The following is a 60,948-nucleotide window of genomic DNA, read 5'->3' as shown; positions in this document are numbered from 1 at the left end:
ATCATCTAATGGTTTTTCCACTGATTTTTTATTTAAGAAGTTGGTAAAGTCTCTCTCCCTGCATATGAAATGTAGCCACCATTGAATTCTGCGTTTTTATGCAAAACTACTGCTTTGCAAGTTATGCAACTGGGGAGCGTAAAAATCTTGCCTCCGAGCAGGAAGATCAGGTGTTCGTTAGCATACGCACCAACCATGCAAATCTTTGCAGCAAACTAGTGGCACAAGGTCAGAACTGTCTCAAGAACAGAATGAGGACACCAAAAGAAAACTAGAACAAAAATGCTTTTAATAGCTTAACCCCTTCCTTCCAGGGATCAGAGAAACAGAAACACCCCATTACCTCTCCACCTTCCAAAAAAACTAAGGCAGTTGTTCTGCAAGGACATATACTTTGGGGAAAATCTCATTTCAGATTCCTGAAGAGTTATATGGCAACTGTTTTCCCAGCAGCCAAAATGAAGCTTTTTCTATGCATTCATCATATTTATACACAAGAAGAGATCCCTGTGCTTGATTACAAAAATAGTATTTCTTGGGGCATCTCTCTATTAGAAAGAGTTAACCAAGAGGAAAACAATATGAGTATATCCTCTCCTTGCACACAAGCTAAGGCAGGGGGACAAGATAAATTTAAAAGCGCCTCTTCCTCCATCACGGTTTTCTTCTCTCCATCCACACAGATGCCCCTCATTCACAAGTATAGTCTACAAGCCCAGAATCAAGTATGGGGCAACCATTAGCCCACTATTAAAACATGAATATTATTTTCAGTTAAGCAGCAATTAACTAAAAATCTATCCATGGCAGAGGAAAGGGATACTTCAGTTGTCATGCCATGGAAAGCAGGGAAGGAAAACACAGTGCTCAACAGCAAAATAATATTAAATAAAATTAGCTGCCACAGTGGAAGCTCTGCAGAGAGGAATTCCGAATCTATTTCCTACAGTGTTTCTAATCTCAGCATTACTTTTTTTGTACAAGTTTTGGATAAGAAGGTTTGAAAAGGAAGTTGAACTGGCATGCCTTTTGACTGTTGCAAGGACGAAGAAACTGAACATGAGTGAGAAGTTACAGACTGTATTGGGGTTATTCCACCAAAGGCTTGTGCACCTCTCCCATCTGTGACCTGCCCTCCACACACTGAAGTGGCTTCGTCTCCAGAACAGAGAAAGGCAAATTACTTTTGGGGTCTCCTCGCTGGACTCCTTATCCAATGGAACACCTAATACATCATCACCATTGATTTGTATGCTGCTTTTCCATAGTCAACCATGTGCAAGGCGGTTTTATTCCTTTTGCTCCATTTATAATAAACAAGAGGCTGCTGATGGTTCTAACGCTGTGGCCAATTGAATCCAATGAAGAGGATGCTTGAAGTTCCAAGGAGAATCCAAAGGACTACAACGGGGTAAAACAATATGGTTCTCTTCAGATGTTCTGGACCACAATTTCAGCTGGCATGGTCAATGGTCAGGAACAATGGGAGTTGTAGTCTACAGCATCTGGAGGACAGACACTATGTTGCCTATCCCTAGACTGCAATGTTTTTGAAGCAGTGGTCACCCTGCTCTGTCTCTCTTGTCTGCCTGTCTCTCTCTATACACATATACATATACATATACATGTAGATATGTATGTATGTATGTATATGTATATATGTTCTTCTAGAGCAGAGTGGAGGCAGACCCAAGCTTGCACCTTATTTCCTACAGACTGGAGAAAGTGCATTGCCAATGAAATGAAAAAGGCAGCAGGGTGAGCCAGCAAAAACAAGTGGGTGGGATAGGAGAAAAAATATATTTCCTTCCCTCAGAGACCTAAATACTAGGCAATCAACTCAGGTTTTTTTTTTGAGGGGGGTACTTTTAAGCAACTGGAAAGTTCCTGAAATAAGAAAACTGCAAGGGAAAACTCTTACCTACAACTCAGAGAAGATATTCTGTTTTTAAGATCCTTGAAAACACAGCAATGCTCTTGATTTTTAAAGAGAATATGGTGTGCAGTGAATATAAAAAAGTGATAGATTGGAAGTGGCTGTCCAGCCAAGACAACAGAATACAATTTGATTAAATGGGGAGGGGAGCAATCTACAGTTGGCATAGTCTGGCCCAAGTTTCCTAAGAGGTATGCTGACTGCAAGGGTGTACAATCACCATTTGCTTAGTGGCAAGAAATTATGTGAAACCAAGGTCTTTGCTTCTGTATAATATGCATACATCTTGGCTTTGGCAGGGGTTGAGCCAAAAGACAACATAGTGTTTTTTTCTGGTTAACATATTGGGGACCATGAAAGGAACAGGATTTCTCAAACCTGGTGCCCCACCAGACATTGCTGGACTAAAACAACCACCATCTCTGGCCTCTGGCCATTCTTGCTGGGACAGCTATGTATTTGAGTTCAACATCACCTTGAGCAGCTTTTCTCAACCTTGGATCCCCAGATGTTGTTGGACTACAACTCCCATCATTCCAAGCTAGCATGACCAGTTGTCGGGGGGTTGGGAGTTGTAGTCCAACAACACCTGGTGCCCCAACTGATCTAGAGAGAACCAAGTTGGAGAATGCTGCACTACATGATGCAAGACTACAGTATGTCATTCTACTCAGAAAGACCATGGGATGCTATTGAAGGTCTTATTTCAGGGCACACATTTTCAAGGGGAGGCAAAGCAAAGATGTTTAATGGAGACAGCAATGTTACAGTCATATTTCTCCTCAACACCCACCCACAAATGGCTGCCTGCCTTGCTTCCAATTCCAAGCGTAAATCCCAGAGAAGAGTTACCTGGAAGAGAAGGTCTGAGTTGGTTCAAGACAATGGCGCATTATCAACACCATCACACCCAGAAGTTGTATTGACAGCAGATTTTATGCCATCATTATTTCTGCCACCACTTGCTCCAGAAATGTGACACAAAAGACGTGAAGGTGTGTGCCATGTCCAGAGATCACTTTCCCAAACATGTGATCCTTCACAAAACACAGGAATTCTGTGTTCCTAAAAGCCAACCTTAAAGTAGCATTTGTCCTGGTCATGCATACCTTTCTCTCTCCGCCCTCCATTCTTACCTCAAGGAACAATGCTAGCAATTTAACATAAATGAGGAGAGAACAAATGTTACGTGTATTGCCCAGGGACTCTTGGGCTTAGGTCACAATCAAAAAGCCACGTTACATCAACTGTGGTGGTATCCATTTGATGGCTGGAAGCAAACAGGTAAAATGGAGTCATTTAACAAAAAAGAGGAGTCAACATCCTGTGCCACTTTAAAGACTCCTGCCCACCAGAAACAAGGTTTGAGAAAGGATAGGCGGCTCCACTAAGACGTTCACAAACCCCATGGAGATTCCTCTATGCACGACAGAGGTGGGAGGTCACACAAATGTCAAGGAAATGGGGAAGGACAACCTCGTGGAGAGCCAACGAATCAGTTCACTTTCAGCATTCAGTCCCAAGCAGTGATGAGGCATGTCCCACATACGCCACATGCCTAACCATAGACACACAAGAAAGAAAACATTCTGGGAGAAGTTGCCGGGGGTGGGGTGGGGGAATCAGGAGTTTTCCAAAGAGCAGCAACATCAGGTCTTTTTACTAGCTCAAGTCACATAAATCACAGAGCCCCGTGTCAGGGCCTCTCTCTATTACAGCCATTTCTCTCTCTGCACATGGAAGAAATAAAGTATTGAATAACAGGAAGTCAGTTTCTCTGCCTGGTGTCATGTATTTTGCACCTCCAGAGTCACATGAATTAAGCTCTCTCTAGCCACTTGGTTGTGACCATGGCTTTAGATGCAGAGACTGGGCTCATCAGCTGTCCTGTGGGCTGAAAGAGACACCAGAGAGGTCACAACTATGGGCCAATAGCTAGCAGCAGAGCAGGCAAGCCAAGCTTCAGAGACACAGATCACCGCATTAAACTTAATTCCATAATCCCTGACCTAGTTTTACATTTTATTGAGTTTTTAAACATTCTCTCTGTAAAATGCATTCATGTAGGCAATGCCTCCCGCCATCCAGGCCATGCAGCAGCGCTGGAGGAGGGGATGGCTACCAGTTTTACACTGCTCACAGACAACGTGGAAAAGGAACCCCTGTACAGACTAGATTCTGCTGGGAGGCAAAACTCAACAGGCCGCGTTACCATGCTGCTCAATAGTGGAACGGGGCAAAAGGGGGGAAGAAATAGTAGCAGCAGTTTAACAAAGCCACTCTTGCCCCTGCTGACGTGTCCTACTCTGTGCATAGTGTGAAACAGTGCAGTCGTTCATCAGAGTTCAAACTGAGCAAACTAGATTTCCCTTCAAACAAAGAAACAAAAACAAAAAAAAAACCCCCAAAATCAAGGGAAGGAGAGGCAGTTCAGCTTTAGCTGGTCCGGCAGTGGACTTGCCCCTCGGAGCTGTCTTCATCATCTGAGCCTCCAGTCCCACCACTAGTCAGTCCTGTGATCCGGTAGCCCATGTTAAACAGCATCACCTCCAGTGGGTCAGCGTTCATCCGCCTCTGGTTGGCTTGGGAAGCGCCTTCCATGTCTTCCACCACTCGCCCGTTCAGTGCCTCGCTCTGCAAAACAAGAGGAAGGGCAACAGGCAACGTTAGCTGCTTGTGCTGGGCAAACCAAAGTGGGTGGGGAGGTGCTTTTGGTTTTCCAAGCTTAGCCCATGGGAGACACATTGCTCTGAACATCATCATCATCATCATCATCATTTATTACTTATACCCCACCTATCTGGCCAGGTCTCCCCAGCCACTCTGGGCGGCTCCCAACAGAATATTAAAAAAAAACGATAAAACATCAAACATTAAAAACCTCCCTAAACAAGGCTGCCATCAGATGTCTTCTAAAAGTCATATAGTTGTTGATTTCTTTGACATCTGATGGGAGGGCGTTCCACAAGGCGGGCGCCACTACCGAGAAGGCCCTCTGCCTGGTTCCCTGTAACCTCACTTCTCACAGTGAGGGAACCACCAGAAGGCCCTTGGTGCTGGACCTCAGTGTCCGGGCTGAACAATGGGAGTGGAGACGCTCCTTCATGTATACTGGGCTGAGGCCTTTTAGGGCTTTAAAGGTCAGCACATGCAAGTAGCATTCAGCAACCAGGGCTAGAGGTTGCCTGTAGAAGGCAGATCCATGCATTTGTCTAATCCTTTGTCTGATCATACCTCTGGTCTGGGATTCCACAGCCGTACGACTGGATCGATGCCACTGGTGGCCAGGAAGCAGTAACTCGGGTGGGGCTGGAGACAGTTGACAATGGACTCGTCGCCTTGCAACACCCGCACCAGGTTTGTTGTTTCTTTTTCCCAGATGAAGAAGGAGCCGTCGTCAGAGCCGCTGACAATGTACTGTGCATTGCTGGGAGGGGGGCAGGGATTGTTGGAGAGAGTGAGTAGAAGAACTGAAGCAAGAGTTAGGTTTGATCATTGTAAAATGTGGACCAAACAAAATTTCCCTCGATCCCTAATTCAGCAGGCAGTACAGATGGAAGGGCAACACATAAACAGCAGAAACTCCACTCCTGACCTTGAGAGAAGTTGACATACCTGCCAAAAAAGTTGGCCTCTTTGATGTCTGTGGTGGTGTTGCAGTGGCCGCAGTATCTGAACTTGTAGTCATAGCTGCGCTCCCTCAGCACCATCTCATCGTCCGAAATGGAATCTTTTCGGCCCGTTGCTCGCAGCCAGATAGGGCCGCTCCCTTTCTTGTCTTCCGCTAAAGAAAGTCAAACACCATGTTACTTGTTTCTAGCACTTGGGAGAGCACAAGAAAGCCTTGCTGCTTCTCAGTCTACCCTACTTCACAGCGATAAATAACATCCTCTACCTAGGAAGAGTTGGACATGACTAAATGACTAAACAACAACAACCTAGGAATTTTAAAACTGGAAGGGACCTCAGAAATTATTGGGTCCTGGGGGTGGGGAACCTCAGGCTCGAGGTTTGATAATTTAAGAAAAGGAATCTAAGCCTTCACCAATGCTCAGGGCAGGATGGCAATACGTTGGCACAACAGTTCTCACCATTATCACTTTTTGAGAAAAGGGCTGCATTGATGTCCCGGTCCAGTGCATCACAAGCACTGCTATGTGCTTGCTCAGGGAATTTTCCTTTGAAATCGTCCAGACACTCCAGTGCTTCTGCCACATACTTCAGCTCAAAGAGACAGCGAGCCAGGCGGAAGTGAGCCTTCAAGTGGCATGGATTTAGGGAGATGGCCTTTAAGCAGTCTCTCAATGCATCGTAGTGATCCCCATCCCTGTAAAGGTGACAAAAATACTATTTATTCAGTGGGAAAGTATTTCCCCTCTTGCTTCCAAAACTCATTTACCCCCATCTAGTTCAGCATTCGGGATGCGGGTGGCGCTGTGGGTTAAACCACAGAGCCTAGGACTTGCTGATCGAAAGGTCGGCGGTTCAAATCCCCGCAGTGGGGTGAGCTCCCGTCGTTCGGTCCCAGCTCCTGCCCACCTAGCAGTTCGAAAGCACCCCTAAGTGCAAGTAGATAAACAGGGACCGCTTTCTAGCGGGAAGGTAAACGGCGTTTCCGTGTGCGGCGCTGGTGCTGGCTCACCAGATGCAGCTTCGTCACGCTGGCCACGTGACCCGGAAGTGTCTTCGGACAGCGCCGGCTCCCGGCCTCTTGAGCACGATGAGCGCACAACCCCAGAGTCGGTCACGACTGGCCCGTACGGGCAGGGGTACATTTACCTTTACCTAGTTCAGTATTCTCTGAAATGTCTGATACCATCTCTCCAGGGTTTCAGACCTGGTCTTTCCTAGTCCTACCTGGAATGTCTGGGATTGGACCTGGAACTTTTTACATCCAAACCATGCACTCTACCACGGAGCTATGAATGAGCCCACATTTGCCTCAAAACAGAAGCACCTCTGCTTTCCTTCCACAACAGCAAAAGCCAGACTATACTTGGTCCTGATTTACGGGCATTATTGCTTGCAGAATTTTCCCAGGAGGGAAAGACAAGATAGATTCTTTCTGTTAGGAGAGAAGAAGCAGAGGAAGGCATAAACTATCTGAGAGGGGGCTCATGTGTCTCCTCTGGCAAGAGCATTCTCCCCTCACCTTGTGCCCTCAAAATGATGTTGGACTACAGTTCCCTGGGTCATGCTGGCTGGTGCTGATGGGAGCTTGAGTCCAACAATGTCTGGGCATCACCAGGTTGAGGAAGGCTAGTCTAAAAAAGAGACAGCCCATGAGAGAGTCTGCAGGCCAGTGGCTTTAGCAGTCGGACTGTCAGCCACCTATGGAGGAAGTAATATCCACATACTCTTAAGATCAATGAAAGGGCAGAGGAACTCCCACAATGCTATCCTAAGATGACAAGAGAGGCTCATTTCATTAAGGAAAGTGGCCTTGTTTGCTTACCATTTGCGCTTCATGTAGGCAGCAGCTCTGTTTCCGTACAGCATGGCATTGCTAGAGGCTTTCTGGACAGCTTTGCTATAAAGCTGGATGGCTTGAGTCCATTGCTGACAAGCAAAAGCCTCGTTGGCTTGCAGTTTGATTTTCTCCAGATAGGGAGGCAGCTCCACCTGTGGACTTCAGAAGGGAGGGGAGGAGAGGAGAGCTGGAATATGTCAAAATAGATCCTGGCCATGGAACCCCTCCTCTCCCTCAACCTCCCTTTGATTTATTAAATTTATATTCTGCTTTTATAAAACTAAATACACTTTTATTTCAATCAGTTCTCCCAGCTGGATAAACAAGTTTCTGCCACGGAAGTCTATTCTGTATTTTTTTAAAAAAAATTACATTCTGCTGATTCTCGTGCAGTTGTTAAGTGGTTTTCGTTGGCTTTATTATGCTTTGTGCATCACCTTGAGATATATGTGGAAGATAATAGCATTAATGGCAACAACAGCAACAACTCCCAGCAGCCCCAACCAGTACAGCTGTGTTGGATAAGGCTGTAGTCTAAAACATCTGGAGGGCACCAGGTTGGTGAAGACTTGGCACAGTTTCCAGTCAAGTTGACTCTCGCTCTCAGTCTCTTCAAGTAAATTCCCAGAACTTTTTGGACACAGTTTAGATCAAAAATACAAAACCATTTAAGACAAGCATGTCACCTTACCTTATGTGTGCTCGCCCCTCAGATAGCCTGAAGCCGTTGCTGTGGAGATGGATGCCATTTGACACGCCATTGGTTGATGTTTTCCCGTTCTGCACCTCTTGAGTGTTGGAAAGACAAGCAAGGTGTAAGTTGCAGATAATGTACAGGCATCTTGGCCATTCAGTTTCATGGACTCATCGATCCTCAAAGAGGCCAAGGGTAAAACAAAGCACATATGTTGAAAGCACCACCACCCCCTGCATCCCAGAAATAAACAATCGTAACTCGCATAGAACTTGTAGCCATTCATCAAGGAGCAAGATTTCAATCTGCTCTTCCCTGGCTCACTGCTCATTGTCTAAGCCTGGCGCCCCCACCTCCAAAGACTGCCCATACCAATTACACAAGGCACGTAGCTTGGGTCAAATAAGGCCACAACTTTTATCGATTACAGATGAAGGGTTTGGCAAGGCATTAGGAAGCCATTTTGACCTGCTTGCTGAGGTATACCGTTTGGGGTCAACTCAAGGCAAAGGGGGCCTAATGACACACATCAAGTAGGCACCCCCTCCTGACGTGGGGTTGCCAGCTTGAGAAGTGCTATGGTGCTTGCCCCCGCCTGGACTTCTGGACAGAAGCAGCTCCTCCTGGATCTCTGAAAACTCTTTGTCACTAGCCTGTGCCAGGCGTCTCAAAAGTCAACATCAACCAGGAATGCAGATATGGGCAGACAGCTCCCTCCAGAGGCACATTTACTTAAACTTAACAAAAAAACAACAACTAAATGGCAAAGTTTTGCTCATATTTAACTATCACGGCTTTTCCCAAGCAACCCTGGGAATCCTAAGTCAGAGAGAGCACAACAATTTTGTTAAGATCCCTATCCCCCACCCCTTGGTGTGCACACACACAAAACTACAGTTCCTGGGAAAGGGAGATTGGCCATTGAACCAGCTTATGTTTGTAGTGTCCCGACATGCTAGCATTACGCTACCAACTCCATGCTGTACTATTCCAAATGGGAGAGAAACCCTGAACTGCACTATGAGTGGTAAGTGAAGTCAGCAATGGCGCTTCCATTTGCAGTGGTACAGGGAAAGAGGAAGCCTTGTGGTGCTGTTTCATTAGCTTTGTTGATTGTTCAAAGCCACTAAGTCCTGCCTCATACACTTCCCTCAGCCCTATTTCCTTTAAGCAAATAAGTGTCTATCCATTATAAACATCTGGTTTTATTGCTCTGCAAAGAGGTGCTGCACTGGGGAGTTACAACTCAATATTAAAAAGTCCCATTTTCTGCTTTGCAGCATGCTCTGACATTCCATTATGTTTATTTCTTAAACAAAGCCACAGCATGTCATAAGTTACCTACCTTGGCAACTTGTTTGGTAAAGATCACCACTTCCAATGTGACAGCTATAAAGCAGCAGCAAGTTTTGCATATTTTACTTGCATGTTCTTAGCAAAACCCACATACCAATGGCATGAATGTGACCAAAGTCAAAATGGGAATCTAATACTTATTCACCAAAAAACAATGGGGCGGAATAGCAAGGAGAGGGTCACCGCATTATCTATGGGATACTGCAAAGCCCATTAAGTAATTAAAGACTGGAATATCCCCGGTTTGTTCAAAGACACTTAAATTACACTGATTGGGAATAAAAAGCTGTAAAATTTGCTGGAACTGGGTTGCAGGTCCTCCACACAACCACCATTCCAAGAACAACACCAGTTTTGAAATCTATGTCAACCTCCAAGAGGGCTAGAAACAGGCAAAAAGCTGGAGTGGCCACAAAGAAATGCCTTAGGAGTTGAATACAAATACAGGCGCTTTCTTCAATTCAAGATAAGTGTAGTTCGCTCACCTCCTGAAGAGTGGCATTTCTTTGGCAGGAGAAAAGTGTATGGCCGCTGCTTGTAAGTCAGATCAAATAAGTAAACCTAGAAATCAAGTGGAGGACAGTAAGTTTGCAGGCTATACAAGCCAAGTTATGATGAAGAAATGAAAGTATTTGTTTTCTGCCAGTTCACATGAACATGCACGTGTCTAGTAGAGAGCAACTATGTCCTCTACTGGGTAATGTAAAACATGACTTCAGAACCCAAAAGGCCACCCTCAAAAGATGGTCACTGGGAACTGAATGCCTAGTGATGTCTTAAGAAAGAATTATGGATTTCAGAGTTATATACAGAACAGCTTCTTCGTCATAAAACAACAAAACTATATCAGTTTATGGAAATTTTAAATCAAGCCACCTCTTTGACTTAGGAAACTGATTTGTCAGGTGAGAACAAAAGCAACCACGGAAAAACTTCCTGCATTTGGAAAAGGATTTTTTCATATGTTCGTAGGACTACATGCAGAAGCCTAGGAATGGTCCCAGAATTATCAGAATTACCAAAATGTGTCCCATGTCTTGGAGTGTGTGCACACACACAGCATGAAGGAGTTTATTAATTTAGAGTAGGGAAGGATATCATGGAGAATTTTATGTGGTTTCATACACAACAGCAAAATTCCTATTTTGAAAACCATGAGTATGATTTTTTTTAAATATAATAATACACACTGAAAAGTCAGCTTAAGTCTACAGGGTGCAGTGAAACTACCAAAAGGAAACACCTATGGACAGAGACCATGTCACTTTCATGTTCTGTACACCAAGTCACACTTTCCTGGTACCAAAGAAAGTGTTCCTTTGCTTCCCAAACCAGATAGTGCTGGGAAGGATAAGGTGTTTGTTCATTGCCAGCGTTTCCAGGGCACCTATGATTTTCAGAGACCATTAAGGCAGGGATAGGGGACTCTGTGCCCTTCAGATGTTGCTGGACTCCAACCCCAGCTAACATGGCCAATGGTCAGGAATGGTGAGACTTCTAGCCCAGCAACATCTAGAGGGCAACCCAAGGGATTCATGACCTTCATGGAAAGTCCCCACAGCCGTTATCTTCAGGAAACTCAGCCCAAAGAGATTGGAGGGATGAGAAACTACTATAAAACATATGCAGTACTAGCTGCCCAGAACGAGCACTGTGCAAATCATTTAATGACTGCCAAGCGATCGTCCACATGTATGAAACCACTACCATTAAAGAGCTACCTGGCCCCGCAGTGAATGCAATGCTTTTCAGTGAAAGCAATTCATATATTTAGCTTCAAGTCTATAATTAAATAGGCCCTTCCAGAGATTTATGTGGCAGCAAACCTAGATTTGGAGAAAGGAGAAGGGATGACACTTCCAGGTGCAGGGAAGTATGGTTTGATCCCAACATGTTTCACGTCTTCTTCATGGGAGCTCTTAGCCATAACCAGCACCAGTAATTCCACATAAGAGAACTATGTTTCACATTTGGTTTGATTAGAATCTTTGCTTTCTCTATTTTGCAATATTTTCTGTACTATGGACGGGCCAAAGGCCACTCACTCCTTGTGGTGCTGACCTTGAGCCCTTTGAGTTTTATCTAGGAAATCTTTTGAATGACTTCCCAGCCCTGTGAGGGTTGCTCAAAGAAATAAAATTGGGAAATGGTAACAACCCCCCCCCCCCAAACAACCCAGTACCAAAACACCTGCCCATCAATTTCTAATGGGTAAGTCATCTGTGATCCTTCTTACCTGCTCCCCTCCCATGTTGACCAAGAGTTCTGTACCATCAGGACTGAAGGTGACATATGTAGCTACCAAAACTCTCAGCCGGTTATTGTAGTCTGGCAATTTCACTGGAAGATGCCCTGAAGAACGAGAAGAAACTCAAGCATAGATCACCTCTACAACTTCACAGAATGGAAGTGACAGCCCACTATTACAAACTTTCAAAAGGTGCTTTACCGTAAAAGCATCTCATATTTGTGCTGGCCTTTGTAGCACCCGTCAGTTGTGATATGAAGGAGTTCTCAACTCATACTAAGCTATCTAACAGTCAAGGAAATCCATGTTTGAGCCATCCACTCCCAGTCCAAGTAACTTAAAAGCACCTGCACCTCCTTAATGAGACAGCAAAACCACCATCTTTTGGAACACAAGCAGACCCCAGATTAGTCACAATACACAAAACTGTCTTACCTGCTACATAGTACTGTGCTGCACCATCTGGAAGGGGTTTCTGCCGGTCACAAAATGTATGGACTCCAGCTGTGGGATTCTGTTTCATTGTTTTTCTAGCCAGAAGGGAGGAAGAGTTTAATTTTGATGGTGCTGGTTTTGAGGGCAAGAAAAGTACCAAAGCTGTTAAATTAAAAAGGCGAAACACAAAGAAACTACCAGGGAGTAGAGTGGGGGAGGATACTGGGACAGTCTTTGAGTTCTATATGCTTAAAGGGATGGGAGAAGAGGACTGATGGAACAGGAGGCTGCTGAATTTGGGAGGCATTATCACTTGGTGTAAATTAGGAACACAGATTGCATCTTACCACAAGGAATAATCCTTCATGTGCAGTGCAACGGACAATGTTAAAGTTTGACTATTTTAAAAAAGTTTTATTTACAGACTCCTGCTGTTATAAACATGGCAATTTACCAAGTTAACATCAGCAAAACAAAGAAAAATCATTGTCCCAAAGAGTTCACAATTTAGATTTCAACTATGGGAACAATTCAAAAGAGAGTGGAGGGAAGAAGAAGAAGGGAAAAAAGGCAAGCAAATGTAGCAAAATAAAATGCCATAGATTTACTTTCAATCAGGAACGGGACTTAATAGCTTCCAGTACATACAAGCCAGTGCTCTCCTGCAAATTTTTGGTATGATGTCATACTACTGATAGCTTTGGCATTCAAGCGTAGAATTTTCAATTACAGCAAAAGTAAAGATCAAGATGTACCCCTTTATCTCACTCTATAAAGCTGGTCTCCGCCCCCTCCCCCCAGTTTTTCTATTCATGTACATACGTGAATATATTCATCACTTTTACTGTCCACATCATACTGTACAAGAATCAAGCTCTCTGAAACGAAACTGTGTGCTACATCATTCCACCTTTTAAAAGCTGCTACGGGTCCCTCTTTTGTTGCAATAAACTAACCTGAATACTTTTCGAGAGTCTACTTCTCTACAACAGCCACATATATCCACTCGCAGCTGAACAATTTCCAAGGTCTGGCCAACAGAAATGGCTCATGTGACCCCGGATGCACCATCATGTTCAAAGTGCATCATGTCCACCTTTATGGTGAGGCAGTCAAGCACTCCATCTCATGGCAGAGTACACTCTATGGCTAAGCTTAAAATAAATGTTGGCCTGTAGTCCACAGCAATATGACTGATGGTCTGGTGCTACAAAACCAGCACAGCTAACGCTAAGGAACCTGCAGTGTATTCTGAGTTTGCAGCCCCCTCTACAGTTCATGTGAATTGGTGCAAGTCTTTCTTCTTGTTTTTACATTACTTTCCCTTCTGCCTGAAGACTTAAACCCCACCAAGCTCCAAGAATTAGTTACCGTTACCTGTGATTGTGGATCATGCGTATATCATAGATCCGTACAAAAGGCCCACTGGCTCCCACTGCCAGGTAGTTATTGTCCTGGGGGTTGACAGTGAGACACTTTGCCTCCACAAGCTGTCCACAGTATTCCGTCAGGTCAATCAGGACCTCTGAGTGTTTGCTGTTCTCTCGCAGGTCATACTGTCTAAAAAATGAACGAATGAAATTCAAGAATTTGGTCATGTGGCAGGATTTAAATTAAATAAGCAAAAAACTAAGGTTTTAGAGAAAAAATTGACAACAATGGAAAAAGAAAGGTTTCAGACGGAGACAGATTTAATTGTGGTTAAGAAAGTGAAATACCTAGGGATCAATATAACGGCCAAAAATTTGAATCTATTTAAAGATAATTATGAGAAATGTTGGTCAGAAGTTAAAAAAGATTTAGAAATTTGGTCAAAATTGAAGCTTTCCTTGTTGGGTAGAATTGCTGCTATAAAGATGAATGTATTGCCAAAAATGTTGTTTCTGTTTCAAACTTTGCAGATTGTGGACAAGATGGATTGTTTCAAGAGGTGGCAGAGAGATATATCTAAATTTGTCTGGCAGGGCAAAAAGCCCAGAATAAAATTTAAAATTTTGACCGATGCTAAAGAAAGAGGGGGGTTTGCCCTGCCGGACATGAAGTTGTACTACGAATCAGCAGCATTCTGCTGGTTGAAGGACTGGCTACTTCTTGAGAACACTGACATTTTGGACTTGGAAGGGTTTAACAATGCTTTTGGGTGGCATGCATATCTGTGGTATGACAAGGTTAAAGCTCATAGAGCATTTAAAAACCATATTGTCAGAAAAGCCGTGTTTAATGTCTGGACAAGATACAAAGACTTACTGGAAAGCAAGACTCCAAGGTGGTTATCACCTATGGAAGCTAAGGCTCTGAAAAAACTCAATATGGAGGCCAACTGGCCGAAATATTGGGAGATATTAGAACAAGAAGGAAACACATTGAAATTGCAGAGTTTTGAAAAATTAAAAGATAAAGTGCGAGATTGGTTACATTATTATCAAATTAGAGAGGCCTTTAATTTGGATAAAAAACTAGGCTTCCAGGTGGAAAAATCGAAATTAGAAACAGAATTGTTAGAACCCAAAAACTAAGATACTTTCAAGAATGTATAACTTGCTGTTAAAATGGTTATAACATCATGTTTGCTGACTGGGAACAGTTATGGACCACCGGTGTGAAATTTACGGCATGCAATGCCTTAAAAGAAAATATTATGAAAATGATGTATAGGTGGTACATGACCCCAGTTAAGCTTGCAAAAGTATATCATTTGCCTGTTAACAAATGTTGGAAATGTAAAGAAACTGAGGGAACATTCTTTCACCTTTGGTGGACGTGCCCAAAGGTTAAGGCCTTCTGGGAAATGATTTATAATGAACTGAAAAAGGTATTTAAATATACCTTCCTTAAGAAACCAGAGGCCTTCCTTTTGGGCATTGTCAGCCATTTGGTGTCAAAGAAAGACAGAACGTTTTTTATGTATGCAACAACAGCAGCAAGAATACTCATCGCAAAGCATTGGAAGACACAAGATTTGCCCACTCTGGAAGAATGGCAGATGCAAGTAATAGACTATATGGAGATGGCAGAAATGACTGGCAGAATCCGAGACCTGGGAGAAGAGTCGGTGGAAGAGGACTGGAAGAAATTTAAAGACTACCTGCAGAAACATTGTAAAATATCTGAATGTTAAAATGATGCTGGATTTAAAGAGAATAAGGCATTAGTGACCTAGTTAAAAGGAGTATGCAAAAATCTTTAAAAAAGAAAAGGGGGGAAAAGATTGGAGTAATATTATGTCAAATTTGAACAAAATGGTATAAGGGTTTAAGTTATCAAGAATAGTTAAAATTTGAGAATGAGAAGAGAAAGGAAATTGGAGACATAATAGGTTGAAATATATAATTATAAACAAGGTTTGAAAGAGGGTTAGAATTTGCTGAACTTGAATGTGTAAAGGGGAACACAGAGAAGGGAGATGTGAGGAAGTCAAGAAAGAGGATTATATAAATAAGTTAAAAAATGGATTTTCTTTTTATATGTTTACTGTTTCTTGTTTCTTGTTTCTGTTCTTTTATGATGTGTTTTTTCTTTCCGTTGTTTTACTATATAAAATCTTAATAAATATCTTTAAAATAAAAATAAAAAATGAACGAATGAAAGAGTGTTAACAGGTACATGCAGAACAGAAGAAGCTACTGATAGGCATCACACACTGAGCCACCAAGGAAAGTGGGGAATTAAGGCGCCAATGCTTTGTTGGTCTACTTCTTCCTACTTAGGTTTTGCTTAGGTGGGTTCTCTTTGATGAAGACTAATTGGCAGAACACACATTTTGCATGCAAAAAGGTCACAGGTGCAATTTCTGGCATTTCCAGTAAAGGTTTAGAGTAGCAGGGCAATGTGAAGTCTCTGCCAAAAACTATGTAGAGCTGCTGCCAGACGTAGCAGACAGTACAGGGCTGAATGGGCCAATGATCAATACAGTATAAGGCAGCATTGCACCTAATACTGAATTTGGCTTCAAACAGTTCTGGCTTTCACACCACACGACACCAACCTGGGAACTGCAGTACAGTACTGTAATATCCAACAGAGTTCTTAGCATCCTCACAAATTCACTGCCCTTAGTAGAAAGAGCTGTTGCTCTTCGGATAAGAAAGCACTTGTACCTAATCAGCCCATCCTCAGCTGCACTCCAGAAGGTGTTGGGCCACATGGGAGCTGTGGCAATACGCTTGACTCTGTTTTTGTGATCCCCAAACATATGGATGGTTTCTTTAACCGTCAAGTCGTGGACATGCACCTTGGAATCGGCAGCCCCAGTGATAAGTATCCGATCCTCTGCATGTGGTAAGAACTGTGGAGAAACAAAGCAAGATTTTCAAAGCATGGATCTTTCAACACAACCACAACACTTTCCCCTCACAACAAACAGGCATCCTATTGCCTGCTTAGGATAGTGCTGCTCAGCAGCCCCATTTGATTGGCTTTGGGTTGTATCCAATGTAGCACTAAACGAAAATCACTTAGTGGTCTGCTTGTTCCGCTGGCAAAGTGTTTTGCACCAGGGGAATGTTGTTGCACAAGATAATGCACAAGCAGGTTGCTGGTAACCTTGTGCAGTTTATTGTACAACAATCTGTTGTGCAATGAATTTCTACTGCCAGCGCAAAAGAACTTACACTTATAGACAAAGAACACTGGATACATCCCATAACTGGTAAGTGCCCATCTCCAGTGAAATTTCTAGTATTTCCTAAGAGTGTTTTTAGGACAAATACAAGAGGAAGAAACCCAAGCCCTGCATGCAAATGTTTCCAGGGCACATAAAGTACATACCGTACATGTACACTCATGTGTGTAGCTGGGGGGGGGGTGTGCAGGGAGAAATAAGCACATTAGGCTGTGTGTGTGTGTGTGTGTGTGTGTGTGTGTGTGTTGGTGCATTTGCCCACGTCAAGTTCAATGTGCAAATGGCCAGGAAGGCAGGTACACCATGGTGATAGGACTGGTATAATCTCAAATCTCAACCCCTCACAATTCAGGGCCAATTGGGGAGGCAGGGAAAGCAGGAGGGCCATTTGGCCCCAGGCCTCAAGCTAAAGGTGGATAAGTCTGTCAATGGTTGCTAGAAGAGATGGAGGCTACACTCTGCCTCCACAGTCTGAGGCAGCAATGCTTCTGAACAGCAGCTGCTGGAATTTGGGGGGGGGGGTGCTCTTGTGCTCAGATCCCACAGGCATCTGGGTGAAAGCTCTGAGAATCAGATGCTGGATAAGATGAGCCATTGGCCTGATCCAGCAAGCTTTTCTTATGTTCTTAACATCCAGAGGACCACAGCTTCCCCAGTCCAGCCTTAGAGATACACCCTGATCCAGCAAGGAAGAACCACATATCTGTATGTGTTGAGCTGCTACAATGCTAATTTGGCACCCACTATATATTCGAGAAATGCGTATGAGTAAGTACATCACTATGCAGGACCCACTAGTTGCATACAATAAGGAGTGTCTTGATGTCGACTGGAACCACCACATATATTTTCCTCTTTTTGCAAATTGTTTTCAGGGGTCTTGTGGTGGTGTTTGTTTTTTTCCAAAAAACAATCAAGCAGTATATAAATTTTATGAAATAAATAAATGATTGTTACTTTTGGTCAAACTGTGGGTTATTTTTCTGCCCTACTGAGTGATAATTTTATAATAATTTTATAAGTGGCCTTATGCTCAAATATAAAAGAACAGAAATGGAAGACTGAGAGATAAAAATGGTGACAAAGGAAATCCACCTATTCAGACAGCACAGTGCATGACATCCTGCTTTATGCTGAACTGGAGCATCCCAGAGAAGTGTAATAAGTATGCACAATACATTACCCAATTCACTCATTCACCCAGAGATTTGTAGCTACCACACATCATTCCGCATATACAGGAACACATCACAACTTGGGGCTTGTGCTTGCCTCTACCATTATCTGTGTGGAGCTGGTGTCTGTACATTCATTCTGATGTCAGCAAGGGAGTCACACAACTGCAAGCTTCACTTTTCAATCTGTGCAGCCGCCTTTTCCCTCTTTAGCCTCAGCTGAATGTGGACTGGATGAACCAGTCACATGAGTCTGTCACCATAAACACAGCAGCTAGTGCGCATGCAATGAGCTACGAGAGAAAACCCATGCAGGCCATAATAGGCATGCCAGAGGTTTGTGCTGATGACAGCTATTTCACACCACTGGTATATTGACTGGGGAATGAGGAAATAACAACACTGACCATTCAAAAACAGTCCCAAGTCCGGGCCATGTAAAAATAGTTGAAGCAGAGACAGCCCTACCATGAGGATTTGGGGTGCCATTAATGGCAGGAGAGTGGAATACAGATTATTTGACCCACAGGGCACAACCAACTGGGAGGTTCTGTTGGACAAGTGCTATTGAAATGGGCAACAGTTGTGGAACAGCACCATCAGTCAAGCATCATTTGAATTATTCGCCTCAAAATGCCTGGGGCTGTCCCTGGGTCTGAGACACTGCACAATAGATTTGTCACAGCAGTGTCCAGTCTGCTTCCTAATGCTGAAGGTTTAAAAGTTCTCCTCTGTTTCAAATGTTCAGACTGGGAGTGCTGTTGCTCAAAACATGAGGTTTTGAGCCTTGCTTGCTGGGGCTGATGGGAGCTGCAGTTTAGCAACATCTGGATGGCTGAAGACTCCCCACTGAAGGCTTAGAGGAGTCACAAGGTTTGCAGAAGAGCAAAAACTAAAAACAACAACAACAAAACCCTTAAAGGGAGGCAGGGCGACCCTAAAATTGGCCTACTGAGGAAAAAATGTAGGCAAGAAACGTCGCATAAATGTTGAGTGCAGGGGACAATAGAATGGAATGGCTGGAATCCTGAATAGCAACACTCCTCACTGTGACATGTTGTTGCATGGCCCATTCATAAATGCATACTGCTTAAAGAGACCATTTCCCCTCTGCTCACCCTTTCACCACTTTGCTCAAAACCCACTCACCTTGACTGAGAATATGTTTGCTGTATGTCCTGTATGCATGGAGAGGAGCTTCTTATGGTGCAGCGGGTCCCACACTATCGTGTGCTGGTCATCAGAGCCAGAGGCCAGCAAACTGAGAAGTCAAAGGAGACAAAGCGTTATGAGCTTTGCTGCCCATGAAAACAACTCTGATCTTCCATATTGTTCCACATTCATTTGCAGGAAGACCTCAGGTGCAAGTGCAACCTGGGACACTCTAGAATCTATGTAGGTTTGTGGAGCACAGCAAGGAATTAGAAGGAGAAGCAAATGACTCCACTATCAGCATGATAATTGACAGAAACAGGAGAAGATAATGGCAAATCATCAGCTGACAATTTGTGGAAAGTGCCCCATACCTCCAACTAATGCCTTTTGATTTAAACTGTTCCCTTGGCCTGATAAGCTTTCCATAGACATTTAATGGAGTTGTCTATTCTTCCCTACTGTACTTTCCCCACAATACAAGGACTTGACTTACAGGTAAGAAAGTACTTCCAGCATCTCATGTCAAACATGGTCCACAGGTTCTATTCCAGCAAGTCTCCAGGTTGTACTGTGCAGCCTGCCTTTATATGGCTTACAGTATGTTATGGTTAACATAACTCCCATCTCCCAGAATTTAATCCAAGCATGAAGAAGTTGTTGGACTGCCATTCCTACCCTCCTCAACCTTTGGCCATCCTGACTGGGGCTGATAGGAGTTGGGAATGTATGTTGCTTATTTCATCTTATTTTTTTTATATCATAAATTTTATACACAGCTTGATTGTAAAAAAAAATTCTGAAAATAGTTCTGGAGATCTACAGATTCCCCACTCCCAGTTTCTGAAAGTCACGGCATTGTATTGCATGAAATAAAATAGTAAAATTTGTCTTGCTGGATTAAGCCAAGGTCTCATCCAGTTCAGCATTTAATTTCAAATAGCAGCCAACCAGATGTCTTCAGAAGCTCACAAGCAGGGCACAAAGGAAATGGCTTCTCAGTTTGACAGCTGCTAGCCACAGCATGAATGTGCTTGATCTGCACTTTAAAAACGAATGAAAAATTGCTGCTGGAAGTGGGAAGACAATAGCAAAGGCACCATTTGGCTAAGCAAGAGAGCAAAATGGAAAGCAGCCCCATTGTAAACTCAGTTGCTCATCACATTTTACAGAGTTCCCTTCACTGGATACATGCTACAGTCATCCTTTAAATGTTAAGACATACTTACTTTCCCTTTTCATTCCATTCAAGGCAGTTGACACAGCCAGTATGACCCTGGAAGAGTTATACAAGGTGATCCAAAGAGTTATAAAAATTTGAGATTTTACAGGATTCCAAGACGGGGATAAAATAAAATATCACATTATTCAGACATGTCCAATTCCACTTGTAGTTTTAAGTTCTCAGACCCTCTTTTGGATGTATAGTGTGAGTTGTCCCTTGTCACTCCCTTTACTACTCATAATGTGCTTGCTTGAACATACTTCATGAAAACAATCTTCCCACACCACGACTAACAAGAGTAAGTTTCAGGAAATGCAAAGCAGCCCCCACTAACTCCAGAAGATCTTTCTCAGAACCTCTGGCACCCTCCAGATCTTGTTGGACTATAACTCCCAAGAGAGGAGAGAGAAAGGAATCCTCAAGCTGGGGCTGGTGGTGAGTTAGAGTCCAGCAATAACTGGAGGTTGGAGAAGACTGCTCTAGTCTAGAGCAACTGAGACTCAATGCTAGAGGTGACAACAGACAGCCCATGTGTCAGCACAGCCACTGCTGAATCCTTATAAAATGAAGGAGCAATGCAAAGAACATTTGGCCAACTGTCATGGATGCTTTAGCTGAGATTCCTGCATTGCAGGGGGTTGGACTAAATGACCCTTGGAGTCCCTTCCAACTCTACAGTTCTATGATTCTATGATTTCCGATAGAAAGGAAATGGTGCCGAACTCCCCTTGTCCTATGAAAGGCCTTCTTCCCAACGGAGCCCCACCAGAAGAAAGGCAGCTAGGAAGGAGGTTTCAGACAGGGAAGTGTACTGGGCAGGGGGTAGGCTCAACAACACCCTCTGACTTGTCTCAATGCCCTTTAAAAATCATATCCACCTCTGATATTTTAGGGATTCAACATGACTGAAATTGGGTTGTGATGCAGATACATCAAGTTCTGACAAGTTATCTGGCACCAACCAGTGTGGGGCAGCTACTGAATTGCCACCTCCTGCCAAGGAACTTGCTGTCTGCAAAGGCCCGTGCTCCTGTTTAAAAAGCCTTAGTTCAGTAAAATAACGAGGATAAGAGACAAGGTGGCCATGTGGTCTTTTTACCTTAAAAAAATAGCCATGAATCATGGACATTTGAGGGAAGTAGGTTCATAATGTCACTTTCTAATGAACTGAGCCTTACAGCTAGGTAACCTCACATAGGATTAGACTGCTTGGCTGATACTCACAGGATACTGACGCTTTAGATCAAGCTGAGATTTGCATATCACAAACACATAAGTAGGTGCTCAATTCTTTTAGGCAAAGACCTAGCTCTTGGAAGGGGGAAGTCTAAGTAGACCAAGAATGGACAACCTCTCCAAGCACTCTTGGGCTCCAGCTCCCATCATCCCAACCAGCAAGAGCAACGGTCAGGGATGGCAGCAGCTGGAGTCCAACAAAACCTGGAGGACAACAGATTCCCCATCCCTGAAAGAGATTAAAAACGGTGGCACTTGAAGGTGGTTCTTTGCCAACACAAAATGTTAAATAAATGCAAAACGTGTCAGAAGAGGCACACCAATCCTTGAGGGTGAAACTGGATTTTCGTTAGCATTCAGCAGCTGTCATTGTAAGGGGAAGAGCTGTACTTCAGTTCCTCCAGCACGTGCAACTTACCTGCAGCTCTGCCTCCAAGCCCAGGCGCTGGATGAAGGGGTCAGTGACATGATAGTGTCGTTCAAAGCTGAGGGCACCCTTCTCCTATAAAGAGCAAATGGATATCATGCCTTACTATGTCAGGAATCAATATGTGAGCTCTTAAATCTAACTCTATACCGTTCCAAGACAAGGCACAGCATTACAATAATCCACGGAGGCCCTTTTCCAAGTGCCCCCACAATCCAGGGTATGGAGGGTAGCTGTGAAGGAGAGGAGTTTTTCAAATGCAGCAGCCAAGCTGTGGAATGATGGAAAGCCCCTTGCTTCTTCTCCTTGCTGTTGCTTTGAGATCTTCTGAGGAGGTTCTTCTCCTTGTTTCACAACTTGGGGAAGCTCCATATTTAACAATGTGAGACGCATGGGTGGCCATGACACTGATGGGATTCTGGCACATAGTGAAGACTTCTTTGTTCTCCGCAAGCTTTCAGAGTACATGTTTAGTTTAATTTCAAGTGTCTCCCCCACCCAGCAGCTTCTAGTCTGTTTGCATTTAATATTGCTTGTTAACATTTTTCATTGCACTTTGACTGCTTTCGTAAGTCCTACAGATATAAGAGGTTTGAGAGTTTGTCTGTCTTGCAACCAATCAGTATATAAATTTTAATAAATAAATATTTGTTTTGATGTAAGCCACCTTGAGCATTTTTGACAAAAAGCAACATACAATAATGCAAAATAAATTAGATAAATGAGCCTTCTGTGGTGGTGCCCTAATTGCAGAATGCCCTCTTCTCACAAGTACAGCTGTCATCATTCTGATGTCAAGTTATTTTCCCGAGACATTAAGTGAATGGTTGTTTTTGGTTGCCTTTGTCTGTTTCAAATTGTATTTTATTGTTGTGCATCTGGTTGTTTTATTTATGTTTTGTATTCCACCTGCTTATCTGTACAGATGACAGTTGGACTATGAAGTAAAATACATATATACCTGTTCATTGCCTTCTCCAAGTGGGCTAGCAGCAATGAGAGTGATAAGACAGAGCACAAAGACACACTCTCTCTGGGCAGTTGTGCCAACTGTGTCCAGAGGGTGAGGGCAAGTGACTGGACAGTGGGAGCGCAGAGGTGCTACAGCCACTCAGCAAGGAAAGCCTTCAGAGGGAATTTTGCCCATCTTCTACCCTCCTCAAAAGAACCTAGAGCCAGCACCACTGACAGCCATGTCATGGTTTGGCCATGACATCTGATCTGAGCTTAAAACATTAAAAGTATGTTTTCTGAGACCACACCAAACAACCCCAACTGCCTTTCAAGTTCATTATCTTCCTCCCTCCCTTTAGCACAAGAGGTACCTTGAGCTGCCTGTGGATGAGGTCTCTAGTAATGTTTGCTTTTGCCATCTTCTCACAATAGGGCTGACGAAAGCAAGCTAGTGGAGGTGTTGCTGTGCATCCGAGCATTCCAGTAGAGTTCGTGTCCATACAGAAGGCATTGAAATTACCTGTGGTCAAATAAGGGGGGTGGGGAAGAGAAGATTTTTTATTATTTATACAGGAAATCATGATATGATGGCTACGGTCCTCTCCTGCTTTGACTCACCACCCTCAGCAAATGGCATTTGGAAGACGACCCTGAACCTGAAAATTCCATTTAGCTATTAGGGCTAGTAGTCAATGATAACATGACCTCCATACTGCTGCCTTTCCTAACCCCATTTTAAAGCCATCTAAACACACGGCTATCACAACACCTTGTGGCTCAGGTCCTACACCACCTTCTCCCATTCAAGCAAGGTCATTAGTTCCCACCACCTCTCCCCTTAGCCTTACCACTATGATCTCCCCTCTCCCCCATCAGCCGCCTGAATCCATCACTCACATTTGGAGATAAGAAGAGCCCTGCTGGATCCAACCAAAGGCCATCTAGTTCAAGCAACCTGCTCCCCCACAGTGACCAACCAGGTGCCTCAGAAAGCTAGTGAAGCAGGGCAGGAAGGCAACATCCCCTTTCTGCTCTTGCTCCCCAGCAACCTGCATCCACTGGCATGCCATCTATGAACCTTGAGGTTTATGATAGTTGTGACAGCTGAGGTAGTCCAGGCAATTGAAACTTCAAGACTGGATTACTGCAATGAACTCTATGTGAGGCTTCCCTTGTGGTTGGTCCACCAAGTGGGATCCTGTTAGCATTTTACACCTCTGCTCAAAGATCTGCACTGGCTACCAATTTGCTACTGCACCCAGTTCAAGGTTTTACTATTAGTATATAAGGCCCATAACAGCTTGAGGCCAGTTGACTTGAGGGATTGCCTTGCCCCATATGTGTCACTTCTATCTGTATAAATTTCACAAGTGCTATATAACATTTGCTCCACATCCATGAGTCGATCTTTCAGCATGACAGCACCTACGCTTTGGAACACCCTGACTATTAATAATATACAGGCACCTTAATCATGCTGTTCTAGATACCGATCAATTTTTGTTTGTTTGTTTTTAAGTACAGAAAACCTATCTGGACATAAGTCAGGTGCATAAAATGGTTTTTAAATCCTGCTGGTTTTATCTGTATATTACTGATAATTACTTTAGTATTTTGTGTGGAAGGCTTGGAGATTTTTGGATTAAGCATCTCAGGCCCTATGATTGGCAGGGGAGGCCCTGTTGGTGGTGTCACTACTGCATGCTACCTGCGTGCCATAAAACCATTTATGGGAGGTCTGGTGAGGTCTGCCTCCCTCACTGCTTAGTTTCAGGAGGAAATTTAAAAGCATTCCTGTTTATTCAGGCATTTGATAGTTCAAAGAAACCCTTCCTGGCAACCTTGAAATTATTAGCCTAGAGGATAAGGATTGTTTTAAACTGTTTCTAGATGTTTACATTGGTACCTCGGGTTAAGAACTTAATTAGTTCTGGAGGTCTGTTCTTAACCTGAAACTGTTCTTAACCTGAAGCACCACTTTAGCTAATGGGGCCTCCCGCTGCCGCCACGATTTCTGTTCTCATCCCGAAGCAAAGATCTTAACCCGAGGTACTATTTCTGGGTTAGCAGAGTCTGTAACCTGAAGCATCTGTAACCTGAAGTGTCTGTAACCCGAGGTACCACTATAATTGTTTATAAATGTTTGATTGATTTTAGATCTTTCTACATGTTTAAATGTTCATTTTTAATTGTATTGCTTTATCACTGATGTGTTTGCTGTCCTGGGTTCCTTTGGGAAGAGCTGGATATAAATTTAATAAAGATAAAATTTCTAATTCAATAAATTTTGTTCCCCCTCCCCACTAACTTTATATATATCCCTGCGTATTAGTCATCACTTATCTTGACCAGCTAGCTACATACTTGCTGTGAATTGTGATCCTCACTCAATTCCACTACCTATAATCTGTTAGCGTGAGGCAAAACTGTAGGAAGGAATGCGAGCAATGCAACCGACCACTGAAGCAAGGAAAAACAGCCGATATCAAGATAGACTTTTCCTCATTTTTAAAAAAGTGCGCTTGAGCTTTGGCTGTGCCATGCATCATGCATGCAAACAAACAAACAAGCTGCAGTGCTCACTCAAGATAACTGATCATGCACAGAAACCCCAAGGGGCTTGTTTAATGGTAGAAAGGGATGAAGAAGCTAGGACACCATCTCTCCACAGAGGAACAGTTGAAGACTTGGATGCCTCTTCAGGATGGGATTCAGCCAGCATTGCAATCCGTGCTCAATGGAGTCCAGCCTCAGAGAAACACATGGCAGGCTTGGTGACAGGGGACGGAACTTGACAGCCATTCTGTCCCATACTGATATAATTATGTCTGGCTGTCAGCCTCTGCAGCAAGAAACTATGCTAACCACTCAAAAGAAGCCTAATAGCCCAAAGGAGCTCTCACTTTTGAAAGGGAGAAGAAAGATAGTTGGCCAAGACACAGTGCTCCAATTACATGAGAAGGGGAAGTAAAGGGTCAACTCACCCACCCACTTTTGGAGGCTTTCTTCTCAATCCATGCAGATGTGTTTCCTGAAACAGACTGAGCATGTGGCATGGGAAACTGGATGCCTGACTAGGACTGCTACACTGCCACATTAAAATGCTGCCTGTCCCTTTAAAAGGCTACAATCCTACACACACTGACTTGGGAGCACATCTCACTGAACAGAGCAGAATTTACCAGTACGCCTGAATAGGCTGCATGGAATCAGGCTGCAAGTAGGACAGAATGCAATTGCTGTGTCTACAGTCCTGTTCCTCCACTTATACTGTCACTAATCCTCCTCAATTGTCTGCAGTGTGGTGATAACTGCTTATAGGCCCACTCTTCACATCAATTTGGTTGGTTGTCACAAGATACAGAGACTTTTCAGTAGTGGCCCTGTAACTGGGGAATTCCTTCCAATGGATATATGATTGGCGTCTTCTCTGGCTGTTTTTAAATTATTCTTAAGGCCTTGTGAATTGGCAGCCTTGTTTAGTTAAAAATGGATAGAAATTATCAATTTAACTGGCACTATTTTCTTTATGTAACATGTTAGATGGCTACCCTTTATGTTTTAAATCACTGTTATGCTTCTAAACATGAACTACCTTTGAAGAGTTTTTGACCCCAAAAGATGGAATAAACATACTCCAAATAGTAAAATAAATCTGTCAATCATACCACCAAGCCAACTACGATTGGCAACTATACTTGTGCTGTAGTGAGCTCTAATGGATCTTCTAATGTAACTTATCACAGGCATGCTGAAGATCTGCATTCACAGCAAGATGATGCCTATAAGCACTTTTCCATCTTCATATTCAGTCATGCGATTCATCCACCAGTAGTTGAACACATTCCCATATAGGCTGTCAGCCAGTATTAAGCCAAATGATGTTTCCCAACTTCCTTTAGCACAGGTTAGCCATTAAGCCTCACACTTGCTAGATATACTCATTTAACACATAAAACATTTAATCTAGATTGGCTTTACAGGTTAATGTTTGCGCTTGTTCTACCTCTTTTCTGATGCTGTCAGAGGCACATGTGTGACATGATTTCATACCTTTTGCCATTACAATAAAAAGCAAGCACAGGTTTAATTCCCCCCATGAGGTCTACATGGAAGCATGTCAATAAAAAGAAATACTGCACTCTGCTTTGTACAAATGCCCACACTCACAGCAGAAAGCAGGGCACAGAGATTTTCAAAAGCCCAGACTTACATGAGCGAAATAAACCTACTTTGGATACCAATTGACAACAAAAACCAACCTAGTTTAAAATTGTGCACTAAAATGGTAGTTAAGGAGCATGCTTTAGGAAGGGGATCTAGGGTGCAAGATATCATTGGCCAGGCAGCAGGGAAATGGGCATCAAGGAAAGGTATTTGGGAAGTCAGAAATTAGCAGTTAGCACACATTTCCTCCACGGCTAAGAAAATGCAAGGAGGCCCTCAGTACAACAGTCACTTCTACCTCACTTCCCCATGCATAAAAAACTGGGATGGGAACAACCAAGGGTTCACAACTGTTGGGGTTACAACTATGAATAATATTAAAACTATTGTAGAATTTAAGAAATTACTTATCAAATTTAGGAAGGACAATTTTCTGACAGAAGAGGCAAGACAGGAAAGAAACAGTAGCAAGGCAGTAAACATAAGATACAAAGACAGGCAATACTAGCAATGAGAGGACGGCTGGTGTTTGTGTGTCTGTGTCCACATAGAGCACACAGATTGCTCTTTTTCCAAACCTCCTTCCTGCTCACAATCACAATGCTGAACACATACAAATATTGCCAGACCTTTATCACTTTTACAGCTGGCACAGTATTAAAATAATGTGTTCCAAGGACAGCAAGAGAAATAACTATTCTATGGTCAAGGTAGAGACAGTTGTTCTATGCTAACCGATCTGAGATGTTTGCCTCAACACATTACCTATTAAAGTCTTGCAATACCTCATAGTGTGGCAGAAGCTTTAATGAACTTATTAATTCTGCTAACAAACTGGGCCTTACTCTATTAAAATTTGGGTGATAGCTCCCTGGCAGAGCACACCCTTTCCTGCAGAACCCCCAGCATCTCCAGGTAGGCTTGGAAGAAAGCCCTAACTGAAATCCTGGCGAGCTGCTGCTGATAAGGGGTAGACACTGAGATAGATAGATCATTAGACTGATTCAGTATAATGCAGTTTCCTATGTTCCTTGAAGGTCCTCAGCTCACAATATGCAGCATCTCCACAGAGGGCCAGGAAAGACCCATTCGAAACCCCGGAGAGCCACTGCCAGTCAGCATAGATAATACTGAGCTAGATGGACTCTGCATGAAGGCAACTTCCTACCTTCCTTAAAAGCTTCCGCCACAGTGAATCTGCTGGGGCCACAAAGCACACCATCTCTTTACGAAGGGGAAGAGGGAGTTCGTTGCTGTGTGAAAGAGTAACCCTGGAATTTGCTAGGAAGAGAGAGACAGAGAGAAACCTCAAGGAGGTGGGGGGAAAGAAACCTGGAGTGAGCTGTGCACCAACTTCTCTTGAACACAGTGGGAGGTTGCAAAAGCAGCCAGAGGAGCTACATGCTTATTCGAAACCCAAAATGCTGCGGTCCATTTTGTGCCCCTGTAAATTCACGTGGGGAGGGGGGAGGAAACGTGGGGGGGGGTTGTTGAAACAGACTATGGGGCAATAGGTTATTACGGAATCAAGGAAGTGCAGGGGGCGGATCGTGTGTCACTTGGAGGGGGGAATCTACCTTTGGAGGAAAAAAGTGGGGAGGGGGGAGCCAATATCTCTCAGGGGGAGGGAAGGAGGGGGGGTCACGGGAGTTACCTGTCAGGCCTCCTCAGGGCAGGCTCAGCAGCCGCAGCAGCCAGTGGACGAAGCCCCTGAACTTCCATGCAGGGGGGCGGCCCGAAGCCCGAGCCAGGGCAGGGGCCCCTCCGGGAGGTGAGTGGCTGGGTGGCAGCCTGAGCCGCTCGCCAGACTTCGCAGCCCCGGCCTGGCTGGGACCCGAGCCCTCCGCGGCCCCCTCCTCTGTTTATCCCCTCCAGCTGTCTGGGGCTCCAGCTAACGCCACCTCCTTCTCCCACCGCCCCCCTCCCCTTTCTCCGACTCGGACCGCACAGCGCCTGCGCGACGCTAACTGCGCCACCAACCCCTATCCCCACGCCGGCCCCTCCGCGGCGCGAGCGGCGTAAGGGCGCTTCGGGAATAGCGCGTCCTCCCTTGACGTTAAACGTCCAATTGGCCGTGCTGGGAGTGACGGCCGGAATGGCCAAAGGGGAGGCCGCTGACTGGTTGGAGGCTCGGGCCAATCTGCGCACTTAGAGTAACGTAAAGGGGAGGGGGAGGGGCCGGCGTACCAGGGGCAGAGGGGATGCTGGGAGTTGAAGTTTGCGAAAGAGGGAAATGAGCTCTCCTTCCTAGGCCAGCGGAAAGCGGGAGGAGGAGGAATTCTTCAGGGCAGAAACCCGCCTTCTCTATGAAAGCCGCCTGGGGGAGCTTCGCGACTAATCTTTCTTTTCTCTTTTGCTTGTAGTGCTATGCATGGTTACCTAGGAGTAAGTTCTGTTGAACTCTGTTGTGTTTACTTTTTAATTTTTTTAAATTTCCTTTTATAAGAGAGAGAACAATAGTAGCAAGAGGTGAAAATTTAAAAGGTTAAAAGCAAAATGATAAAATAGGCACATAGAATAAGTACAGTTACATAAAGTTCATGTCATGCAAGAAAAAAGTGACAATAAAAGTTGAAAGAATATTAGTGTTATTTTATTGCCAAGTTTAGTTCCAGATTTGCCCGGCTCGTGGCAAGGCTTGTCTTGAAAATGATGCTTCTGCTGTATATGTAATGAAGGAATGCCAAATCATAAAAAAGTATCTGGAGATTCTAATCCCTGTCAAAATAGCAAATAATGCATAAATTTCTCCACTGTAGCTATATTGTAGAATGAGTGTTACTAATTATCCAATATAACATTTGAAGCTTGAATTACTATTCAAGCTGCCAAAATAATATCCAGAACTAGTTATTTTGACAATATATCTATCTACATTTGCCTCATAAAAAATCAGTAACATTAATCTTGGACAGCAAACAATAGTTTCTTCAGTAATATGTATCATTTCTATCAAAATTTAATCCCAAAAATCTTGTATCATTATACATTCCAAACATAAATTATAATGTGTACCTTTTAAAGATGGATAATTTTTAAAAGAGCTGATGCAATTGCATTACAGCTCTTTCGGAGGGGGTTCTGTGTTAAGCTGCAGTCCTTTTGCAACAAACTCTGAGGAATTCCCACATATTCAACTTATTTCTAAGTATACATAGGCTTCATATGATACCATCAGACTTGAAGAGAGTCCAAAGGATGACTATAGAAAACAGTAAAAGAGTTGGGTTACCAATGTGGCACCTGCAGGCACAATGGCACCCTTGAAGACTTCGCCTGATCATATATTTGTAGAGTTGAAAAGTATCCCAAGGGTCATCTAGTCCAACCCTGCGATGCAGGAATGCAGAGCTCACTCAGATAACTCTCTTTAAAAAAAAAAAAAAAAGTGGATCTTGAATTGAAGTTGTGCCCTGCAAAGTAACACTTACATCTTGCATTGCTAGGCTTTCCAGCCTGAGTTTGTAATAGCATCCCTTACTTTGCTTTTTCTCGTATCTGCCTCTCATCTCATAACAGCTTGCCATGCAACTGATGAAATGGTTCATGAAAGCCATAGTCACGACTCTATTTGGCCCCCAATATCTAAGATGGGGTGGGAACCTTTGGACCTCCAGATGTTGCTGAACAATTCCCATCAGCCTCAGCAAGCATGGACGATGGTCAGGGATGATGGAAGGGCCAAAGGTTTCCCATTCCAGATCTAAGACCATGCTTTCACACCTATCAACTTGCATGTACCCTAAGGTCAGTGAATGAGGCCTGACTGGTGGTCACTGTGCAGGATGAGATGCAAACCACTGGGACCCATGAAAGGGTCTTCTCAGTGGTGGCTCCACATCTGCGGAAAGCTTTCTCTCCCAGAGATGTGTCTAGCCACACCATTGCTTTCCTCCTGAGAAACAGGTGGAAAAGCGCCTCTTCCAGCCAGCTTTCCAATGATGGTATCAGTGACTTAAAACAATTATGAACAATTTGATGGTACTTGTACTAATTCAGCTCTTTTTATCTTTTCCATTTTATGCATATTATGTTCCGTATGTATGTCATGTTGTTGTTTGCTATGCTGCATGCAGAGAAAAAAACCTTGTGGCCTTTCCGCAAAGTGTGGTATAGAAATGTATCAAAAAATAAATCAAATACTAACTTTTATGGTGCTAATAGGACACTTTGTTGTTTTTGCATAGAATTGGACTGCACAGCTGTAATCCTGTGTATTTTGAAGTAAGGCCCATTGAACCTGATGGTATTTACTTCTGAATGCACTTCCATAGGACTGCTCTGCATGCATCTTATAACAAACACTAAACAGTTATGTAGTACTTCAATGGCAACCAGTGCATGTATAGATTTGCTTCTCTAAATTTGTTTCTGTCTTTTATGTTTTGCTGCTATCATGATTTTTGTTTTAATTTCTTTTTGTATAAGTAGTTCTTAACTTTTTTGTTTCTCACATTGAGGAGCTTGTTTTGAAGCTGAAAAGCAGGTTATAAAACAGTTCAAAAGAAGAAAAACATCAGGTGTGAAACTACCCAAGGTTGACACTGACAGTATCTGGCTTTTAAATTGATCTAGCAGAGAAGATGAAAGATTTGCCTCTCCCTCCAGCTCCAGAACTAGAAGAAAGCAAACAAAAGAGCTCAAGATGTTTACTTTGAGCCTCACAAGACATTTTTAGCCTTTGAACCCTTACTGCTTTCTGCTGTAGATTTAGGCCTCATTCTCATGACATGGTAAACCAAACTATAGCTTACCTGGACCTTATAAAACTATGGTCTCCCAGAAAGAAGTGTGCAGCCACTTGGCTCCTCCCCAGTGCTTTTCGAAGTATCATGCTTGCACTAGGCAAAGGTTTGACTTATCTTACTGTCCTCGCAGCAAAGCCCCTTGACTTCAATAGAGCTTACTTCTGAGTAAACATGCTTAGGATTGATGTGTAAGACTGCAGCACACCAAATGAGTCAGAAATAGAATCAAAGCATCTGAAAGATTAAGAAATGTATTGCAACATAAGTTTATGCGGGCAATCCACTGCATCACATGCATCTAAATACAGTAAGTGGACTCTCTAGTCCATGATTGCTTATGCCATATATTTGTTAGCATTTAAGTTTTCTCGAGAATCCCTATTTAAGCTGCAACAGGCCATCACAATTACCCCTCTGATGTTTTGTACGATGTTTTGTACGTCAGAAAGGGCAGGTCCACACCATACATTCAAAGCAGAGCCGTAGCTGGGTGATATTGCGCCTCTAGCAGAACTGTCCAGATTGTGCTCCCAGCCAGGGTACAACATAGAGTTTGACAAATGGAAGGCATTGTGGTGTAAAGATAGGAATTTCTCAGCATGCACGACACTAAAGGAAAACATGTATAAGATGATGTACAGATGGTACATAACGCCGGTAAAACTACATAAAATGTATAGAACGGGCAATAAACTGTGTTGGAAATGTAGGAGCAAGGAGGGCGAATTCATCCATATGTGGTGGACGTGCGAGATTCTCAAAATATTTTGGGAATCCATCTATAATGAATTAAAAAAATTTCTTAAATATACGTTTGTTAAAAAACCCGAAGCCTTCCTGCTGGGGATAATTGGTAAGGATATCAAAGAAAAAGATAGAACCTTTTTTCAATATGCAACGGTGGCCGCCAGAACCCTCATAGCACGGTACTGGAAAACACCAAAAATCCCAACACTAAAGGAGTGGCAACTTAAATTATCCGATTATTTGGAGTTGGCTAAATTGACACAGAAAATAAGAAATCAAAGAAGTGCAAAATTTAACAATGAATGGGATAAATTTAGGATATATATGGAAACAGAGACAAGGGGAAAATCAAAATGTTGATCAGAAACACATACAGTGGTGCCCCGCAAGACGAACGCCTCGCAAGACGGAAAACCCGCTAGACGAAAGGGTTTTCCGTTTTGGAGGCGCTTCGCAAAACGAATTTCCCTATGGGCTTGCTTCGCAAGATGAAATGTCTTGCGAGTTCCTGCGGGTTTTTCCCCCTTTTTCCCCCTTTTCCTAAGCCGCTAAACCGCTTATCAGCTGATCCGCTGATAAGCCGCTTATCAGCTGATCCGCTAAAAGCCGCTAAACCGCTAATAGCGCTAATCCGCTAAGCTGTCAATGGGCTTGCTTCGCAAGACGAAAAAACCGCTATACGAAGAGCCTCACGGAACGGATTAATTTCGTCTTGCGAGGCACCACTGTATGTACTTACAGAAATCACAGTAGGCATGAGATAACGCTTACTACGTAAAAAGTTTTATTAAGGAATAGACACAGCAGATAGATAAACAAGGTAATATTTTCCGAAATCGAGATAAAGGGAAGTCGATCAATGTCATTAAAGTTGTATGTATTTCATGTTTTTCTCTTTTTCTTTTTCTTTTTCTTTTTTCTTCTCTTTTTCTGTTTTTTCTTTTTCATTTTGTCTTTTGTACGTTTGTGAAATATATTTATGTCAAAATTTAATAAAAATAATAATTAAAAAAAAAAGATTGTGCTCCCAGCCACTGACAAATTAGCTCTTCTTTCTGCCTCTCCTCCAACCTGCCCCCCATTCAATTCACTCTCTAATAAGAACCTTTTCTTATGAGGCAATAATCAATATTTTTATTTATAGACATATTTATGGACATATTATTAGCCGATTTTGTTCCCCCCTCACCTGCGCCCCTGGTGGGGCCCCACCTCACCACCCCCTAGCTATAGCCCTGATTCAAAGCACATTCAACAAACATTTAAAATAAGTGACTTCGACAAAGAAGCCTGGGAACTGTAATTTCTTTTTTTTTTAAATAATATTTATTACTTTTAAACCTTACAAACAAGAAGAAAAAGAAAAGGAGAAAAAAGAAGGAAAAAAACAAAAGAAAGAAAAAACAATACAATACAATACATAAACAATACACCACACAACATTAACGCATTAACCTAAGCAAAACAAAACAAAAACAATTTAAAAACATACATCATACCATTTCAATGCCTTATCTTTCATTCCCTTGTTTCATCGACTTCCTCTCACCTCCCTTTTTGTATTCCACTTCTATTAATTGTTTCAGCAAATCCTTTCCATCTTTCACTATTTTCTGTCATATAAATATCTTAACTTATTTTAACCTTATTTCCATTAATACTATAATACTTATTTATGCTTAACTCCTTATAACACTTCTACTAAGGCCATATAATTTCATTCCAACATTTTTCTAACACTCATTAATTTTACCCTATTTCTATAAATAAACTGTAAACTTTTTCCAATCTTCTTCCACCGTCTCTTCTCCCTGGTCTCGGATTCTGCCAGTCATTTCCGTCAATTCCATATAGTCCATCAACCTGGTGATCTTCTGTCCGAGGCTCTTAACTCTCTTCCAGGTCCCTTCTGCAAATCTTCTTCATATTTATACATACACTTTACTTTATCTTCTGCTGATCTTGTTCTTAATTTCCTTTCTTTGATGCTGAAGAGTAGGTCTTGGGGGAGCTCCAACCTAACAATGTTTTTATTCCTTCTCGACATGTCATCCACATCTCCGTGATTAAAACTAAAATCCAAAAGATATTTCAGGACGTGTTTCAAAGTCCCTCCAAATCTGCAGGTCCCCACAACTCCAATTTCCTCCTGACCCAGGTCCAGATCCCAAAGGTCAGTAAATCCCTGCATGAGGTGATCTATCCAACTTTCCTTCTCCAGTCCAAGCAGGGTTCCAATCTGACTTTCTCTGAATTCAATCATAGAGGGCAACAACTTGTAATCATCAAATTGCCTCTGTAAGGCTGGGGCTCTCTCCCTCTCCACTTGTATTACTTTAGGTTCAACAACCACAACTTTCTCCCTCACTTTCTCCACCATTTGGCATGTCAAAGTAGATTCCTGTATCGGTTCCTGAATAGTTTCTGTGTAGATGTTCACATTTTGTCCCAAATTAGTCACTTTTTGTCCCAAAATATCAATTTTAATATTCATCACATCCGTCTTCTTGTGGAGCTGTTGCAATGACTCACTTATCTTGCATAGTGCAATCACTAAGGCTTCTTCTGTCGACATTCTCAAGCAATCCAAGGTCAATCTCACGGTTTTCTCTTGCAGCTGGAGATTCCACCAGCCCAACTCTTGTAACAGTTTCAAAGGCTCCCTCTAGAGGGAAACAATTTCTGTTTGTATCAATCCTTTTAAACACAGTTCAAGCAGTAAAATTAGTTTCAATTTTCAGCTACTTTTACTCCTTTTTAAACGCAGAAGGGGACAATGAAAGCAATGTATTTCTCTTATTTAACTAACTGTCACAGTCAATGAACTTTCCCAAAAACGTCAGTCTTACTAGCAGTCCATTTCCAGGTTCAGAGCGGTGGTGATCCAACTTTCTTCACTCTCTCCTGCAGGCTTACACAATCCAAAATTTCCCCCCTCTTCTCCTGCCTCCAAGGGGGGTTTAATGATTTTAGCCGATGGAAGTTTAATCCTTTACATAGGACTTTCCAAGACTTTAGCTTGCAAATTCTTTGCTTCAATCTATTTGCAAAAGGGGAAGGCGGATTTCCTGTTTGAAACCTCCCCGTTTCGATGCCAAATTAAGACGTTTAAAAATCAAATTTTCCGTTCTACTCACGGGTAGTTGTTTAGAATCAAATTGTCCACAGGAAAAAGTCAGCGCTCTCCGGCAACAGCAATGCGGCTTCACTTCGTGAAAGAAGCAGTCAATTCGAAGCACCGCGCCGCTCACCCCACATCGCTCCAGATCCCCGAAACCAGGTCTCCCCACGAGTAGGAGAGGCGCAAAAGGTGCCAGCCAAATCCCACGTTCACAGGCTTCTCCCGCCTGCGATTTTTAGTGGGTCTCCGCCTTCGCCGTGGCGGCCAGACCCTGAATTCCACGGAGCAAATTCCTCCCGATCAGAGGAATTCCTCCATTGCCGGAGGCGCTAACCCGGAAGTCTGGGAACTGTAATTTCATCCTTACAGAGCTCCAGTTGCCAGCACCCTTAAATTACATCTCCTAGAATTCTTTGGGGGGAAAGCCATGTGCTTTAAATGTATGATGTGGATCTACCCGTAGTCTGACCATATGGACACTAGTCAGGTCTAGAATGAGGTGGACTCAAGTCCATAAAACTAGGATATGTTTGGTTTAATAATAGTGTTTTATCCTCCATTAACATACATATTCGAGTGAGACCCCACTCCCACAAAACACTCTTCTAGCCTGGGTCTGAATGAATTTATTTAAATTCCAGCCCCACTAGATTTAGTGGAATATACTTCTGTGCAAAGAGGGATGCGGGTGGCACTGTAGTCTAAACCACTGAGCCTAGGGCTTGCTGATCGGAAGGTTGGCGGTTCGAATCTTAGTCTGGCGGGAAGGTAAACGGCGTTTCTGTGTCCTGCTGTGGTTTTGCCAGAAGCAGCTTAGTCGTGCTGGCCACATGACCCAGAAAAATTCTGCAGAGTCGTTTGCGACTGGAGTTAACTGTCAGGGGTCCTTTGCCTTTACCTTTTTTACTTCTGTGCAAGTGGGTTCAAGAGGCTTGTAACCTTACTTTATGGTTGCTTTTTCAGAAGGTAGCCCAATCAAATTCAGTGCCATTTATGTACATGGAAATGCTTCTAGGATTGCAATCTTAACATTGCTGGTGAAAACCCCTTTTCTTCCTGTACATCCAATTCTGTGACACTTCTAGATTGAATGACACAGTTTCTGTGTTGGGAAATTATTTTTTTTCTCCAGAGGGTGGCAGCATTTGCAAATGGTTCCTTCGCACCCTCCTAGCTCTGTTAGTTCTTACCTTGCAAACCAGGAATGAACATTTTCACAATATTGTCAAAAACAAAAACCCATTCTGCGAGTACCATGGGCATCACTTGGCTAGCCGCTGTGACATCACAGCGTGCTTTCTGTTTGCCTTCCATTGCACTTGATTTGCAGGCCTCAGTGCAGAATGTTGCAGCACAATTACTGACAGGAGTGAGACGCCTTAAGGCTGTAACACGTTTGCTCAGAGATTTGCACACGTTGCTCAATTGCTACTGGGTCATGTTCAAGTTGTTACTGTTCGTATATGCACCCTCAACTGTTTTGATCTGCGGAACTGGCACCGTTACAAATGCCACATACCGTAATACTTGCAATTGTAACAAATCAATCTTTTAGTGTGGCAGCAGCTAGGCATTGGAACTCCCTGCCTATTGACATTCAGATAGGCACCTTCACCACATTATTTACAGTGCCTGCATAAGACATATTTGTTTAGGCAAGCCTATCCAGACATACAGAAGTGTGTGTGTGTGTGTGTGTGTGTTAGCAATGATTTTATTCATCTTTTGAATGTTTTAAAACACCTGCTTTTAATTGGGTTTTTTTTTAAAATCAATAATGTTAATGTTTTATTTTATATTTTTGTAACCCACCTGGAGGTTTTCTTACAATCAAGCAGTGTGTAAATTTTGTTAAATGAAATAAATAAGATCTGTTTTCGGGTCAAACTAGATGTGACATCAAATTCGTCACTGCAAACCACTGCAGTGCCTTTTGAAAAATTAAAACCAGAGGTAAGAGGAGAGAGGACTGTAGTGTGCAGGGTGTTCCTGAGACCTCCTCTGCAAAGGGCTCGCCTGGTATATATATATATATATATATATATATATATATATATATATACAGGATTACGAAGCTAATCCAAAAGGAAACACCCCCCAAAAACCAAGACACAGAAGAAAACAATGGCATGGCCCTCCTTCCTTATATCAAGGGCACTACAGATAAAATTAGCAAAATCCTCCATAAACACAATATCAAAACAGCCTTTTGCACCAACCAAAAAATAGCCAATATCCTCAGAAACCCCAAGGATAAAATCCAGTTGGAAAACCAAGGGATCTATGAAATACCCTGCAAAGTCTGCCCAGCCACGTACATTGGACAAACAAACAGACGAATAAATGCACGTATCGCAGAACACAAGAATGCCGTCAAAAAAGAAGAAAAAACTTCCTCTCTTTTCCAACACATGAAAGAAACAGGACACGAAATTAATTTTGCAGATTCCAAATTGCTCTTTAACACGGAACATCACCACAAGAGAATAATCATGGAAGCCATCGAGATAGAGAAACACCCTCACAACATGAACAAGCGTGACGACACATCCCGCTTGCCAGACATCTGGAAATTAGCCCTCCCCACAAAAACTGACACCAGATCCAGAGGCACACAGAACGCCAACACCAATCAACCACACCAGACCCAAACCCAGACCCTCTCCACAGATGAATTACAGACACCATCCAGTAGCCAATCCATGGTGGCACCTCCGGATGCTGCACCCCCCTGCAATCCCTACACAGATCTGGCTGACACAAGCCACAAAACCACAGCTCGCCCCTATACACGAAGCCAAGCCAGAGCACAACTAAGTACAGTACAGCCATCTTCTCATGAAAACTCTTCACAAAGTTCAAGAGGTCAAGACACAAAGACTTTAGCAACTAATCCACACCTAATGACCCACCTAAGTGGTACTCAGGATATCACTCAAGAAATCACTCAAGATATCTCTCAAGTAATTAAGGAACAAAAGAAGAAAAGGCACACTAGCCTGGGAACTTCCTCTCTGCCCAGAACATTGGAGGCTATACACCACACCCCCTCTACAGTATTTATAGGAACTCAAACACTGAGATCCTGCTCTGTTCCAGTAACAAGAAGCCGAAAGCACCAGCCTGAAGATGACGAGTGAGACCTCGTCGAAACGTCGCCTAGACACCCCAACTTTTACACGGGAAGACACCCGAGGACACCAAAACCTGCATATATATATATATATATATATATATATATTCATATTCATAATATATATATATATATATATATATATATATATATATATATATTCATAAGCAGGGCTCTGGGATAGCTCATTCAGTAGAGCATGAGACTCTTAATCTCAGGGCCAATGGGTCTGAGCCCCACATTGGGCAAAAGACTCCTGTGTTATAGGAATTTGGACTAGATTATCCTGGTGGTCTCTTCGAACTCTACAGTTCTATGATAAGGAGGGCGAGCAAGTGCCTTGGAATTGCCCATGATCAGTTCCTGGACAACAAAACTCAGCAGGCACACAGATGACCTGCCTTCTCCATTACGATGAGATACATTTCTATTGAAATAATTTATAATTTTGCATCTGTCCATATAAATTAGAGTATGCAGATGTTATGCAAAGTTGTGTCCTCCTTTGGTGATACAGTTCCTCTTCTGGGAGTGGGGAGCCACTGCAGAAGAAGAAGAAGAAGAAGGGTTTGGATTTGATATCCCGCTTTATCACTACCCGAAGGAGTCTCAAAGCGGCTAACAATCTCCTTTCCCTTCCTCCCTCACAACAAACACTCTGAAGAAGTGTATCTGTGTATCTGAAGAAGTGTGCATGCACACGAAAGCTCATACCAAGAACTGACTTAGTTGGTCTTTAAGGTGCTACTGGAAGGAATTTGTTTTGTTTTGACTTTGGCAGACCAACACGGCTACCTATCTGTAACAAACACTCTGTGAGGTTAGTAGGGCTGAGAGACTTCAGAGAAGTGTGACTGGCCCAAGGTCACCCAGCAGCTGCATGTGGAGGAGCGGAGACGCAAACCCGGTTCATAAGATTACGAGTCTACTGCTCTTAACCACTACACCACACTGGCTCTAGCAGTATACGGGGGTGGTTTAACACACACACACACACACACACACACACACACACACACACCTGTGGTCTCAACAACCCCATCTCACAGGCCCCAGTGGGATGGGGTGGGGCAGGGGGTGGGGCGCTCCTGCTGCCTGGGGGGGGTTGCAATTTTTATCTGGACTACAGCAATGGAGAATAGTGTTAAAAAACCTCATTTGCTATGGTCTCAGTGAAAATCCATCACCTTCCCCACAAATCTGAAATTAATTTAAGTAGTTTGTATAACAATAAAATAAAAAGCTAGACATGAGGTTAGAAATGTCCATTACATACCTGGTCAATGACAATGCTCTAAGGCATATGCACAATCAGCCTCAAGCACCAAGCTAGATTGGATAGTGCACTTAGATTTTTTGATTCTGTATTTAATGGTTTTATGACACCCCCCCCCACCCTTTAGATAATAATGTGTAGTAATTCCCTTACTTCCAAGTGCCTTGCCCCTCCTGTTGGGGGCCCCTCCTGCTCATTCTGCTGAGTGTGGCCCTGGACTTAGGAACATCATATCTGCCTGCATAGAAAGTCAAACCCTTAGTCCATCTAGCTCAGCACTGTTGTCACTAACTAGAAGCAGCTCTCCAGGTTTTTGGGAGAGGAATTCATTTCCCAGCCCTATCTGGAGTTGCCAGGGACTGAACCTGGGACCTTCTGCATGCAAAGCATGCTCTCTGCCGCTGAGCTACAGCCCAACCCACTTGAAGTCCTTCCTCCTGACAGCACCACTGTATTGGATTCCCAGTTTAAAAATCTTTGTTCACACGGAAATAGGTAAAGGGTAAAGGGACCCCTTACCATTAGGTCCAGTCGTGACCAACTCTGGGGTTGCGGCGCTCATCTCGCTTTATTGGCTAAGGGAGCCGGCATACAGCTTCCAGGTCATGTGGCCAGCATGACTAAGCCGCTTCAGGCGAACCAGAGCAGCACACGGAAACACTGTTTACCTTTCTGCCGGAGCGGTACCTATTTATTTACTTGCACTTTGACGTGCTTTCGAACTGCTAGGTTGGCAGGAGCAGGGACCGAGCAACAGGCGCTCATCCCGTTGCGGGGATTTGAACTGCCAACCTTCTGATCGACAAGTCCTAGGCTCTGTGGTTTAACCCACAGCGCCACCCACGTCCCTTTCACCCGGAAATACTATGCCCTAAATGCCACACAGAATTCCTTTTTCATGCAAAGTGGATCAAAGCAGTAATTTCTTGTGGTAAGTTCCATGACAATGCCAGCATTTAATAGAGACTTAGCCTAACACCCTGGGGAAAGTTCTGACTGACCGCAGGCAACCAACCACACGCTGAGATGTGTGTGTGTGCATACATCTGTATGTGTGCAAATTAATGCACTGCAGATTTATCGAGAGCCTGAAGCACAGAACTATTGCAAAGTACTTTGCCCAGTGCTATAAAGCGTTATTATTATTAATGCCCATTTAAAGAGGGACAAAGCTGTTGAAAACTCCAAAGGTTGCATGCTATTGTACAATTCGTTGGGCTCGGTGAATGATTCAAGGTGGTTGTAATCCTACACATGCTTAGAGTAAAGGCAGGCATAAGCAACAAATTATTCAGTGCTATATGAGCCCAGCTTCACAACAAAATTTACCCTGATATGCCAGTCTCTCCTGGCTGGGTCTAGGGTTTTGGAGGCCTTCAGTGGGCCCCCTTAACTAAGAAGACATGGGGTGTGCAAGCTGAGAATCTTCTTAGGCCCTGTTCAATTTTCTTGGAACAGAGTATGGAGTGGGAATGCTAAGCATGGATGAATGCCCATCCTTGTGACCTTACCAGAGCTGACTTCACATGGAGTGAATGCTGCCTTATTCCTATTGGTTAGGCTGTTTGTCCATCTAGCTCAGTGCTGTTTACTTTGACTGGCAGCAGCTTTCCAGGATCTTTCTCACCACTTGTTATTAGATATATTTAACTGGAGGTAGTGGGGCTTGAACTTCCTTCTGCATGGAAAAAACATGGTGCCATGACTTGCTGAATGTCCTCTCAAGCAAGAGACAGAAGTGTGCATTCATCACTACTGTACCAGTCAGGCTGGTTTAGTTGATCAGCAGCAAAGCACTGCCATGGAGGAACATTGATAAATAAGTGGGGGGCAAGGCCTCCTGCTTGTTCCACCTCTCAAAATGGCCTGCTTCCAGGTTTCATCGCTTGCAGATGCTGCTCATCCACATTCCTCTCTAGCTTCAGTGATGGGCCAAATTCCATATCTGAGATGGGCAAATCTGACCCGGGGCTACTAGTTGCTGACCTCAGTTTGAACCAAACTAGCTGTTATGCTACCGAAGTCCACTTAAATCAGGATATTTGAATCCAAGATGCTACTTGGGCTGAAGTGAGTCCACAAACACAATCTTTTTTAGTAAGTCAGTGGGCGGGTAGGGAAACTGGCATCCACATAACTAAACTAACTTAATGTGGTTTCATATACTGTTTTGCACTGGTGTAAGTTGAAGCTACAGATAACAGTGCTTGCCCATAGAGGTTTGGTGATGTACTTACAATGTACAAATTGCCTCCCAAATATTTACATTTCACATCTCCTCCTCCTGCATTCCTATGAGGTTGTTAGATGGGGAATCAAAGACACAAGGATGGTTCTGCCATTGTATTAATTGAAAGGAAGGGGACAACAATTTGCCCTCTGCTGTCTGAGAAGGCAGAACTAAGTTCTAGGGGACTTACATTACCAGGATTGAGCATTAAAAGAAAGCTCTTAAACTGCATGAACAGTTTTGACAATTACAGGCTGTGTTCATGCTACACTGCTAAAGCACATGTTGAACATCTTCTTTCCCTCAAAGAATTCTGGGCATTGTAGTTTACCCCTCTCAGAAACACAGTGCATAGAAACCCTTAACAAATCACAGCACCTAGAATTCTATGAGGGAAAGAATGTGCTTTAAAGGACAGCTAATTCTCAAACAGGAATGGGGAAATCTGTCAATTTTGGTTTATCTCAGTTTTAATTTTTTCCAATCTTAAATTCAGTTCTCCACATTGGTTTTACCACTTTTTTTAAAAGTCCTCATGAAAATTAATTTGCATTTTAGTGTGAATTTTTCCAAATACACACATGTGTTTAAGCAGTTTTATCTAATATGCAATTTGTTGCAAATCCATTTCCCCTAATACAATGCATTTTTGTACGTTATTTCCATTAATGTGCATTTGTACAGGGTGGGTGCCCAGGGCATGGGCTTGTGCATGACATCAGCCTAAGATTATTTAGGAGGAAAGGTGGTATAGAGATTTTGTGAATGTAGACAAAATAAAGCAAAGCTTTTATTTTTAAGATATTAAAAAAATGGGGTAAGGATCTGGAACCCAGGACAACAGACCCAGATCTTGGAGTTCCTGGGCCATTCCCTAACAATGGCCCTGGGAGTAGTACAGTGGTGCCTTGGTTTGCAAACTTAATACATTCTGGAAGTCCATTCTTAAACCAAAGCATTCTTAAACCAAGGCGTGCTTTCCCATAGCAGTGGGGGGGGACTCAATTTACAAATAGAATACACTCAACAGGAAGCAAAACATGTTCCTATTTCAAGGCAAAGTTCACAAACCAAAACACCTACTTCTGGGTTTGCAGTGTTCTTAATTCAAGTTGTTCATAAACTAAGCTGTTCTTAAACCAAGGTACCACTGTACAAATGAAATGTAGCTGCCAAGATGCTGGGAGGAACAAGATGGTCAAGCACATATTGAACCAATCCCACGTCAATTTCATTGATTGCCAATTTGTTTCGTGGCTCAAACTAAGGTCCCATTGTACTATATACATTTAAAGCAATATCCTACCACTTTGAACAGTCATGCTTCATGGGGGCTGCAGAGATTAACTACTAAACCACTCTGTTAATTGTTTAATGTCGTATGTGGCTTTAAAAGCATAGTGCAGATGGGATCTTAAAGCTCTAAATAGCCTGAAGCCAGGTAATCTGAGGCATGCCCTCACAAACCTATCAGCCCTAAGATAAGCATCAGAAAACCTTTATTCTGACTTTCCACGAGTTAAGATCAGAACCAATGAGTACCAGGAACAGGACCCTCTTGGTGTCACATTGCTAATGTGGAACTCTTTCCTTGTAGATATCTATCAAACCTCTCCCCTGCCATTTCTGGGCTGGCTTTGAAAAACCAGCTTATACTACCTGGCTTTTTATGATTGGGTTTATTCTGGCTGCCTTGCAGTTTTTCATATATCCGTTTGCTGCTGGTGGTATTTTTAAAACGCAGTGTGCACCTGTGCTATTTTAACGATATCGTAGCAAGGTCTCCTCCTTGGGATATTCTGTACATCCTTATCCCTGAACCATTTTTGCCATCTAACGGGTTTTATTTACTATGCTCTTGATGCAACTGTAGCCACTCTTAAGAAAAATGCCCTCAGCCACTTTTTGTCGGCTCTCTTTTCCTGGAGAGACGCCGGGAGCGGAACGCCACCACGCATTGTTATTCGTACGACGCCCTTGCGCATGAGGAGACCGGGAGACGGGTCTCTGCCCGCGAGGAGCTTCCTATCGACCGGCCAGCTCTTCCTCTTCCTCGAGGGAAGGCGGGAAGGGAGGCAGGAGAGGAGGAGGAGGAGGAGCTCGCCCGAGGCCGCGCGAAGCCTCTCCGGGGCTGAGGCGCCCTGCTCTGGCCCGCCTCTCCTTCCGCCCCAGGAGGTGGGCTCCTCGCCGTGTAGTGCTGCTCCCGCCCGCGGGTGCCGAGGCCCCGCCTCCTCCTCGTCCTCTTCCTCCTCCTCCTCCTTCCCCGTGTCCTTGTCTCGGCGCTGGCTTGGCTGGAAGAGACGGCGGGAGAGCAGCAGAGCGCGAGCTCAGCGCGCGCCGGGGAAGGAGGAGCCGGGCCGGGCGGAGCTGCCGCGCTGCAGTACACGAGGAGCCGGAACACGCACCGCTTCCTCCTCCTTCCCAGCTCCCGCCGGCGGATCCTCTGCCCCGCCGCAGCCGCCCGCCGGCTTCCCCACGCCAGAGGTTCCTCCTCGCCCTCCGGCTGCGGCTGCGCTCCCTCTCACGCTCCCGGCTGCCTCCTTGTCCAGGTCCCTGCTTGCAGCTGCCGCCGCCGCCGCCGCCGCCGCCGCCCTCTTCCTTCTCCTGCCTGGGCATCTGGTCCCGTTTTCCCCTCGGGCGGGGGGCTCTTGCTCTTGTCGGCCTCTGCCTGCTCCTTCCTCGCTCTCAGACCTTGCCTCTCTTTTCTAGAGGGCACCCCAGGCGCAGGAGCAAGATTTCTGGGACTCTTCCCCTCCGCCCCGAAAAGCCGCAGGCTCTTTCTCTACCCCACCCTCGTCCATCCGAACGCAGCCGAAAGAAAGCGCCCCCTGACCTTATTATGAGAGCTTTACTACACCAGTCTCCGTTTAGGCTTTCCACCTGGACACGGGATCCTTCGGTGGCCTCGTTTTATTTCTCGGGCTCCCGCTTCCCCCTCTTCCTCCTCCAATGAAGCATCTCCCGGGAAGCTGTGTCCTCTGACATTTCCCCCCTTCCTTCAAAGAAGCCACGGCGGCCGCCTGCTAAGGCCAGCAGCTCCTCCTGGGTGCGTTTCATTTTATCTTTTTCGTTTGGAGTGGGAGACATCCGGAGGCCCAATGGGGGCGAGGTTCCTGGGGGCTCCGTGCTCTTGCCGGGCTTTGCCCTTCCTGTTCTGCGCAGCGGCCCTCCTGGGGCTGCTGCCGGGCAGCACCAGCAGCGCCAACCCCGGGGTCACTCAGCAAGTTTACTCCCCGGAGCTGAAAGCTGCGGTCGAGAGCATCACCACTGCTCCGCCGGTGCCCCTAGACAGCCAGCCTGAGTCCAAGCACCCCAAGAACACTTCAGCTCCCGGAAAACACACGCACCAGAAGGCGTTTCCTGTCCTGGGCATCGACTACAAGCATGTAAGGATCCCCTTCGAGATTGCGCTATGGATCCTGCTGGCCTGCCTCATGAAACTGGGTATGTAATGTGTCTGGTTGGTTGGTGTGTGTTTGTGTGCGATGATGGGTCTGCATTTTGTATTTTTTGCAGAACCGGTACTGCCAGGTGTAGTGGTGGACCTACATTTTGGAGGCCTTGAAGCTTCAACTGTTATGAGGCCCCCAGCGACAGGGTCTGTTTACTTTCTTCAGTGCGGTTGTTTACAACATCTGTTCTGCTGACTCTCAAACTTTGGGATTGTTGAAATATACACAACAACAACAAATTAATCAATTCGAGTCATGCTTTTAATGCAATGTGGACTAAAGCCGTTTCTGGGATCCCTGTGGGAATTGTGGTCCCTGAAGCTTAAGCTTCATTAGTTTCATAGTAGATCTGCCCCTGGCCAGGTGATTTTAGATTTTCATTTTTAGATCTTACTGGGTGGGTGTGGACTTCTCTTCCTAGGTGGCAACGTGTCTTGCTTCATTCACTGCAGAAGGTGGTAGGTCAGTCTTGCTGGGCTTGGGGATCCTCCTGCTCATTCTTCTGAGTGGGACCCATGACTTCTTCCCCCAAGGCTTTCCCTGATGGGTACCACTCATCTGAAGCATTGCAGGGCTGCATTTCCCTGAAATTGCTACTCCCTTCATACTGTTGAGGCCGTCCTGAGACACTTATGTGACTTAACCAGAGGCCAGGCAGAATGCTTAGTTTGTGGAGTGGTGTACTTCTCTTGTGATGCTCTTTATGTACATGACACATGATCACATGTGGTGCTTGCTTAGGAGCAAAGCGTCTGATACTCTGCAGGGTCACGTCTGCATACTAAAGAAGGGAAGTTCCCATGTTCTCCTTCAGGATAGAACTCCCTTGTTGTATGTGCTATGTATTATCTGGCCCATTGTAGTCACATGCAATATAAGCAGTGTTAGAAACTCATATATATAAGCTGGGCGCCAAATGGCTCCTTAAACCGGGGTTATAATCTCCAAAACGGAATGGCTTGTTGCCATTTTGGGGCCAGACAGCTCAAATGTCATATTTTTCAATTTGACTTTTTGGTTCCTGAAATTTGTTCTGACTGTGCAGATAAAATGTCACAGAATTCTACAGGATGTGTTTTTAAATGTGTGAAAGCAGGCAAGATCCAAGGATCCCCCAGGCATGCACCTCCAGATGGTGGAGATGTCAGGTGCCTGGGCATATTCAGTTAGTCTCAAGTGCAAAATGTACCTGGTACCTGGCAAATTTGAAATGCCAGGTACTGGGTTTTCAGGGAACAGCCATTCCAAAGGGTTTGAATGGTTAACTTTAGTGTGGAGGGTCCGTAGCTCAGTGTTGGAACCTTCTGCATTCAAGAGATCCCATGGCATCTCCAGGTAGGGCTGGGAGGAACTCCCTGTCTGAAACTCTGTGGAGCTGCTGCCGGTCAGTGTAGATGTTTTTCGGCTAGATGGACCAATGATCTTATTTTGCATAAGGTAGCGTTCTTGTATTCCTATGTTGCATTGAAGACAGTAACAATGATAGTGTTCGTGGTAGATCCAAGTCCCTGAAGACAATCTGTGGACAAAGGTGAAGTTGCTCAAATATTGGAAGTGGATTTGTAGGCCATCTGGTCCACCCCCTCTGCTTGATGCTCTACAGTGCTCTTGGAAACTCCAGGCGAAAGAGATCATACACAGCTTTCTGTTACGCCTTCCTTCATTTTTCTTCTGAAGCCAAGGCTGACCTTCCTAGAGTCAGGGACTAACTTAGCATCCTAAATGGATGCAGCAAAGGATTTTTTCCACAATTGTGCAGCCCTGCCCCCATTTATAGAAGCAGTAGGGAGTATTTTTCTGCCTGAGGGCTACATTCTCTTCTGGGCAACTTTCTGGGGGCCTCATGCCAGTGACCATAAGGGCCAAACAGAGAGGTCTGGATCTTTGCATTTTGCCCCCTGGCCCAAGCCTCCCCATCCCGCATGTGTGGCCCAATTTACATGTAACACTTTGCTGCAGTTAATAGCTTTTCAGGGTCAAGAGGTTTGCTAGTGCACGCTGCCTGATCGCTCCTGCTTAGCTTGTTCCCTGGCATAAGCAGCAAGCCTCAAAGCCTCTTCTCCTTATATGCAAACCAGGATCACGGTTTGTGTCTCCTGGCTGAACTGATCAGCAGGCCAAGGACAAATTATTGTGGTTTGTTCCCAGGTTCAGACCTAATGAGAAGCTAACACTCCATTAACTATGACTTATCTCTGCATGTGAAAGAGGCCTGTATCACAGGCTCTAAAGCTGCCTTCTGAATAGAGGTCACACCTCTATGCTTCATCCCAGACTGTAGCAGAGATTACCTCTGTTTCACTGAGGAAGTGAAAGGAAAAGGGATGGAGAGAGATGTGCTTGCTTTCGTGATCTGTTCCTTTGTGCTATTATCTGCCCCCTTGTTAATGTTAAAAACTTGCATGAAGAACTAGGGTCATGGAGTTGCATGTTTGCCTCTTGGGAAATTGGGTACCAGTGACAGGACTGGCTCTCTTAACATAGCCTGGGATCTCATACAGCCGAATGCCTTGATTTAGGTTAGGCTGTTCGATGATAAAATGTAAGTACTGAAAAGGAGACAGGTGCTTTTGGCTGAGAGGTATGCAGTGCACAAAGTACCTGCAGGTGAAAAGTTGAGTAGTGATGATTGTGTTGCTTCCCCTGACCTAGCACATGAGAAGAGCCCTGCTGGATCAGGCCAGAGGCTCATCTGGTCCAGCATCCTGTTCTCACCCTGACCAGCTAGATGCATATAGGAAGCCTGCAAAGCAGTGCTGATCATAACAAGTGCCCTTTTATGTAAAGAAGCCAAGCTTTATGCCAGCAGACAAGACAGTGCAAACCCTGCAACAAGATAAGAGGAGGACTTGGTCCAGTCACTCTTAGGCCCCAGAGATGTGGCAAGGATCAAACCAACTTAGGAGAAGGGCTGCAAGGCTCCTTAAATGCAGCTCAGGGACAAGGCCAGGGATCAGAGTTCCAGGATCAGGACCTGCAAATGGAGACTGCATAGGGAAGCTGTCTACAGTTGGCCCTGCCTACCCATCAGTTTTAAACAGAAGCAGGGAAAGTCCAGCTAACTTGTGCACATTGCCTGCCCCACTGTGAACTCCTGGCCTGATGTGGGGAACTCCTGTCTCTTGGAAGGACCTGGGTCTGCTCCTGTCCCTTCCTCTTTCCTCCTCCCCTGAGAGCTCCATCTGTGATGTGCAGCTCTCTCCCCACTCATCTGGTGGAGAAGTGGCCTCTCCGGCATTGGATGGCCCTGTCTTCTCATCTTGAGCCAAGGAAGGAGGAGCCCTGTGTGGCTTTCAGAGGGAGAGTCTCAAAGTTGGGGGCTTGAGCAGAAGGGCTCTGATCCATGGCCTTTTCTTCCTTCCTCCTCCTCCTCTTCAGAGTCCTCTGGACGGGCCAGGACATCTCCCTACTTGTGCTCCCCAACAAGTGGGTGGCTTCCTTTGGGTATGCTGTTTCCTGCACATGACTTATGGAACATTCCCCCTGCAGTTTTTTCATTAATGCATATTGTCAGGCATCTCACTGACTTGGCAGGTAATGCACAAGGAAATGGAAGCACAATGCAGAAGCTTGTGGAGGACGGAAGGACGAGGTGGGAATGCTGGTCAAGCAAGTACCCATGTGCAAGCCTATGTGGATGTGGCTGGCCACTTCCTGTGTTTTGTGGATGGTGTAATACTCAAGTTCTAAATGACTGGACTTTATGCTTACAGGAAGCAAAGACAGTGCAAGGAGAAAGCTGCCAGGAAGTCTGAATCTGCATGAAGATACATACGCTAGATGAGGAATGAGGAACCTGCTGACCTTCAGATGTTGCTGGACTTCAATTCCCATCATCCTCAGACAGCATGCTCCATGCTCCAGGATGATGGGAGTTTTCATCTTGCAACATCTGGAAACCATCAGGTTTCCCATCTTTGCTGTTTAAGAATTGTTTGTTACTTTTGAACTATTTGCTACACTTCCATACACTATTTTAATGGAAATAGGTTCTATTTAAGAATCTGTCTTCACTCTTCAGCCATAAAATTATTATTATTATTATTATTATTATTATTATTATTATTATTATTATTAGATTTCTATACCACTCTTCATCTGAGGATCACAGGACGGTTTAGAATATATAAACAAAAAATACATAAACATAAATACATAACATAGTAACAAACAAAACAATTTCCCCCTACACTGTTTAAAAGGCCATATATTGTTTAATTAGTCAAAGGTCTGGGAGAAGAAGGATGTTTCTTCCTGGTGCTTAAATGCAAGTATTCCATGGAAATTCATATTAAATTGGAATGCCACAAATGTGAAAAATGTGTCAGCAGAAGTTACATCATTGGGTGGAAATCCCAGCCTCATTTCCTAGAAGTATTGAACACTCCCTTCTCACTGCGATATGGTATGTTGTTAGCAGCTTAGAGTCCTGTAATATAATGAATGCACAAATCTCAAGGCATAAGAGAGGGCAGTACAACCCGTGGCCCTATAGATGTTGTTGAACTCCAACTCCCAACAGCTTTAGCCAGGGTGGCCAATGGTTGGGGGTGATAGGAGTTGTAGTTCAGAAGCATCTGGAGGGCCACAGGCTCCTTTAAATGGTTCAGGATCACAATACCTCAAGGACTACCTCTTCTTTTTTTGAACTGACCTGGACCTTGCAATTGTTACCTGAGGCCCTTCTTCGTGTGCCTCCTCTGCAAGAGGTCCGGAGGGTGGCAACATGAGAATGGGCCTTTTCTGTGGTGGCTCCCAGTTTGTGAAAAGCTGTCCCAAGGGAAACTCACCTGGCACCTTCCTTACATATCTTTAGGTGTCAGGCAAAACCTTTTCTTTTTCACCAGACTTTGGGCTGATTAACATTCTATGTTCTTTTAAATGTGTTTGTGGGAGGGCAGTTATTAGTTTGTTTTGTTTTGTATTTTGTGTTCTCATTTTGTATTGTTATGTTGTGAACTGCCCTGTGACTTGGATGAAGGGCAGCATACAAATTTAATTAATGATAATGTTAATACTACTAATAACTGACAGTTTTCATCTTTATTTGCAAGCAGTTAAAAGCTAAAAGTGCCCTTCTCTACTAAACAGCTAGCTTTGCAGAAACCCATCCTGCATACATGCTTCTACAGAGGGATACAGATCAGTATGACAAATGAGGATCCTTACTAAGGGAGACAGCCAAGTATGCCTTCAGCAGGCCAGTGGTCAGGGCTGATGGGAATTTATTTATTACATTGATATCTTGCCCTTCCTGCCAAAGGAAACCAGGACCACCCAATAGTTGTAGTGTAGAACATGTGCAGAGCACTAGGTAGGGCAGGGCTTGCAGAGTAGATCTAGCCAGTGGACCAGTTCCTGCCCCGCCCAGTCCCCACAGGACATCATCTTTCTTTTGCAATAGTATATTGTCCCCGGAATGTGTGGGTTTTTTTTCATCCAGAGGCTTTTCCATGACTTTGGAAGCATCACTTCTGACTTCATGCAACCTTCTCTAATTCATGGAGTTGTTTTGATTCACGGTATCTCATCCATTGCCTTCCCTACCCCCTTTTCCTTACATGCATGTTTCAGAGAGTGAACCTTCAGGCAAGTCTCTGTTCCTTTCTGTTACTCTATGTTTCATATCAGCCTTCCCCAAGCTGGTGCCCTCGGGCCCCAGCCAGCTCGGTCAGTAGTCAGGGCTGATGAGAATTGTACTCCTTAACATTTTCTAGAGGGCACCAGGTTGGAGAAGGCTGTTTTATACTGTAGGTGCTGAAAAAGAATAAAACAGCTGCCTTAAATTTTACAAAAAGTGCTTAAAGGGCCATACTTATTCATTTCATTTATATCTGGCTGTTCCTCTAAGGAGATCAAGGCTATGTACATGGCTCTTTATCCCCTTTCCATTTCATCCTCACAGCAACCCTGAGAGGTAGGCCAGTCTCCCTCAACCAAACTTAACATCATTCAGTGAGAGCTCCATGACTGGCCAGGGGCCTGAACTTGGTTCTCTCCAGTTAGCTTGACATGCTTTCCACTGTACCATAGTGGCTCTACGTGGCAGGTGCAGAACGTGGTCTGAAATATCTTATAATAAGTTGCCTTTGTTCATACTGATGCAACTTAAGATACTTTAGGAGGGCACATCTGTACCTGACACCAGGCCGCTTTCCTTGGGGGAGTCCCTGCGCTGTTGAAGCCTGCCCTAGAGCAAGGATGGGGAATTTGTGGCCTTCCTAATTTTGGTTGAAAAAGCACAAAGTTTGAATTCTCCCATCAGTGTATTAGTCTGGGTGGTTGGTTCATTTTAAAATATGGACTGGACCAAGTTCTTCTCCTTCCCTAATGCAGACACCTCTCTAATAGCTGCTTCTGTTCCAGCCAGTTTCCAGACATCTAATGTAAGGTCAGACCAACATGGGCAGGATAATTACCCGGGAGTGTTTTGCAACCTTAGCCCATAACACTCGATTGCAGTGTTGAGCCTAACAATTTAGTTCTGAAATCTGTGTCTCTCCCAGATAAGTGTGGCTTGCTTAAATTGGTTGCTGGACTGATGCACCTCCACTTTTAATGATGTGGGAGAAGAAAAGGGGCTTGAGCTACATTTTCCAGCACATCCACCTCTTTGTCTAATGATCTGGGTGTTTAATTGGCACCACTCCTGCATCTCATTGCAGTACCCAGACAGACAATTGCAGATGAGATGGAAATAACAGGATACTTGTCTGCCTCGGTGGTTCTGTCTTGTGCTGCTTGCCATGCACTTTTATCTGATTGTCTGCCCCACCTGTTGCTCTTGTAGGGGGCTCGTGTGTTAATGTACCAAGCAAACTTGTTTGCTTACATGATGGGGCATTGGTAAGGCAAGAATTATGCTCACTAAGCTTTCTTCTCTTTAAAAGCATGCTGCTGTCCCAAATCCTGAGGGTGTGTAATGATTCTTAAAATGAAAACCTGACGGTATGTGGGCATGCTTTAGAAAGCATGGCAGGGTAGCCAACACACTGTCCCTGGATGTTATTGGGCTACAACCCCCATCAGCCTCAGCCAGCCTAAACAAAATGCTCAGTGCTGTTGGGAGTTGTAGGCTGCCCCTGAAGTATGACAGCACTCTGTGTCCAAACTAGATGTGTTGTTCCAAAATGCATTCATTCCAATTGCTTTGCTCTGTAGCGACCTAAACGGTCTTCTAGGCTGCAGCTTTTCCTGCAGCCTCCTGCCAAAAGTGTTATAATAAAGGGGTACAGTCTGTTCTGTACAATGACTTTTTTTGTTACCCTTCGTTCCTATTTAGCACTCTGATTATGTATTATCCCCAGGTGAAAAATGGATGTATCGTTAAATCATGAAAAAATTTGTACCTCTTTATTGGGGGAAAGTAATACACCGTCCCTGTTTCCAGCCATCGCTTGGCCCCTCATTAATTTATTTGGCTGACTGTCCTCTCTTTAAGACTAAAATTGCACCTGTGTTGCCATTAATGTAGAGAACTATTAACTATATGTTCTAAAACCAGTTACCTAGTGATCCTGGAACCTGGGTACATCCTGATCCAGACTAAAACTCCTCCCCCCCTTCTTTTCAGTCTGCTCTCTGGCAACATTTGTGCAAATTCTGCATTACCTGAATATGGAGAAGTCTTTTTTATTTTAAACATTAAAAAATGAATGGAAAACCCCATTAGAAATACATGCTAAATACATGCCAATTTGGTGCCTGCGGATGTTGGTGCAACAGGGTCAAAGGGGCACAGCCCCACCTTCCTGCCATCTTACTTAAAACCAGTTAGCTTCCTCTTCCTTAGCCTCAGTGTAGAACTCTGCAGGGAAGAGGATCAGAACAAAATTATAATTGGTTCTGATTCTGTCTGTCATTGGCTTTGACCCCGCCTGCTGTTAGTCTCCCTGCCTTCCACCCCACCAGCCTCAGTGGGCACCAGCAGCCACTGCCTGGTGCCCTCCCATATGTTTTGGACTACAAATCCCATCACCCCTAGCACAACCTGTGACATCTGGCACACTACAAGTTCTTCATCCCTGGTTGTGGGTTCCAGCTAAAATTGTGGTTGATCTTTAGTGAGCTAGGCCAAGCATCCTTCTTCTGGAGACAGATTTAATTATCACCGGGTTCTGGATCTGTGATGACAGTCGCAAGGCACAAGCCATCTGTTCCTTGACATTTTGTCAAGAGTCCAAGTATCAGGCACAAAGGATCTTGGGTGATGAATGTTCATGACTGGTGTTGGATCTTCTGTCAAGCGTCTTTATATTCTTCTGGCTGAGTGGGATACCCTCACCATCACCTTGTCAAAATATTTTGTTCCCTTTTAGTTGTGCTTTGCCTGCTCCCTATGTAAACCCTGGATCGTGCCCCAGAGATCTTTAGCAGTGCAGAAGGATTCCTGAGGAAAAAAATTCAATGTGGAAATAATTCTTTGGAGATGGCAAGCTGGAGAAGCGTGACTTTTTAAGGCTGGGGTGGCAACCCATTTCCAACCTGAGGGCCGCTTTTTCTTCTAGGGGCCACATGCCAGTGCTGTGGGTGCAGCAATAAGTCAAAGGGGGCAGAGCAATGAATGTAAATGTATGGAGAATGTAGTTTGTTGATGGTGCTGAGTGCTTTCCCCCTCACAGACCTACAGTTCCCAGAGCAGTTTAGCAGTCAATCCTCCTTTGCAGGGAACACTGGAAATTGTAGATCTGTGAAACAAACAGCCATCTCCTAACAACTCTCAGCACCCTTAACGGACTACAGTTCCCATAATTCTTTGCAGGGGAAAGCCATGGCTGTTAAAAGTGGTGTGACACTGCTTTAAATATATACTGGAGGTGGAGGCCTTGGCCTCACACTCCCATCCCCAACCTTTGAAGTGGAGCTAGACTTTGGCTTGGCCAGGTTAGGGCTGCCAGGACCCTTCAAACCCAAATTCCTAGTCAATAGACTTTTTAAAAGGAAAGAAAGGCCCTGTCTACTAACAAGGATACTTTATACTTTTAGGTACTTAAGACCTGACTTGTCTCAAAGGCCTTTGTCTGAGTGCATTTTCTTTTTCACTGTGCATGTGTGTGTTATGTTAATATGCAATCTATTAAATGGCTGCTTTTGGTATTTACCTGAGTTTCATGGCTTGCTCTGCCATGACTGCACCTTAGGGGCATGGCCATGCTGGCTGGGGCTGATGGGAGTTGTAATCCAAAACTTCTGGAAGGCCCCTGGCCGGTGAAGGCTGGCGTAGATGCCCTTAACATTTTATTACTGTAAGCTGTGAGGTGTCTTTAACATAATGCAGCCTCTGGGTACACTTTCTTCCACTCCTGACTTTCTCTTCCTCCGCCCCCCTCTGCTAAGCTGTGTGTGATGTAAGATCAGCAGCTGATGCAGCTCTTCTTCTTAGCTGGGACTGCTGTAATAACTGAGTCATTGCAGAGGGTGCCCCCCCCCCGCCGGTTTTCTGTTTGCAACCCTTGGGTTTTGCAATCTGTCTAGGTCAGGACTGGCTGATTGGGTTGGTGTGCAGCCACCGGCTTCATTGACCTGGCTCTTAATTGCCACCTAACTCCAACCAGTGCTTTGGGGACAGGGCGGGGGAGAAAGTACCTCTATAATTTAGGCAAGCAAGGTTGGCTGCCAAACGATCTTGGCTTTAAGCCTTTTCATATTAATTATGATGATTGAAAAAGTGAACTGCTTGCAGATTGTGTGCACTTGGACAGTCTAACCGCTGTGTGATGGGTTGAGCCATGTGCTATCAAGGAGCTTATTAGATATACCTCATCCACGACAAGCCTCACATGGGTCCGTTTACACAATGTGCTATTTTTGTAACGTGGGATGGTTGCGTTGCAGAAATGTCATCTGCTCTGTTGGGCGGCTTCCTGCAATGACATCCTGGCTTTTCTACTGCAACGTTTGCTCTCTTGAGATATACTCTCAACACAATTGAACCCCTGAGTAACGTTCACCCTGGAAGTAAACCTTCATCTTTTACCTCCCCAAATACTCTTGGTCATCTTATGATTCTTAACCAATGAACACCTTTGATTTTTGTTTCCAGCCCTCTTAGTGTTCTCTGCTGCTGCTTCTCCTGAATTTTCTTAACAACCGTAGCTCAGTATAACATATATTTCCACTAGGCATGTAAATTACCCCTCGCCTCTGGGGAGCTAGAATTTCCTTCCAAGTGACCAGGGAGGGGGAGTTCCTATAATCTGGAAGAGTAGTTCAGCTTTTCATTGCTTCCTCCCTCCCACTTTCAGACCTCTGGTGTGTAAAAAATGGCTAGCGTAGGTGTGTGTTGGGAGGCAGGATAGTGTAAATGCATGTGGGCTAGTAACACATTTGTGTGTGGGAACTACTGTAATATGCAAAGGTAACCAGATAATGTCTTTCGTGGACTGGATCCAGTGGGTGCTCTGCTGCACATGGAATGTCTGTTTTACACCTCACAGCAGAGCATTGTGCAAGAAAATGGAAGTAAATTCAAAGATGAGAATCTGCCTGTACAACCTCTGGCACAGTTAAAAGCTGGAGAACTGCTGGACTAGAACACCCCTGCCTTTTACAGCCCTTTGTTGAACTCCTAAGCATTTGCAGAATAGCACTAGTGGTTATTTCCCTTCCCATCATAATTCTTTGCATCCAGTCCTGTACTGCAATTTAATGTTGTTAACTGCTATTTTATGATGATGAAAATAATAATATAAAAATAACTCATATGCACAACTTCAGGTCCTTCAGTTTTCCAGTTTTATACAAAGGAGAGTAAGCCTGCAACTTGCACACATTTAACTTGTGCACATCCAGCTTTGCTGAAATAAAAAAGGGGCCAGAGTTCTTGTGAAAATGACTTGGACAAGATCTACCTGCCACTGAACCCAACGTGTTTTGACTGTACGTGTTTTTAGCTTTAGGTGTGATCCCTGGAACAAAACCGCTGCTTAAGTCATGGGTTTACTGTATAGCAAAGGCATAGAGGAGTGGGACAGAGTCCATTATGTCACCTCATATAATGGAAGGATCCCTCCATTTTTGTTGATGCTTAAAAATTGTTGTCAGTGGTTTCTCCCCCTAGAGTCGCAAGACTTTTAATCCAAAGCACTGAGAGCTAAATTTTTTAAGAGTTAACCGCAGCATACAACTGATACACTCATTTCCCAGCCATTTTTAAACTAAAATTTTCTTAAATACCCTCTAAAATCTCTGAAATGAGGTTTGTTTGTTTGTTTTTAATCTTGTGAACTGCCCTGAGATCTTTGAATGAAGGACGGTAAACAAATTTAATATAAACAAATAAATAATAAAGATATTTGGCCCAAAATATGTTAGTTGCTCAGGCAGAACTATGTATTAAATGGCGTTCTGTGCAAGTTCCCCCTGACTTAAAGAAATAAAAAACCAAAAGCAACAACTTGAGACTGCATTGGAAGCAGAGGAAAAGTGACTGGGGAAGGGAGTTTTAGTTGTGCCCTTGTGGAATTTTCCTTTCAAAATTGCCCCGACCTTGAGGTGGCTCCAAGTATGTTCCTACTCTCAGGAGTAGAGGAAAGGAAAAGCTTTCTGGAGGTGATTTTGAGAGGAAAAATGACCAGGTGCTAAGTGCCCCCCACTTCAACTCTCCTCCCCCTGCTTCTGATTTTACACCCACAAGTAACTGCTTTCTGCTTTAAAAACAAAACACTGAACTTTCCATGGTATTCTTTTTTTAAAAAAACCAACAACAATATTTACCTGCCCATAACATGTAGTTTGGCTCTTAATGCCCAGATTAAGCATTTCTGCATTCCATATGAGCATGAGATGAAGGCTAACTTTCGGTTTAAGGACGTACAGCACTGACAAAATAGTAGGTTGTATCCAGTGTCATACTAAATCATTTGTTCTGACAGTGCAATGCTTCAGGCTTTTTCAACAGGACTCCTCCCTCTTTCCCGTGCCCTCCCTAAAACTGTTCTGGGGTTCCCCCGCCAGCCCTCCAGAGCAGATGTGGAGAGGCCATGTTCAAGGGAAGGAGCAGGGAGTTGCCTTGCGCAATATAAATCCTTGCGCTGATGGAACATGTTAGTTGGGTGATGCCCCAGTACTATAAAAGTAACCAGAGGCACTCTTTCCTTGGCATACACATGGAAAATAAACGATAGCATCAGAGTCTTGGGGGCATGCAGTGATTCCCACACTGCTCTGGGTGTTGGCATTGTGTGTATGAATAGCACGGCTGCTGGAATGACTGATCATGGCGCTCTTTTCCACCAAATCACTGTGCTTCTTTCTGGACGGTGCTGATTGGGTTGGCGAACGGCTGGATCCATGTGCACCTCTCCCATGTGGTGAACTACTCAAGCCTGTATGGTGACCATATCGGTGGCAGCCTTCTCAGTGAAGTACCTTCAGCCCCTGGGCTGACTCCGGCTACCCAGACTGGCCATCGGCTCCTTCTCTGCAGGATGGAGAATAAAGGGGCTTGTGCCTTGCTTGAGCAACAAGGCCTTCCTGGATCCTTGGTTAATCTGTGGTCCAGCTCTCTCTGGGGTGCCACCAGACAAAAAGCTCCATCTGCTCCAGCACCTGCTTTCAGACAGGCCAGTCACATACCCTTGGGGGAACCCACAAGCTTGGTGTGAAGATGATAACTGTTTCTAGCCAGGACAAGTGCTGTAGAGTTGCATGCTAGATATATAGCCATGACTGGCTGTCAAAGATAAATTTGTTTAATTCCCTTTTCAAGCCATCTGAGTAAGGAGCCATCTTGTGGCAGCGAGTTCTGTAAGTTAATTATGCTTGAGGTGGGTAGGGCTGGAGCACTGAATTAAATTTATATTTATAATAAAACGTCCTTTCTTAGTGTGAAATTACATGTATTAATAGCATTTCAGTGTCTTAAAATGCAGGCATGTTTCCTTTTCTCTCTGGAAATAGAGAGAAGCTCGCCTTAATAAAATACTGAGTGAGGGAGCCGGAACCCATTTTTAGATCATAATTACCGTCTCAAGTGTGGTAATATCTCACAGAGTGGCTTAATAATAATACTTTGTATACGAGACTTAAGCAGCCTAACTGCACATGATTACACCCTTATGAGATTTTGAAGGCTCTCAATATGCTGTGCTTCATGAATACCACGGACTGATTCAAAGTTGGGTATGCTTTAATAATTAGTATAACGGCTTGCTCAGATGTTCCTCTTGAGGTTAGACAGTGCCGGAGTGAGAGAGAGTTTTGCCACACTGGAGGTTTATGTCAGTGATGTCACTTGTTCAAAGGCATTAATTTTTTTGAAGCCAAATTTAAGTCAGAAAACCAAGAGGAGCTAATTAAGCTGCTTCATCCCTGTTTACACTAACCGTGGTTAGCTTTGCCTCAGAATCTTTACAGTTAATGTGAGGGTCAAAAGGTGGTTTGCAAACCTTGCTCTTTTTGGGGGGCGGGTAAATGTTTAATTATTATTGAACTTTTACAGATGCACAAAATACTGCTGTGGAATAGATGCTTCATAATACGAATGCACCCTCCTTACTGAACTATGAAAAAGACATACTCGATCAGCCAGATTCCCCCTAAATCAGTATGAGAGCCAGGCAGATGTCCCTGTGGGCAATGCAGACCCTGGCTAGAGTTAACCATGGTTAAAGTGATCATTTGTAGAGATGTAAAGCCATAACCGTGGCTGGCTATGAAGAGGGAATGGAGTGTGTAAGCCACCCTCTGGTGAAACTGCCACTCCAACCATGGTTGGGAGGTCAGGAATGCTACATCCACAATCATAATTTAAAAAGCAATATGTTGTTGTTTAGTCATTTAGTTGTGTCCGACTCTTCGTGACCCCATGGACCAGACCACGCCAGGCACTCCTGTCTTCCACTGCCTCCCACAGTTTGGACAAACTCATGCTGGTAGCTTCGAGAACACTGTCCAACCATCTTGTCCTTTGTCGTCCCCTTCTCCTTGTGCCCTCCATCTTTCCCAGCATCAGGGTCTTTTCCAGGGAGTCTTCTCTTCTCATGAGGTGGCCAAAGTATTGGAGCCTCAGCTTCAGGATCTGTCCTTCCAGTGAGCACTCAGGGCTGATTTCCTTAAGAATGGATAGGTTTGATCTTCTTGCAGTCCATGGGACTGCAATATAATCCCCCACAAATCAAACTGTGCCTACTTTGAGTCTCTGCCTCAACCCACCCACCCCAAACGTCTCTGTTCCTCCAGCCATCAGCAATGCTTGTCTCCTTACCTGGCTGTATTCCAAACGAAACATTATCATTCCAGCCCCACCTAGTTATGTGGGATGGTTTGAAGGTAGTAGCTACCAGCGGTGATGCTGAGTTTAACAAAAATAACAAGAAAACTTCTCCTTCCAGCTATTGCACAAGCATCCTTGATAGCTTCAGGTGTTCATTGATAGCTCAGGTGTTCATTGGCAGTAAGCAGGTTATATAACAGACACTCATGTCTTCACTTGATTCAGGAGTGTCCCCATCGCAATATAATATGAGAATCCAGCATCGTCATATATTTTAGAGGCATCAACAGTTATTAAAAGAAAGCAAATTGAATGTCTCAACGGGAAACCTTAAATTTATGGGCTGTGTCAAGACCTTGACACTAATGAATGAAGAATTGGAAAGAACAGAGAACATTATGTTGCTCAGTAAAAAACAACAGGTATTTGAAGGATTTGAACTGGAGAGATCAAGATGGATTGGTTTGCCCTGGATCCTGATTAATTTTTAGGAATATTATGTGAGAAGGTTTAGAAAATTATCTAGATAACCTCTGTTGACTTTTCCCAATGTATTTAGAGATATGAAAGCGAGAGCAGGAAGGGCCTTGAAACCACCCATCAACAGTTAGCGCAGGGGATCAGTTCCTGGGTATCATTCACTTGATCATAGTCTTTCCTACTATGATGAGATGGATTATATTTCTATTTAAATGACAGCAATTGTTTCTATATTTTGCATTTACAAATTGACATATACAATTTTAATGCAAGGGAAGCTCTCCCCCCCCCCCTTTGAGGGTGTGTAAGGGGGACGGGGGCATTCATAGCTATCCTACTGTTATGAAAAGAAAATGATGGCAGGGCAAGGCCAAAGAGATAAAACCAAAGAGAATGTATGCCTCAATTCTTTCACTTTCTGGAATCTGATTTATTGGCAACCAGCTGGTT

General features: G+C 44.1%; 2 protein-coding genes across 2 annotated transcripts in view; one reads left to right on the top strand and one right to left on the bottom strand.

Moving 5' to 3' along the window:
* Positions 1-272: 272 nt before the first annotated feature.
* WDTC1 (WD and tetratricopeptide repeats 1) lies at positions 273-29,009 on the bottom strand. The gene is made up of 16 exons (XM_081868961.1): positions 28,751-29,009; positions 23,301-23,449; positions 21,967-22,050; positions 20,317-20,363; positions 19,085-19,196; positions 16,237-16,424; positions 13,517-13,699; positions 12,140-12,234; positions 11,693-11,808; positions 9,942-10,017; positions 8,098-8,194; positions 7,392-7,565; positions 6,028-6,263; positions 5,552-5,720; positions 5,171-5,363; positions 273-4,570 (listed from the first exon to the last, which is right to left on the bottom strand). The coding sequence occupies exons 2-16, from the start codon at positions 23,427-23,429 to the stop codon at positions 4,373-4,375; spliced, it is 2,097 nt and encodes a 698-aa protein (XP_081725087.1). The 5' UTR covers positions 23,430-23,449; positions 28,751-29,009; the 3' UTR covers positions 273-4,372.
* A 15,589-nt stretch (positions 29,010-44,598) lies between these two features.
* SLC9A1 (solute carrier family 9 member A1) overlaps positions 44,599-60,948 on the top strand; it is a 69,952-nt gene continuing 53,602 nt past the window's right edge. Inside the window, exon 1 of the mRNA XM_081871499.1 lies at positions 44,599-45,795. Coding sequence (XP_081727625.1) covers positions 45,450-45,795 — 346 coding nt within the window. The 5' untranslated portion in view covers positions 44,599-45,449. The remainder of the gene's footprint in view (positions 45,796-60,948) is intronic.

Source organism: Podarcis erhardii (genome assembly GCF_964252035.2).
Source record: "Podarcis erhardii genome assembly, chromosome: 7".
NCBI lineage: Eukaryota > Metazoa > Chordata > Lepidosauria > Squamata > Lacertidae > Podarcis > Podarcis erhardii.
The sequence above is the reverse complement of the archived record's forward strand: the minus strand, read 5'-3'. Positions and strand labels throughout refer to the sequence as shown.

Excerpts from the sequence above, each read along its gene's own strand:
- WDTC1 (XM_081868961.1), bottom strand. The coding sequence starts at position 23,429 with ATGGACACGAACTCTACTGGAATGCTCGGATGCACAGCAACACCTCCA. Across the intron at positions 22,051-23,300 it reads TCATCCACAGGCAGCTCAAG|GAGAAGGGTGCCCTCAGCTT; the intron begins GTACCTCTTGTG and ends TGCTCTTTATAG. Across the intron at positions 6,264-7,391 it reads GCCTACATGAAGCGCAAATG|GGATGGGGATCACTACGATG; the intron begins GTAAGCAAACAA and ends TCACCTTTACAG.